The 72,089-nt window shown below is 34.5% G+C and overlaps 3 protein-coding genes across 4 annotated transcripts; 1 reads left to right on the forward strand and 2 right to left on the reverse strand.

Moving 5' to 3' along the window:
- Positions 1-20,286: 20,286 nt before the first annotated feature.
- LOC108324524 (uncharacterized) lies at positions 20,287-21,398 on the reverse strand. The gene is made up of 3 exons (XM_017557465.1): positions 20,787-21,398; positions 20,527-20,718; positions 20,287-20,451 (listed from the first exon to the last, which is right to left on the reverse strand). The coding sequence occupies exons 1-3, from the start codon at positions 21,396-21,398 to the stop codon at positions 20,287-20,289; spliced, it is 969 nt and encodes a 322-aa protein (XP_017412954.1).
- Positions 21,399-27,421: 6,023 nt separating this feature from the next.
- On the forward strand, positions 27,422-30,442 carry LOC108325271 (putative pentatricopeptide repeat-containing protein At3g01580). The gene has a single exon (XM_017558317.2). It carries the CDS (start codon positions 27,777-27,779, stop codon positions 29,886-29,888), a length of 2,112 nt encoding a protein of 703 aa, XP_017413806.1. The 5' UTR covers positions 27,422-27,776; the 3' UTR covers positions 29,889-30,442.
- Positions 30,443-49,853: 19,411 nt separating this feature from the next.
- Positions 49,854-54,438, reverse strand: LOC108324936 (aspartic proteinase 36). Of its 2 annotated transcripts, none has more exons than XM_017557888.2 (10): positions 54,059-54,438; positions 53,778-53,907; positions 53,364-53,620; positions 52,772-52,999; positions 51,580-51,742; positions 51,072-51,145; positions 50,874-50,970; positions 50,712-50,775; positions 50,112-50,183; positions 49,854-50,028 (listed from the first exon to the last, which is right to left on the reverse strand). In XM_017557888.2, exons 1-10 carry the CDS (start codon positions 54,274-54,276, stop codon positions 49,874-49,876), a joined length of 1,458 nt encoding a protein of 485 aa, XP_017413377.1. In that variant the 5' UTR covers positions 54,277-54,438; the 3' UTR covers positions 49,854-49,873. The 2 variants fall into 2 exon arrangements, with proteins under 2 accessions (XP_017413377.1, XP_017413378.1); XM_017557889.2 differs by having other exon boundaries at positions 54,065-54,437.
- Between the last annotated feature and the right edge of the window lie 17,651 nt (positions 54,439-72,089).

Raw genomic sequence — 72,089 nt, forward strand, 5'->3', positions numbered from 1 at the left:
CAAACAAAAATTGAAAGGTCATTATTTTAGCAATTAGACATTAGACATAGTAGGGGTCGATGTCTCTATGCACTAAGACGTCGACCCCCTCATACCAAACGCCAAACCCTCTGTCAAAACCTGCCAAATCAGAACTGAAAGGTCACTTTTTTTAGAAATTAGACGTCAGACATAGCAAGGCCCGACGTCTAATACACATTAGACGTTGGATCCCCTTCCCTAAATATCAATAAGTTGCGAAAATACCCTAAAAGTGGCATCAATATTGATTTTTTTTACCAATTAGATGTCGGCTGGGGAGGGGGTCGACTTCAAATGCCCTGTTAAACCCCAAAAGTTTAGAACGCGAGCCTCACTTTCTTTCACATTTTCGTTTAGGTTTTTGCTTTGTTCTCGTTTGTCATTGTTGTTGCAAGGTAGGTTTGATTGATTTTCTTCCACTTTATTTAGTTTGCATTGACTAACTTTAGTCTGTACTGATTAAATTTCGTTTGCACCAATTAAATTTCGTTTGCATCGATTAAATTTTGTTTGCACCGTTTAATTTTGGCTTATGGTGCAGTTTTGTGCACGAGTTGACGGACCTCGGAGGCAACATTGAATGCCCAATCTCCATTGCTTGTAAATGACTTCTCTCCTCCACTCTTACGTTGATAAAGATTTTCGGCCCCTCTAAGAAGGTTAGTTTTTTGGTTATTGATTACTGGTTGTTGGTTATTAGTTATTGAATATGTGCTGGAATGATTTTCTATATTTCAGGTGTAGTAATATTGTAAAAACAAATTAATTTAAAAAAAAAACAAAAATAGACGTCGGTCTAGTAAGAGTCGATGTACAAAATTACGTCTGTCCACGTCTTTTAACGTTCCATTTGGAATCCGACGTCAATTTGACGTCTCCTAGTAAGATGTCGGATCTGGGTTAAACGTTAAATGTAGAAAATAACGGACATCAAAAGCCTTTTTTGCAGTGGTGATATATATATACATGTTCGTCGAGCTCATGTCGGTCGAGCTCTTATGGTTGAGCTCTTATGGCTAAGCTTTAGTGGTCGAGCTCATATGGCTGAGCTCGAATGGCTAAGCTCGAGTAGCCAAGCTCGAATAGCCAAGCTGAAGTGATCGAGCTTGAGTGGTCGAGCTCGTGTGGTCAAGCTTGTGTGTGGCCGGCCTCACGTGTGGTTGGTTCTGTTGGTTGGTCCAACAAGCTTGTTGGTCAAGCCTTTCTTTTGCGAGATATGGGATTTATTTCACTCTTTGTGTTTGTTGAATGGTATCGTCAAATCGCAAGGTGCAGGATTCTTCCACATGTCGTGGACCTTGGATCGGTCTCATGTCATCCTCACTCTATAAATATAGTAGTTGTGGTAATTCCAATTGCACGAAACATACTTGACGAACTCTCTCCTTCACACATAAAAACTTGACTAGCTCTCTCTCACACACAATAAACATCTTAAGCTCCCGTTCTCATTGTTTAACATCTTGAGCTCTACCTCTCACGGATCACCTACACAAACTCTCTTTTTCATACATAATACGTGCAGAGCTCGTTTCCTATCATATTTGTTCTCCCTCTTCTTCACTATTCTCAAATATTCTAGTTTTATTTACTCTTAAAAGAGATTAATTGCTAGTTTTGTTATCCTTAAATTTTTTTGGGAAGTTCTTGTTGCATCTTGGGAGACTTAACCAACACACCGTGAATAAATCCTTAAGGAAAGCAGATCTACATGCTTCAAGAAATTATTGTTCGTGATTGTTATTTAATGATTTTTTTGTAGTGTGTGTTTAGCCAAAATATGTGATGACTTTATATCTAAGCTTCCTTGCATTAGAAGGAAGGAATGGATGAATCTTGGCAAAAGCTTTAGCAAAGTAGGAGTATGGTGGATTGAAATGGAAGGAGTGAGTGTTTGTTAAAAGATATTGGGCCAACTCTTAGGCTGTGTTCGCATGAACGGAATTTACTGTTCATGCGAATTACAGAGCGATGAATTAAGCATGCCGTGGTGTTCGTTTGAGACAATTAGTGAGGAAAAGCGCAGACGAATTTGCAGGATATATCCCTTTTTCATCACCCGCGAAAGTGAGAAGATTTGCGCTGATTTTGACTCAAATGTCCAGTATGCCCCTAACTTTATATTAAATTCCACGTACGTAAATGGTATCCAGATAACACAGTGCACCGAATAACCGATTACATGAAGGGTAACCGATTACATGGTGAAGGGTACATATCAATAACCGATTCCAAAGCTCAGAAAAAAGTTAAAACATGCACTGTGGTTTCACGAGAAAGAAGCAATGCATAGAGTAAAGTGGATGTAGCTTGGTGAAAGAACAAGCTTGGTGAAAGAAGAACAGGGTCAGCAGCACGCGTACTCGGTTACAAGATAGCGTAACCGGTTACGGTTGGCGTAACCGATTACAACAGCCATAACCGGTTACAAGGTGATTCAGGTTTTTCGAAGAAACCCGTATTCGGTTACAGAGGCTTGTAACCAGTTACAGTTTTCCAGAACGTGTTACAGACCGGCTCCGATTGCAGGCGTGGTGTGCATGAGTTGGTCCCTTTTGGCAGGTTGTGGTGTGTGAGTTGGTTACACATTCATTCGTGCATGGCTTCCTCCGTCGTTGGTTAGGTCCAGGGTGTTAAGGTTGATGCATGGAGGTGGTGGCACCGTTGGGGTTGTAGAGAAGACAGCACATGATGGAGGGTGATGGAGGGTGGTTTGGTAGCACTACCCTTGGAGGCAGAGACTGAGTTACGGATGACATGAAGAAGGGGATGCGTGAGGGGAGGGACATGTGTTCCATGGAGAAGAAGATGTTGATGGGGATGGAGTTGGAGAGGAGGAGGAGTACGGTGGTGTGGAGGTTTTAAAAAACTGTTTTTTAACGTGTTAAAGCAGCAGAGTTGGAGTTCAAGGATTTTGTTTATTTCTGAAGCAACATGCTAACCATGTCTTGCAGGTTTATGTTTTGGACTGAGAGGTGCATTGGTAAGGTGGTGGTAAGCTTTCCTCTCTAATCATAGTTGTTTGCTATCAGGTTGGAAATTTTCCGATGTTTGTTACATCTTCAGGTGTTCATTTCTTTTCTTCTGTTCTTTAATACATAGGTAATAATAATGCTTAAATTGCTTTCATTATTTCATTCATCATTATTTATTTTGCAGATGGATATTACTGTTATATCATTATTCTTTTAGTATACAATTTTGGCTTTAAAATAATACGAGGCTTATTAATATTTTAAAGCAAACAAAGTATTATATGGTTGTTTTTTACGCAGGTAACAACAATATGTGCAAATCTTCTAAATTAATATGCCATTGTGATATGTGAAATTTATATATATTTGTAAAAATATATGCTTTTGACACATTTTTTCTAAAATGGTAATGAGTTGGATTACAAATACTTTACCTACAACTCGATTTATAATAAAAAAATCTGTCTTGTTATAGGTTGAATATTCATTTAGAAAATATTTATAAATGTTTTAAAGTCTACACTACAGGTAAATAATCACAAATATTTTAAAACATATATATTTTATAAATTTTTAAAATAAAATTACAAAATAAAATATAAAATATAATATATAATATAATATAAATTTACTTTAAAATTCTGAAGCAATATGCTAACCATTGTATTTCTCAAACAATATTTGTATGTTGAATTCTTTCAACTTTTTTTTAGGTCGTGTGATATTATAATTTAGTACTTAATTGTGGTTGTTTGATTAATGTTAATCATTTTCACATGCGTGACAAATAAATTGATATCACTTCGTACTTAATAATGTTACAATTTAATTCTACAATTTAAAATACATTCATTTTACTACAATTTAATTTTTATAATTTTTAAAAATTAATTTTTACAATTTTTCATAATTTTTTTCTCTTTTTAAACATTTATACAATTAAATATAACATTACAAAATAACATTTTATAATACTTTTATAAGTAGGGGCAATTTGGTAATCTTAATTTTCTACCAATTAAACAAATTTTTAAAATCTATCACATCAATCAAATCCTACACTAATTCTCACAAACTTTACTTCCAAATCCACTCTCAATTACCCTCAAATCCACTCAAAAAAACAACAAAAAAATTACCCTCAAATCCACTCAAATCCATTCAAATCATCTCCCCCAAATCATCTCTCCCAAATACCCCCAAAAGAACACACCCTTAAGGAAGAAAGGTTTAGAATAGTTGTTGAAAGGCTTTTTGTAACATCCCAAAAATATAGTGTAACTATATAATAGAGTTATCACATAAAATGATACAATAGATCAGTCATCTACTAATTAATAAAGTATTAACAATACAGTTATCCAAAATAACCATAAAATTAAAACTTTACAGAAAAACGCCTAACAACCAAAACTATAAACACAACCGATCGGTCCAAAATCAAATCTTCCCATGACCGATCGATCATAATCTACACCGCTGGGTCCTCTTCGTCCAGCGCCTGCTCCACCGAAACTTCACAGTTCTTTGCTCATATTCACCAGATGATCATTGCACAAAAGAAAATACCGAACGACAACATAACAAAACAGAAAGTACGGGTAAGCTAATGTAAAAAAAAATCATATGAACATACAATCCAAACACACCGAACAGATAAAATAATTAAACACAAATAGAAAAACATATAACACATATTGATTGACCACTTTAACCGACCGTCTGGACTAGTATGAATATGTAGCTTTTGGCCGTTCGTGCACTCGTGGATGTAGTAACTAGAAACCCATCAGCTGCCACACGACGTTAACCCGTTATCACTCACCGTAGGACCCCCCCCTTGGCTAGGGCCTCCTGCTATTCTCACGACATGACTTACCCATCTCTACTTGAGACTTGGTAATCATTAGAATGTCAGGATGAACGCCGTAAATTTCGCTATCCATATTCATACTATACCACCACTTTGCTTATCCGATCACTGATACATTCCTCCTTGGAATTCTCTTTCAAACCTTTTGAAACATCATACTTTATTGGAATTCTAATACAATAGATCATACAAGATATGTCACCACAACTCTAATAATCAAACCGAACCAACCAATGAAATCAACAGTAAAGACCGAATAACTTTTCATAGAACAGAACCGAACAGACAACAACCCAACCTCTAAGTACGACCGAACGGAAAAACACTCACAGCACGTGATCATGACCGAACGATCCTTTAACAAGAAATACTCGAATACTATCCTAAAACAATTGAAGGGTCGAAAGCTAGAACAATCGAATACTATTATCTTAGATCGAACACATAAAACTTAGACCAACAACTAAGAACTAAGACCGAATACTTAGATAAAACCGATCACTAAAACATGACCGAACGATCATTAACAGTTAAGACCCATAGGAGGCTGATCACACCTAAGACTGAACGTCAGGACAAGACTGAATCCTATTGATAAACCGAATACTAGTACGAAGACGAACGTTATGACAAGACCGAATACTACTAAAAATGAACGTTAATACAACACTAAGCACTACTCAGACCGAACACTGATAAGATTGATCATGAATACAAAGCCTAACACTTATATGAAACCTAGCACTACTAAACCGAACGCTAATACATAGAACGACTAATAACGAACGCTACTACCTAGTACAACTAAGAACGATCGCTAATACCTAGTATGACTAAGAACGAACGCTAATACCAAACCGAATATTGTCAAGGCCGAAAACGAATACTATTAAAACCAATCATCAGTACTAACCGAGCAATACTAAAACAGAATACTACTACGAAACTGAATACCGCAAAGACCGATTACCTGACCTGACCAAGCGTTCAACAACGAGCGCTCAACTTTCTGCATAATTCTGCAGAACTTCTGCAGAATGAAATACACCCTAGAATTTCCCAAAACTGAATATTTTTCCCAACCCAAAATTCACTCCAAGATCTGTATAATCTACAACTCAACAATCACAACAATTAACATGTCAAACAAACAATGTCGATCACCCATACATTCAATTTCACCCACATGCAAAACCATCAAACAACGTTTTCATACATCATCAACCAAATAATTAAATTAACTAGCTTCCCTTACCCTAGAAAATCTGAACAGCTTAACCCTAAATTCCCAACTTGATGCTTGCACCGAAGGAAACTCTATGAACACCTATAGATCACCGTTTGGTGAGAAAAGACCAAACATAGGACCAAAATTAAAGTAAAAAACAAGAAAAGAAAGCTGATGAACACATGCAACTCGAGACTTGTCTTGCATGTGACAACAACCAAAATTTCTGAGAAGAGGATGAACTTACTAATTCAAAGATTGTTTTTGATCGATGAAGAAAGAAGCTTTTGACAACCTTATTGCTTAATTACTATCTGATTATGGAATAGGTAGAGTGAGATGAAGAAATTCTAGAGAGATTTTGTAGAGAGAAGGAGGAGAAAAGCAAAACTCAGAAGTTTGGAAAGAAGAAGTGCATGTAGAGAATGACACAAAATTTTGAAAAGTTCATTTATACTACCGTCAAAACCGATCGGTCCACTCAGATGCATACATCTATCTTCTCCACTTTCTCTGAATTTCTCAATTCTTACATTTTTTGTCGCACAAAAGTCAACAAACCTAAATTCCCCACTAATGTAGTATAGGAGCAACCTAAGGTCTAATCCGTGGACTTGGTACTTGTTAAGCTAGAATTGTAGAATTAAGTCCTAAACGTTATTCATGATTTTATCTAAAGAAAAAAAAAACTAAAAGATAATGCAATGCATGATTTTATCTATAATGAATGCATGATACCTAAAGTAGAATGATGCAAAGGAAGAAAAATAAGACTGTAATCTATGGTAAAGAAAGATAAATGGAATGCCTAAAATAAAATGATGTATTAAAAGAATCTAAAATTCAAAGAAACTAAAGGGTAATTGCATGAAAACCAGTAAACGCATGATTATGAATTGAAAATGCAAAGATTAATATGAGAAGAGAATCAAAATCCAATTGGTATATGCAATGCTAAGAAAAAATCAAAACAGAATTGACACAAAACAAATTGAAAGACAAGTGACTATGGAACAATGGGTCAAAACTGAAATCAAAATTATATACACACATCTAAACATCGTAACACAATATGATTAATATATACTTAATGGAAACCTAATTCTAAGACATAAAAGGAAAGAGACAACTTTAACACAATATCAAATACAAAATCAACAATTAAAAGTACTGGAAAACTAAAGGGAATGAAACAGATTCCTTAAACAATCATCTAAATGTAATAAAATGCTGAAAACTTAAAAACAATGTTTAAAAATCCTAACAGGAAACAAAAATCCAAAATCACAATGTAGAATTAACAAAATGAAAGTGCTAAAACAGTAAACGCAAGTGCAGGAAATGTAAAAGGAATTAATGAACAAGTAAAGTTGTAAACTGAATCAAATTTAAAATTCTCATTGTAAGAACATGAAAATGGAAATACAAGATACTAGAGTTTCTCAGAATCCCACTGCCTGTCACCCAATGAAAATGATCCAAGAACTCCAATGAAACAAAGATTGTATATACTCCTAAGAAAGCTTAAAATTTGAAACTAAAACATGGAACTGGAATTGAATCTAAGTACACTGTCTGTCACCCAGTGCACGTCTAAACCTAAGAATGGTGCATCTCACCCACCACCCATATTATTCACTTTACAAGACTTCCCTTTATATAGGGAAAGTCAAAAATCGAAAAAGAAAGAAAGGGGGAAAAAGGGGAGGAACTAAAAATTGACTCTCAAAGCTTCTTGAGTGTCCTCCAACGAATTCTGAACCAACTTCTTCAACCGTTCAAGCTTCACGCACGTGCCTCCATCCTTCATTCTGACCGATCAATCTCTTGGGCTTGCTTCCTTTGGTCCGATGATCCTTCTGGTAAGTGGCACAAGGTCCAGCTTCTCTTCATCTCTCTCGCTCTCGTCAAGCCCTAGTTGGAGGGTGTGCTTCTGCCAAATGATTTGCTTGACAGATAGACCCCTTGAAAGATAACAGATTCACTAGCCAAAAATGCAAGGGTGTTGCTCCCTCCACCACCACCACGACGACTTTCTCCCTCCACCTTCCCAATTTTCTTTAATTTCAATTATATCTTCAGATTAGAATTTTTTACTTTTAATATTTTAATATTTTAATTTATTTCAAACTTAATTTTTCTACTTTACTCCCTCCACCCTACTTTCCATCTTCCATTTCCGTTTAACAATCTCTCTTCCGTCTTCCATTCCACTACAACCCTCTCTTCTCTTCCTCCATTTCTTTTTTCTTCATTTTCCTGTGGAGGTCCGTTTGGTGTGGTGTGGAGCAGCCGTTGGTGCGGAGGAGGCCGTTCATCTGGCGTGGAGGAGCGTGGATCTGGGTCGTCCAGGTTTGTTCTCCGTTCACCATTCTTCGTTTATCTGTTGTGTTTTCTGCTTGAGCGCGTTTGAACAGTGTCCACGAAAGGCCAAAACGGATGTGGGACATCCGTTGGCCTTCGACGGATGTCCGACTTCCGTCGACGAATGTGGGATATCCATTGAAGGCCAATCGGACATCCCACATCCGTTTTGGCTCTCGGCTGTATTTTATTTTTTAATATTTTAATTGTTTGTAGAATTATTATAATTAGAATATATATTTGATATATTTTTTGTTAATTTTTTTAAATATAGTTATTTGATATATATATATATAGTTATTTTTAGATTTTCTTTAACCTTTTATATTATTATTTGAATATTTTATAAATTTTTTTATTTATAGTTTCTAAATGAATTGATTAAGTTTTTGAATTAGATATGTATACTTTTATATATTTAAATTATTTTTATTTCTTGAAATAAATATTATTAATTTAATTGTATTTAATATTAGTAAATTTGTATTTGTATTTAATTTATTTATAGTAAATTTGTATTTGTAATAATATTTAATTTAATAATAATTAAATGGAAATGTATTTAAATATTTTTTTTAATTAATTAGCTAATTGTTTCTTTTATTTAATTTTTGTTGTAGTTAATAAATTAATTATTATTAGTTTAATTTATTTTGAATTGCATTTTTTATATTTTATTAATGATATTTAAAATAATAATTTTCTTAATTTTTGAAATTAAACAAACAAATTATTGTTAGAAATGACAAGAACACGTGGTGCATCTTTTAGTTCTCGAGGTGAGAGTTCTCGATGAGAGAGTTCGTCGCAGGGCGAAGCTCGGAGAAGACGTACCGTTTCTGCTCGTAGAAGTCGTGCAGCTCCTATCCAGGATGACCCCATAGCTGAGGAGCGAGCCGTGGAGGAACAAACATATGAGGCGTATGAGACTCATGGTGAGGAGAATGCATTTAACGCCCCTAACGATGACGATGAGGAGGAGCATGCGGATGTTCATGACATACAAGAGGATGTCGGTGGATTTCCTGGAGGTCCACGTGATGATTCATTGCTGACGCACTATGTTCAGTATGTAGCTTATGCTATTTCACAAGGCCGGGTAAGTGCAAAAATAAAATTTATTTTATAATTTTTTAATAGAAATTTTATTAAATATTGATGTGTAGGATCGAGGGGACACACTGAAGTTGATCTCGCACGGAAAAAAAAGTAAATAAGTTAGGACCATGCCACGAGGGAATTCAACACATTGTGTTGAATTCCAGTTTGATACTTCTTACATGGATTTGTTATGATTACGTTGATAAGGGGTTACTCCTCGGATTCATAGAGAGGTGGCATTTTGAGACCAGTAGTTTCCATCTCCCTATAGGGGAGATGTCGATTACTCTTGATGACGTCTCGACATTACTTCACCTGCTTGTGATGGGACAAATGTGTGATTTGGAGGAGTTAGAGTTTGAGGAGTCTCGTACAGCCCTTGTGCAACTAATCGACGTTGATGGTGGCACAACAGGTGCTGAGATGGAGGACGCACGTGGTCCGAAAGTCAGACTCAGCTGGCTTAGAGAGATACATGTTCAGAGGTGTGAGTCGCAGCATTGGGACTATGCTGCTAGAGCATATTTGTTGCATCTAGTAGGATGCACGATTTTCGCAAATAAGAGTGCCAGTTCTATACGCATGTCTTACTTATTGTTATTTAGAGACGTACACGCGTGTGACAGATATGCTTGGGGTGTTGCTGCACTCGCCTATTTGTACGACCAGCTCGGGGATGCGAGTCTCACCTCCACGAAGTAGATGGCTGGATATTTGACTCTATTTCAGGTACAATTATAACTTTGACATTTATTTCATGTATTTATTTCCATGTTCGAAGATGGATGAAATTTAATTGAATAATTATTTTTTAGAGTTGGATATACGAACATTTCCCTGGCATGGGGAGGAGGCGGTTGGTGACTTCTTACGATGATACCACACCACGTGCCATGAGGTGGCAGAGTTCCACTCTCGCAGAGATTCGGTCACAATTGGATGCGCTGACACACAGTGGAGTTGTATGGAATCCGTATGAGGGACATCGGGACATTCGGTCATTCTTCGGCATCTGTATGTATTCTGGATGGATTCGGATTGGTGACTGATAAGTTGTCGTTGAAGCTATCAAATTAATACTACTTTTCAAGGCAACTTCAGTATTGCCAAGTAGTATTCAAGAAGGTAGATAGGGCTAAAGTAACCCTGAGTCGTCTCCCAACGAACACGGAATTGCTTTTGAATATCTGACTCTTACGAATGTTATGCAATGCTTATAATAAAAGTAATATTTGGAGAATGTTTAAAGAACAAATAAGAAACTTAAAAACAGTTACGATGAAATAGGCTAATTCCACTGCTTTTCCAAGATAGATTCATCATCGGTTATTCACTGATAATTGTTCAATTGATTATTGTTTAAGTTTCAAATTAATTAAAGTACATTCTTAATTAATTTGAGGGCGATCATGCATTTAACCAAAGTAAATTCTCAATCAAATGCAAAACCTTTCTAGATTACTCACAATAAATTCAACCAAAGTACATTCTCAATCAAATTCTATTGTGTTTAATCATGTCTATTCTTAAATCTCCTAACCAAGTTAAAAGTTAATCAATCAAAGTAAATTCTCAATTAATTATAGTTGAAATTATTACTACCAACCAAAGTACATTCTCAATTGATAGTAAAAACCATTTAATCATATGAAAGTTCCTAAATTAAATCAAAGTAGATTCTCAATTAAACCTAGAAACCCTTGAACTCGTATAATAAATATGCATGTAGATTCAAACACATTATGATGCAAAAATCTTTACTTTTAACAAGATAGAGAGATGAAAGACATAGAGAGAACAACTTAAATCAATAACCAAAGTAAACAATTGCATTAACTCAATCTAACCTCAGAATCCATAATGGAATTATAGTAGAATAGCCCTAGATGTTTAGCTCTCCATGAATGGAGTTGAATACAAGATGAAAGTAAGAGAGAGAGAAGTATGAGAGAATGAATGAAGTGAAGTCCCCTGGGTCTCTTTAAATAGGCTTGATTGGGCTTGGACTTTGAATATTCAGTTGATAGAATCTTTTATCTTATATCTTTGAAATAACTAAAAGATTTAAATAATTATAACATTATTTGGAAGATATTTTTTGTTGATATTCCCAAATTAAATTAATTCAACAACTGAATATTATTTTTTTATCTTTTCTGACTTTCCAAAATTGCACAAATACCCTGAAATTTCCCATATCTGCACTTTAGCCCCTTATGAATTTCTGAAATTGCAGGAAAGCCCCTCAGTTTGACCACTTTTGACCAGAGGAGACTTGTTGACCTGTTTTGGGGCTTCACACGTGGCAGTCCTCTTCCTTCCCCAATTAGGGTTTCAGATTGGGGGAAAGGAGAAAGGTTTCCTCCTGCGCCGTCACGAGCGAAGATGCGAGAGGGTTCCTACTGTTTCTGGTTTTCCTGAGTGCAGGTTTGGTTTGACGTGCTGCCATGGTTGCCGGATGAAGAAACTCGTGCAAGGATGGTGATGAGTGTGGTACGCGACGGCCATGGAGGTTTCGCTGTTGGCGGCAAGACTGGATGCGTCGCTGTGGTTATTGGTCGTGGAAGACGATGGTCGCGACGTGGCAGCAAAGAAGAAAGGTTGCGCGATGGTGGAGAGATTCACTCAGTGGTGGCCTCGCGACGATGTTCCTGTGCGACGGCGGCTGACGACAAGTCTCTATGGTGGCCTGTTGATGCGCCGGCGAGAAAGGAGATTGAGGATGGAGGTCGCGACGTGGTGGTGGAAAGAACTCGCGGCGGCTGGCGGTGCGATGGTGTGAAGGACTCGCGATGATGGCGGCTTCACGGTGGTTGTCCGGTGACAGAGCGATGGCGCTGAACGGTGGCCGTGGAGGTTGCGGCAGCGGCGGACGGTTTCACGGTGGCGGCACATGGTGGCGGCTAGGGTTCTGCTGGATTAGGGTTTCTCTGTTAGAGAAGACAAGGCTGACATGGCAAGAGGCATGATGTGGCATGTTCTGGTTGGTTTATTTTGTGTACAAAGGATTAATGATGTGGCAGCTTCTCAATGGTCAGATCTATGTGTGGAGGATTTGGACACGTGGCATGATCTGGTGGAGTCTAGCTTAGGAGGGGTATGGGTAGGGAAATTTAGGAGGTGTATTTAGAATAGGGTTACTGTTTGGCTTAGTATTGGGCCTCTTTAAGAGAAGAGGGGTGTATGTAGGGAAATTGGGAGGTGCAAGGGTAAAAGTTGCCTGTTTGGCCCATCTGTACATTATTTTCCAAATAAGGCAGTTACTCCCTCCACCACCACCGAATGCTCCTTACACCACCCCATACCAATTTTACCCTTCTCTAAAACGGATGTCAACATCCGTTTCACCTTCAACGGATGTTGACATCCGTCTATTCACATATTTTATATTTTAATTTATTGTTTTTATTTAAAAAATAATAATAATCTTCAACGGATGTGGCGAGATCCATTAACGGATTGCCACATCCGTTTCAATAAAAAATTTTAAAAATATTTTGATTATTATTTAAATAAAAATATATAAATTAAATTAATAATAATTATTTTATTAAATAAAATAAAATTAATTCATAAAAAATTAAGTAATAATTTTAAATTAATTAAATAATATTTATATATTAATTTAAAAACTTAAAAAAAGTAAAAACTTAAAAAAAAAAAAGCTTCAACAGATGTGGCGAGATCCGTTAACGGATTGCCACATCCGTTTTAATAAAAAATTTTAATAGTATTTTGATTATTATTTAAATAATAATATATAAATTAAATTAATAATAATTATTTTATTAAATAAAATAAAATTAATTTATAAATAATTAAGTAATAATTTTAAATTAATTAAATAATATTTATATATTAATTTAAAATATAATAAATTAAAAACTAAAAATTTAAAAAGAAAAAACTTCATGAATTGCCCACATCTATTTTAATAAATATTTAAAAACTATTTTATTATTTAAATAATAATACATAAATTAAATTAATAATAATTATTTTATTAAATAAAATAAAAGTAATTTATAATTAATTAAATAATATTTATATATTAATTTAAAATATAATATAATAAAAAACTAAAAACTTTAAAAAGAAAAAGTTTTACGAATATTACCACATCGGTATCCATTTTAATAAAATTTTAAAAGTATTTTAATTATTATTTAAAATAATAATATATAAATTAAATTATAATAATTATTTTATTAAATAAAATAAAATTAATTTATAAATAGTTAAGTAATAATTTTTAAAAAAATTAAATAATATTTATATATTAATTTAAAAACTTAAAAAATCTAAAAATTTAAAAAAAAAAACTAAACGGATGTGCGGATGTCCCACATCCGTTGAAGAATTTTTTCTTCAACGGATGTCGACGTCCGTTCAAGGAAAAAGGAGGGGTGTAGGAGATTTTAAGATATAAAGGATAATTTTGGAATTTAAAAAAAGTGTGTTGGTACAAGAAGCAATGTGTGGTGGTGTAGGGAGTAGCACCCTCCAAATAAAACCTGATTTTGGGCCTTGAATTGCCATTTGGACCATTAAAACTTATATTCTCAGCTGCACAAATAAACATTAGAACATCCAAGAATAATTTATTCGCTAAAACTTACTTTTTACGTCTCTTTATTTCCCAAACCCAATAATTCCAATCATCACAAATTCACTTAAAATCAACCATTTAAACACAATTATCCCATCAAAATTTTAATTTTCAAACATAAATGTGGGTATAAATATGCAGTCATCACACCCCCACACTTATCCTTTTGCACTCCTGGGCAAAATTGATTAATTCCAAGACTTTGTTCTGAGTCATTTTATTTCATATTTGCACTTGGATCAAAGAATGAGCAGCACCAAACATAGATCAATCATTTAGGCATTACTTTGTTATTGACATGCAAATGGAATCACTTTATTCTTCACACATGAGTTAGCCTTTTTGAATTCTCAAGAAAATCAAATATGTAAGACAACACTCAAGTCAACATGTATCTATTTCTCCTCAACTCTCTCGAGTGTTTTTGGCTTGTGTTTACACTCAAAATACCAATGTAAGTAGACACCATTGATATTTAGCAAGACTCTAACATTCACACACTTCAGAAAACATGTAATTACTGATCATGCAGACTTTTTAAAGGTTGTATTGAGGCCAAGGCAAAGGTAGGAAATTTTCTTGGGATTTCTGAGCTTTTGAAATTGACATAGAAAGAGTAATGATATTTGATTTCAAAAACAAATCTATTTCTTGCTCTTTTAAGGAAGATTTACTTTTCTTTCTTCTTCTTTTCCTTTTTTTTTAAACTTCAATTTTTCATCTTCCTTTTTACCCTTTTTATTGTTTTGTGGGTGAGATACTCACCCACACACTTATTCATCACTTTAATTCTAACAGAATCCATTACTCCTTCTTCTTTCCTAAGGTAAGGAACATATGATTTTTCTTCTTTTTTTCATTTGACAATGACTGGGAACAAGAAAAAATAGGCTTAAGGCTCAAAGAGGGTTCCAATGGATTAATGTTAGGACAAGTTTATTTGGCCAAGTAGATAAAACAAGAAATGCCTCAATCATATCAAATCATGCATATTCACCTCAGTTGCACAACATAGAATCAAGCTAACTATTACAGTATCAACGAAACATGGGCAAATCACACAAGAAAAATAGGTATGGCACATGGTGGTCCATCCTTAACATTAAGTCCAAAACTCACATGGTTTCAAATTTCTTTCTCAAAAGATTTAATCAGAAAATTCTCAAGTCAACTCAATCAGCAAATCATAAAAGCAATCCACTCATATCAACATGACTCATTTTTTTTTCTCTTGAATTCATGATCATTCCAGTTACTGATTCAAACTCTCAAATCCAATGCAAATATTTATTCAAAACAAACAAAATAGGGAACAAAATTAATTGTTTCCCCACACCCCCACACTTAAACTATGCATTGTCCTCAATGTATGCCTTATATATAAAATGCAAAGAAAAAGTATGAGGGAACTTACCTCCTTCATGGTGGAAGGAATGCTAGTAGGACTTCTTTGGAAAAGTCATCCTGGATAGGAATGTTATGTTTTCCCTTTTCAATCCTACTAAGATGGTCAACTACTACATTCTGTGACCCACCTCTGTCTTGAATAGGAATCAACTTGTCCTTCTCGTTCTTGACCATTGTGATTCCATATTTCTCGGGAAGCACATGTATAGGGCCTACCCAAGTGTTGTTAGAATTTGAATATATAAGACCTGTTTGTAGCAACTTGGTGTCCTTTTTCTTTACAACCCCCATCAGTTGAGGATTCAGTCTTCCTTGAGGTTGTCTCACTGGTTTAGCATCCTCCTCCAAAAGTATTATATGCATGCAAAAAGAAGGGCTAATACCAGGAATATCTGCTAAAGTCCAGCCTATTGCTCTCTTGTGGTCTCTGATAACCTGTAATAGCTGTTTTTCCTGCTCATCAGTAAGCAATACAGATATAATAACAGGGAGTTTCCCATCCCTCTCAAGATAAGCATATTTCAAATGGGACGGTAAAGGTTTCAACTCCAAAATGGGTGGTTGCACCACAAATGGCAAACTTTTACTGCCTAAGGTAATCTCAGCCACCTCAACATCACACTCGGATGCCACAGAGGTATCATATATTAATACCGCGTCCTCAATATTATCTGCTTTACAGTTTCCTTTTCGTCCATAATTAGGCATGACATATTTGTAAAAGAAAAATTGTTTACAACATCACTTGATAAATCAATACAAAACAAAGAATGATCTTTAATCTGGTGCTTCCCAACTTCCAACACGTTGAACCGCACCTTCTCGTCTCCTATCTCCGTTGTCAATGATCCTACATGCACATCGTGCTGTCATCATGAAGGGTCTTCCCAAGATAATAGTTGTTGGACTGATTCCTTCATCATCCTTCATGTCCAAGATATAGAAATCTGCAGGAAAAATTAATTTGTCTACTCGGACAAGGACGTCCTCAAGCACACCTGCAAGGTTAACTATGCTACGGTTGGCCAGTTGAATGACCACACCAGTAGTCTTAAGAGGTCCCAGAGATAGAGAAGTAAACACTGATAAAGGCATTACATTTATGGAAGCCCCTAAATCTAGCATGGCATTGTCAAACTTTGAATTTCCAATAACACAAGGAACAGAAAACATACCTGGATCCTTGCATTTTTGTGGTATTTCATTATGTTTCTGAATCAAGCTTGACACATTTCTTCCCAAATTAACAACCTCATTATCCCTAAAACGCCTTGTATTTGTGCAAATTTCTTTTAAAAACTTGGCGTATTTAGGAATTTTCTTAACAGCATCTAACAAAGGACTATTAATCTCCACCTTCTTGAAAATATTTAAAAAAATAAAGATAAAATAAAAAAAATAAAAAATAAAAAAAAAAATAAAATAAAAATAAAAATAAGAATTAAATATTCAAAATACTAACCGTATTCCCCGGCAACGGCGCCAAATTTGATAACCTGTCTTTGAAGCTATCAAATTAATACTACTTTTCAAGGCAACTTCAGTATTGCCAAGTAGTATTCAAGAAGGTAGATAGGGCTAAAGTAACCCTGAGTCGTCTCCCAACGAACACGGAATTGCTTTTGAATATCTGACTCTTACGAATGCTATGCAATGCTTATGATAAAAGTAACATTTGGAGAATGTTTAAAGATCAAATAAGAAACATAAAACAGTTACGATGAAATAGGCTAATTCCACTGCTTTTCCAAGATAGATTCATCATCGGTTATTCACTGATAATTGTTCAATTGATTATTGCTTAAGTTTCAAATTAATTAAAGTACATTCTTAATTAATTTGAGGGCGATCATGCATTTAACCAAAGTAAATTCTCAATCAAATGCAAAACCTTACTAGATTATTCACAATAAATTCAACCAAAGTACATTCTCAATCAAATTTTATTGTGTTTAATCATGTCTATTCTTAAATCTCCTAACCAAGTTAAAAGTTAATCAATCAAAGTAAATTCTCAATTAATTATAGTTGAAATTATTACTACCAATCAAAGCACATTCTCAATTGATAGTAAAAACCATTTAATCATATGAAAGTTCCTAAATTAAATCAAAGTAGATTCTCAATTAAACCTAGAAACCCTTGAACTCGTATAATCAATATGCATGTAGATTCAAACACATTATGATGCAAAAATCTTTACTTTTAACAAGATAGAGAGATGAAAGACATAGAGAGAACAACTTAAATCAATAAGCAAAGTAAACAATTGCGTTAACTCAATCTAACCTCAGAATCCATAATGGAATTATAGCAGAATAGCCCTAGATGTTTAGCTCTCCATGAATGGAGTTGAATACAAGATGAAAGTAAGAGAGAGAGAAGTATGAGAGAATGAATGAAGTGAAGTCCCCTGGGTCTCTTTAAATAGGCTTGATTGGGCTTGGACTCTGAATATTCAGTTGATAGAATCTTTTATCTTATATCTTTGAAATAACTAAAAGATTTAAATAATTATAACATTATTTGGAAGATATTTTCTGTTGATATTCCTAAATTAAATTAATTCAACAACTGAAAATTATTTTTTTATCTTTTCTGACTTTCCAAAATTGCACAAATACCTTGAAATTTCCCATATCTGCACTTTAGCCCCTTATGAATTTCTGAAATTGCAGGAAAGCCCCTCAGTTTGACCACTTTTGACCAGAGGAGACTTGTTGACCTGCTTTGACCAGCTTTGACCCAGCTTGCACGCACCAATCAAGGCTTCACACGTGGTAGTCCTCTTCCTTCCCCAATTAGGGTTTCAGATTAGGGGAAAGGAGAAAGGTTTCCTCCTGCGCCGTCACGAGCGAAGATGCGAGAGGGTTCCTACTGTTTCTGGTTTTCCTGAGTGCAGGTTTGGTTTGACGTGCTGCCATGGTTGCCGGATGAAGAAACTCGTGCAAGGATGGTGATGAGTGTGGTACGCGACGGCCATGGAGGTTTCGCATTTGGTTGCAAGACTGCATGCGTTGTTGTGGTTATTGGCCGTGGAAGAAGATGGTCGCGGCGTGGCAGCGAAGAACTCGTGAAGAAGAAAGGTTGCGCAATGGCGGCTAGGGTTCTGCTAGATTAGGGTTTCTCTGTTAGAGAAGACAAGGCTGACGTGGCAAGAGGCATGATGTGGCATGTTCTGGTTGGTTTATTTGGTGTACAAAGGATTAATGACGTGGCAACTTCTCAATGGTCAGATCTGTGTGTGGAGGATTTGGACACGTGGCATGATCTGGTGGAGTCTAGCTTAGGAGGGGTATGGGTAGGGAAATTTAGGAGGTGTATTTAGAATAGGGTTATTGTTTGGCTTAGTATTGGGCCTGTTTAAGAGAAGAGGGGTGTATGTAAGGAAATTGGGAGGTGCAAGGGTAAAAGTTACCTGTTTGGCCCATCTGTACATTATTTTCCAAATAAAACCTGATTTTGGGCCTTGAATTGCCATTTGGACCAATAAAACTTATATTCTCAGCTGCACAAATAAACATTAGAACATCCAAGAATAATTTATGTGCTAAAACTTACTTTTTACGTCTCTTTATTTCCCAAACCCAATAATTCCAATCATCACAAATTCACTTAAAATCAACCATTTAAACACAATTATCCCATCAAAATTTTAATTTTCAAACATAAATGTGGGTATAAATATGCACTCATCAGTGACACCCTTTGTCGTCATTTGCCTGAGCGTGTGCTGAGGCAATTTGGGTTTCAGCAAGACATTCCACGATCACCGACTACGGTTCCAGATGCAGATGTAGTGGCCATTAATCATGTTTGGTTGCACTTCAGAGCTCACGTTGTGAGTAATGTCAGACATGCAGCATCCCCTTCTGACTGTGTCGATGGGTACATTCAGTGGTTCAGGAGGGTTTCGCATCCTTATATTATTGTTGTTGTAGATGACGCGCGACCGGCTCTTGCGCCTAGATAGCGCCCCGATGTTCCACAGCAGGCACGACCCCATCGTAGATCGTCTCCACCTTCACCATCTGGCGCCCTGGTATGTTATTTTTCATTGCTTATATTATTAAATTTTGATCACCTTGTTTATTTAATTGTTTGATATAATTATAATGCAGGCTAGATTTAGGCGAATGGCGAGAATGTTACAGTCCTTGATATCGTGTCGTCATGTCACCGAGGGTACTGTTGCACATCAAGTGTCAGTGGACCTGCTTCAGATTGCTAATGAGGGCATCGACGAATATTCCCCAACTAGGAGAGGGCAGAGGCATGTGCGTGGTAGACGGTCGACGTCTAATTGATAGGACTTTGTATTTCATTTTTTCATTATGTATTACAGGACTTTATATTTCCTTTTTCTCATTATATATTATTTGACATCATATTTTCTTTGTATTTGTAATAGACATTTATAATTTCTTATAATTTCAATGTTTTCATTTTGAGTTACATGTTCTTTTATATTGGTTATATAGATGATCAAATATTTATATGTTTAAGTGGAAAAAAAATAAGAACTTAATTAACAACAACTAATATAAATATCAGGAATACTGATAATATAAATATCTTCATACATAAATAAATACTACATAAATATCACGAATAATAATAATATAAATATCACGAATAATGACAATAAGTACTTAAATAACAAAATATAATAGTGTATTTTTACATATCTTCATACATAATATAAATATCATGAATCACCTAAGTCAACATAAGATGTTGTTATGTCCATCAACTGTTCAAATGCGTGCATCCTACTAGTATAAATAGATGACCACGCTCGTGCCTCAGGATAACAGTGGGTTGAGGACATGATATTCACCATGGACAACGGACAACCTTCTTGTATCTTAACCTGCATTATACAAATTACAATAATTAATTGAGTGATAAGTAATTTTAAAATGAAATCATAAAAAAATGCACTTACCTGTACAAAATGACATCCATGAACATGTCCTATACAAATTAAGCGATGTTGAGTGATATCAGAAGGTGGTGTGGAACGTAGTGGGAAGATAGTATAATTTTGAGAGTATGACAAACACACTAAGATAACGTTATACCGGTTAGCAATTGCATAACCAATGTCTGGTAATGTCATCCACTTGCTCATGTTAGCCTATTATGAATAAAAGTTGTTAGAAAAAAAATGTAATAAATAAACTACATAAAACGGGAAACACTTACCGCCGACAGTGATTGCACCAACAAAGAGTTTCTCAGTTCTTCTAGTCTATCATAGCCTCCTACTAGGCTTGCATATTCATCACGCCATGCACTGAGTTCTTTGTACAACTCATTCCTGACAACGGGCCATGAATCTTCTCCGAGTCCTAACAACGCAGCAATGCATCTATACCCACAGTGACCATCATCCACAACATCAACAACGTCCACAATGAAGGGGTGAGTAGTAGAATGAAACTGGTCTATCATTGGAACTCTCCTTTTCTTCATTACTTTTGGCTTTGATTGTAATTTACTTCTCACAGATGAAGATTCTATGGTTGAATGAAAGGCATCCACATACTCAAAATATGATGGATCCCGCGTAGTAGACCTTTCACTTCGTTTAACTTTACTTTTTTGTGCACCCTTTGTCTTGACTTTATGTAATGGAGGGACCATTGATGTCAATGTAGGACAAACAATCTCAAGTAAATTCTGCTTGATGGTGACTTTACCGCCAATGTCAACCTCATTGAATCGTTCTTCTACTTGTTTCAACTCATCTTTAATGGATAACTGAGGCTCAGTTTCATTTAATTCAACATTTGAGAAATGCAATCTTCGCCACATGATATGAAATTCACCTATAGGGATCATCCTAGGATCATATCGTGCTAATTCACATGCACATGGGACACCAAATGTACGTCTCAATACGCATCCACACTATGAGGAGTCCAATCCTATCTGCTGCACTATTTTCAATTCCTTAGCAATAAGATCCAATGCATATCGAGACACACGCCTAATAAGTTCTCTATATCTGTAGCCTTTAAAATGGTCACTCATGAGCAACAAACTACTTTCAAATGACGCCTTAATCTTGTTGTGTTGTAGACGTTATGAATATTATCCCAACAAGAACACAAATCACCCATACTATTGCCCAGAACTTTCTTCAGGCTCCAATGAGCAGATTCAACCCTGAAACAAAAAAAAAACCTTCAACAAGTACAAATAAATATTTATCTATAAAACAAATAAATAAAATAACATTACAACATACCTATTTGTGGTTGTGTTCCCTAAATGCATTACTTTGTTCGTCCAGAACTTTACAAAGTATGTGCTGTACGGAATAATCCAAGTCTGATTCACATATTCAAAGAACAAAGGCCATGAACTGCTTGCGTATTGAAAACCATTCACATACTCAGCAAACAAGCTTTCATCAGCACAATCCATCACATTTTCCCATGCATCCATCAACACTTCCCAAACCTCAGTAGAATGAACTAACATTTTGCATTTAGCTTTAACATTTTTAAGGATATGGAACCGACATAACATCTGATATGACTCAGGGAATACATTTGCTATGGCATTCATCAAAGCCAAGTCTCGGTTAGTGACAATGACTTTAGGACCACCCTCAGATGTTAAAAATAAACCTTTCAGCTTTTCCAAAGCTCATGTGAAATTACTCTACCTTTCAGTAGACAAGAAAGCAAATGCTGCTGAGAAGGTTAACCCTGTAGACGTCATACCCACAATCTCAAGCAACGGAAGTCTATATCTATTTGTTTTATATGTGGAATCCATCATAAATACAACATTAAATGAGTTTAACAATTTGACTGCATCAGGATGTGTCCAAAACAAGTCCCTAACAACCTCTGAATCATCAGCACACCTACTCCAGTGAATGTACTTATCCCGATCCAACAACATCATAAGTTGTTGTAGTTCAGTTCTGGACCCTCTTAATGATCGTTTATACGCATGCCTTGCGTTGTAGATTTGTTTAATCGTTGTGACATTTCGATCATTATTTTGTTTGAGTGTTAATAAAATATTTGTAGGTGTAACTTTACTTTTTGTCATATAAACCAATAATGACTTCTCACTCGTATTTAATCTGCCAGCATAAGGGTGACCAATTAAAGTTTCAGGCAACTCATGGTTGTGATGTCCACACATCACCTTCAACACCCATCTGGCCCCATCTGAACATGGTTTACCCTTTAATCTAAACGGACATTCACATTTACGAGTGCCGTATACACTAGCCACTGCATCAGCTTTGTATTTCCTATATTTTCCCCCTCTTTCACATCCAAGTATGACGAACGTTTTTCTTCCCCGTACACCAGTAGCTATGTCAGATCTTACTATTACCACAACAAATCCTAAATCATAAGTCATCCCTCTTACACATTGAATTAAGTGCTCCCGTGAACGAAATATTTCATTTGTTGTAAATTTATTTGTTAAATCTCTCTCTACAACTTTGCTAATTGATGAAGACAAATCAGATTTCAAACTACAACCAATTTGAGAATCCATATAAAGATATTCATCCATTTTAAATAATAATCACCTACAAAATTATAATGAGCCTTATTAACATAATTAATAATTAATCAAACAAATATAAAAATATTAATATAATTAAATTATATATTTGATATAAATAAAGTAATAAGTAATTTTTATATAATTATAAAATTGTTAAAAAATTAAAGATACAAAAATCATGTATAAAAAATATATATTTTACAAAATTATTACGTTTAAAAACTAATTATATATAACATCCAAAATTAAAAATGTAAATATAAACTAATATAAATATACATTATTAAAATACATTAAAAATATATTCAAAAATAAAAAATCAAAATATTTAAATTAAATTATTAAAATATCTAATAAAAAAATAAAACAAACCCTAAAATAAAAACGAAACCTTGAACGGATGACATCCTTCAACGGATGTCAACATCCGTTTAAGGTAAAACGGATGTCGACATCCGTTTTACCTTAAACGGATGTTGACATCCGTTGAAGGATGTCATCCGTTCAAGGTTTCGTTTTTATTTTAGGGTTTTATGGAAGGTTTATTGGACTATGCACCTGGAGCAAGCACCACAAACGCACTCCACCACTCCACGCACGAGAGCAACACTATATCACCACAAGAAGAAGATTGCTTGATAATTCTTTCCACCACCACAAGAGGAAGATTGCTTGATAATTCTTTCCACCACCACCAACCTTTGCAACTTGTAGTATCTCACACCAGAGAGAGGAATAAGTATAATGTTAAAATAAAAGAAAAATATTTTACTCATGCAAGGGACTATATAGGTTATTAGTGAAATAGGCTAGAGTAAAATTAAAAAATAATAACCCTAAAAATAAAATTTTACTGAGGGACAAAATAGTAAAGGGGAGGTGGAGGGAGAAAGGTGTGGTGGTGGAGGGAGCAACACCCAAAATGCAATGTTTCACTAATCTTCCTAAAGGGCTTTAAGAGGGTTACTCCCTACACCACCCCACTTTGCTCCTTGCACCATCACATTTTTTTAAAATTCCAAAACTATCCTTTATATTTTAAAATATCCTACACCTCCACCTCTTTTCTTCAACGGATGTCAATATCCGTTGAAGAAAAAATTCTTCAACGGATGTGGCACATCCGTTGAGTTTTTTTTTTTTTTAGTTTTTTAATTTATTATATTTTAAATTAATATATAAATATTATTTAATTTTTTAAAAATTATTACTTAATTATTTATAAATTAATTTTATTTTATTTAATAAAATAATAATTATTAATTTAATTTATGTATTATTTTTTAAATAATAATTAAAATAAATTATTATTTAAAAAATAATACATAAATTAAATTAATAATTATTATTTTATTAAATAAAATAAAATTAATTTATAAATAATTAAGTAATAATTTTTAAAAAATTAAATAATATTTATATATTAATTTAAAATACAATGAATTAAAAAATTAAAAATTAAAAAAAAAAAGAAACTCAATGGATGTGGCACATCCGTTGAAGAATTTTTTCTTCAACGGATATTGACATCCGTTGAAGAAAAGAGGTGGAAGTGTAGGATATTTTAAAATATAAAGGATAGTTTTGGAATTTTAAAAAAATGTGGTGGTGCAGGAAGCAAAGTGGGGTGGTGTAGGGAGTAACCCTCCAACTTCAGCTACATGCAGATTAAATGGGTTTTTTAACAATGCTGGCCCAATAGCTTTCTTCAGCCCAAACAGCCAAAAAGAAGAGATAAAAGCCTACAAAAGAAATAAAAAAAATTATTTATTTTTCTGAATATTTATATCTAAAGAAGAAAAAGACTTATTTATTTAAAAACCTATTTATTTAACTAAAAAGGAAAAATTAACACTATTTCTATCAAAAGCCTATTTTTATCCTAATTACTCTAAACTATACTAATTCTAATGAATTAAAAACTAAAATATCCTAAGAGAAGAGTATTAACAGAGAAAAATAGAGAAATAGAGAGTTAACAATAGCCAATAGAGAATCATATTCTTAGGTGACTCACAAAGTTGAGAAAAAATCTATGCAAAATTTCTCTATATATTCATGAGCGATTTTACAAGGTGTGAGCTCCTCTATTTATATAAGTGAAATTGAGGGTTGAGCAAAAGGGAGGGATTTGAATTTCCCATGATGTCCTAAATTCATGCCCCATTTAGAGGATCGAGTGTCAAGTGAAACTCATAATGCTTTCCACATTGCACCATGTGCTAAATGAGAATGCGCACCTAGCCTTGAATGACTGATCCCAGGGTTTCTTTTGGACCAATCTTAGCCCAATTGAAATCTTAGGTAGGTTGCTCTAACCTGTACAAAGATAATCCCAAACGAAGATCAAATTATTATACTACTTAACTCAAATATAATGCATAAATAACCTACACTATTTGTTTGAAATACAAGGCTAAAATGTTTATTATTACTTTGTACATTTTATTATTACTTTGTACAGAGTGATCCTTTTCAGAAATAATCTTGGATCGAAGGATTATTAAAAGTCTAATAGAATCCACACATCTTATAAGTTTTTAAACTCAAGGTCTATTATGCCTTTAATTATGGAAAAAAAATGGTTGGCAATATGCAAAGATAAGTTGTAATTTTAAAAATAAATATAAAAGAAATGAAAGAGTAACAAGTGTAATAATCCACTTGGGTGTCAAATTTATTGAATAAGTTAGATATTAATAAGATATTTGTAAGAAAAAAAAAGTGAAAATGTATATTTTTTAACCTAAATCATAATAAATCTAATTTAATTTTCATAAAAAAATATTTAAATTTTTAAAAAAGTAAAAAATATAAGATAATTGTAATTTATATGATAAGTTTACAATTTCTCTCTCTCTAAGAATATTCATAGATAATTTTTGTTTAAATAAATTATATATTTAAAATTATGTTATTATCTCAAATAATAAAAGACTTTTCTTTTAGAGTAAAAAACGTTTTTTTTTTATTTCATCTTTATGTTATTTTTTTTATTTAATGTAAAAATAAGTAAAAAAGAAAAAATGTATCACCTTATTTAAACAAGTTCAAGCTAAAAATATTTAAACAAGTATATATTAAACATAAAATGAGCTTGAATTTGCATAAAGCACACTATAACAAAAACATGAAAAATAAGTTATATTAAGAAAACAAGTTTCATAATGTGTAACTATATTATAAAATTCAATTCGTGAAATGTAAACTATATGATTATTTATACATTTTCAGCATGTATTTTGTTTGCTTTATCCAATTTCATTTTTTATTGTTATTTTTATTTAACTTAGTTCTTTTATTTTTTTAAAGCAGTCTAATTTAATTATTTGCCACTAACATGTATTCATATTACAATTTTTATTTTTTTTTCTAAAAACATAAACTATCATATTAGTTATAGTCGTGACAGTGGCAATGTCATGTGAAAGTATTATTATAAGAGTGATTTTTAATTTAATTTTTATATTTAATTTTTTTATTTAATTTAACTTTTTTTTAAATAGATCAATTTGTCACTCTCTAATTTGAGACCAATAATAATCAAACTTAATTATAATTTATATATACATATGTTAAAATAATCTTTTAGAATGTATATATTAAATCATTCCACCTAAATATTTAAATTATTTTATCTTTTATTTGTGTAGAAAATTATAAGTGTAAAGATGAAAATATAATTTTTTACACTGTAAAAAATAAAATAATTTTAATATTTAAGTAGAGTAATTTGATGTTTAAATTTCAAAAGATTTTAATATGTATATATAAATTGTAATTAAATTTAATAATTAGCTTTTAATTGGAGAAAGACCAAATTTCTCCATTTTTTTAAGAAATTAGATTAAATTAAATCAAAATTTTATATATAGATATTAAATTGAAAACAACTATGTGACAATAACACTAACCTGCATTATCATTGTCATATAACACTATTATAAGCTAAGTGACACTTAATATTTTTCTTAAAAAATTAAAAACTAAAAGTTTCACTATTAATACGTACAAACACGTCGGTAATATTAACATAACAAAAATAATTAAATTGTACCTCTTTTAAAAAGAAGACAACTAAATTAACAAAATAAAAATAAGAGGAGAAAATTAAACCAACAAAATATGAAAACCAAATGTATAATTAAGGTTATAATATATTTATTTGGATTTGATCTTTATGTTATTTTTTTATTTTGCATAAAAAAAAGTAAAAAGAAAAAAAAAACTACTGATTTATTAAATATAAAATTGTGATTTTACAAAGTTCCCAAATTTATTTGTTTTTCAGCACCTGAAGGATCCCAAATCTCCTCCGAAACGGTGTTATCTTTCCCTTTAAGCTTTTTACATGAATTAGTTTTCATTTTCGTTGAAATTAATGACTAATGATGTGTTGGAACTGGTGCCATATTGGCATAAGTTGTTAACTACTGTAATGAATGCTTTGTTCGTCCTGTTTCTCTACGTGTGTTCTTCCTTGATTCAACCAAAGTATGTTTAATTAAAGCCCATGTACTAATTGTTTCAGTTATATGGCTTATCAACAGACATGATTGCATAAAAAGAACATGATTGAGAGCTTCAAATTCAGAAGCTATGAATTAGCTGAGATGCTCTTTAGGTTATAGAAGTCATCAGTCATTATACATGAAAAGAAGGGATCTTTTAGTCAAGCTCTTGGGGACTTGCTGCAGTAAGATATCAGTTACACAGTTGCACTCACAGTGTTTGAAACTGGGCCTCGCCCATGATAGTTTCGTTGTTACAAAGCTTAATGTTCTTTATGCTAGATATGCATCCCTTTTTCATGCACATAGGCTGTTTGAAGAAACGACTTGTAGAACTGCCTATTTATGGAATGCTTTGCTTAGGAGCTACTTTATGGAGGGAAGATGGGTGGTGACATTATCTCTATTCTATCAAATGAGTGCCAATGCAGTGTCAAGTGAGGAAAGACCTGACAATTACACACTGTCTATTGCTCTTAAATCGTGTGCAGGTTTGCGGAAGCTTGAGCAGGGGAAAATGATTCATGGATTTCTCAAGAAGGGGAAGATAGATAATGACATGTATGTAGGGTCTGCACTGATTGAGCTGTACTCAAAATGTGGACAAATGAATGATGCTTTGAAAGTGTTTACTGAGTATTCAAAACCAGATGTGGTTTTATGGACTTCAATAGTTACTGGGTATGAGCAGAATGGCTGTCCTGAACTTGCACTTGCATTTTTCTCCCGAATGGTTGTGTTGGAGCAAGTAAATCCCGATCCAGTAACACTTGTTAGCGCTGCTTCTGCTTGTGCCCAGTTATCTGATTTTAACACAGGAAGAAGTGTACATGGATTTGTGAAACGAATGGGTTTTGACACCAAGTTATGTTTGGCCAATTCTATGCTAAATATGTATGGAAAACTTGGTTCTATTAAGAGTGCAGCTAATTTGTTCAGGGAAATGCCAAATAAGGATATTGTATCTTGGAGCTCAATGATAGCGTGTTATGCTGATAATGGAGCTGAAACCAGCGCATTAGATCTTTTCAATGAAATGATAGATAAAAGAATTGAACCCAATAGGGTTACAGTGATTAGTGCATTGAGGGCTTGTGCTTCCAGTTCAAATTTGGAAGAAGGTACACATATCCATAAATTGGCAATCAACTATGGATTCGAGTTGGATATCATTGTCTCTACAGCTCTTATTGATATGTACATGAAGTGTTTTTCGCCCGCAAAAGCAATTGACCTTTTCAACAGAATGCCCAATAAAGATGTAGTTTCTTGGGCTGTTTTGTTTAGTGGGTATGCTGAAGTTGGAATGGCACACATGTCCTTGACGTTTTTTTGCAACATGTTATCAAGTGGAACACGACCTGATGCTATTGCTCTGGTGAAGATTCTTACTGCAAGTTCAGAATTAGGGATTCTTCAACAAGCTGTGTGCCTTCATGCTTTTATAACTAAAAGTGGATTTGAAAATAATGAATTTATTGGAGCATCACTCATAGAGTTGTATACAAAGTGCAGTAGTATAGATAATGCTAACAAGTTTTTTAAAGGATTGGCTCATAAAGATGTTGTTACCTGGAGCTCAATGATTTCCGCATATGGATTCCATGGGCAAGGAGAAGAGGCTTTGAAATTATTTTATGAGATGACTAATCTTTCAGATGTTCAGCCTAACGAGGTAACCTTTGTCTCAATTCTATCTGCCTGTAGTCATGCAGGTTTGATTGAAGATGGGATAAAGATGTTTCACGTCATGGTGAATGAGTATCAATTGATGCCCAATTCAGAGCATTACGGGATTATGGTTGATCTTCTTGGTCGAATGGGAGAGTTGGATAGGGCCTTGGACTTGATTAATGGCATGCCCATGCAAGCTGGCCCTCATGTATGGGGAGCCTTACTTGGTGCATGTCGTATACATGAAAATATAAAGATGGGGGAGTTTGCAGCTCAGAATCTTTTCGTGTTAGATCCTAATCATGCAGGGTATTATATACTGTTATCAAATATATATTGTGTGGACAATAATTGGCTTGATGCTGCAAAAGTCAGGACATTGATAAAGGAGAATAGGTTGAAGAAGACTGTTGGTCAAAGCATGGTTGAGATAAAGAATAAAGTTTACAGTTTCATTGCTGGTGACAGATTGCATGGTGAATCTGATCAGATTTATGAAATGCTAAGAAAATTAGATGCAAAAATGAGGGAAGAAGGTTATGATCCTCCAATATTGTCACAGGAAATACAGTTCTAGTATCGGCTATGTGGAACATTAAATCTGATGGGAAGTTATCCGATGGCAGAACTAAAAAGCATACATATCCCTTCTAAACAAAATGTTGCCACCATAAAAATACCTTGAAATCTAAATGGTTAAAGGATTTTATGGATGGCTTCAAGATATTAGAATATTATTTTCATTCCTGGAAGCTAAATGATGACACTTACTAGGCCATTATTGCTGACATCTTTTAGATTATATAGTGTACTCCCCATTACTTATTATAATTAGTTAGTGAATTTATTTTCTACTTTTCAATAGCTCTTGATGGTAGATAGCTTAAGTTTACAGCACTGTTGTTGATACCCTTTTAGTTAAACTGCTGTACTTGGATTGTAAAAGTTGTGTTTAGAAAATACTTTTGCAGGCACTTTTCTGCAGTTTGATTTCTTCACAATGAACAATTTGAGAATTAAGTACATTAGTTGAGAGGGGCTCATTCCTGCTGGTGAATTTGTTTTGATGGTATTGTGGTAAACATTTATGTTGTTATGATGCCTATTTTTATCTGTATATTTCTTAATCTTGTTAGGGCAGCTCTACCAAGATTACATTATCTGGCCGAGCACATATTTTTGCTTACGGTGGATCATATCTAACATCGAGTTCAATACATCTCTTGACATCTAGTAGTTAAATTTACTGGTATAGATTTGTGTAGTTGTTTTAAACAGAAGAAGCGAGAATTATCTCATTTAATACTCAAGTCACTATCATATGCACCAAATCCTCGTAAATGTATTTCTCATTCTGTCCATTATCCCTATATACAAGTTACTGAATATCATATTAACTAACTCAACCTTTTCTGTAATACAATTTTTTATAGGCATTTTGGAATCTCAAATTTAGCCTCTATGCATCCTAATTCTGACTCAGTTCTAGTCTTGCTCACTAGAATTAGTACTAATTCAGTCCTAAACTCCCCTAATATGCACCAAATTCTTTACTGGTATGCTACTAATTTGGTAACACTGATAGAAAAGCGTTGGGACCAGTTTTTATTTTTATGTTGCAAAAGAAACTAACTGAAGTGACCCCTATGTTGGCACTGTTCAATACTATAAGATTAAACTCAACTATCAAAACTATAAGGATGAAGGAGAAAGATGCCGTTGGTTTAGGGAAAAACTCTGGCTTTCTGACCTTCTGTTATGAATTATACAGAAATCAGATCCCTTGAAACACAAGAAATTGAAGGGTCCTTATATATATTCCTGCAGTTTCTATATATGTCTATATATGTATAGTAAGATAATGTTTTATAGATACAAGTGACAGATACAGCCGGTCCAGATGGTGTGGTATAAGTCATTAACATTTTGAGCTACTGGCTTAGCTATATAAATTGTTTTGAACATGTAAGCATTTTGAGGAGTATAATTTTTTTAATTGTTAGGTTATTTGACTATTTAATTACTAATTGGCCTTAAATTGAACCAAAGCATGTCAATCGTGATCTACAGTTAAAATTTATTGCTGTAGTTCTCAAGAAATATATATTAATGGCTAAAAACCTTTGGTCCGAAAGTTTATAAATAAATTAGGCAGTCTGCAGATTTATAGAGTTGTTTCAGTGTCACTAGTCATTTCAAATTTGAATCATGAGTACACAACTGTATTTAATACTTAAAGGAGAATTTTGATGATCTATATCACTGTTAATTTTGTTGTTTTAACTATCATAATTATAAGACTTAATATCAATTTTGTTCCTAATTTTGTTAGTTGTGTTTAAAGTGATTTTCTTATTTTGGATTAAATATGTTTTTAGTCCCTAAACTATTGGTCGTTTCTGGTTTTCGTCCCTCTTTCAAAGTAAGGTACAATTTGGTCCTCATTCTTTTCAAAACGTTCGTTTTAGTTCTCGGAATTTTGGTTTTAGTCCTCATTTGTTGCTAAATGAGGACCAAATTTTTAAACCGTGTTTAGTTTTCGAGGACTAAAACGAACGTTTTGAAAAGAATGAGGACCAAATTGTACCTTACTTTGAAAGAGGGACGAAAACCAGAAACGACCAATAGTTTAGGGACTAAAAACATATTTAACCCTCCTATTTTTGAGTATTTTAGAGTGGTCACATGTTACGTATCCGAGTCGGAGACATAATTAAACACGATCACAATAGGTAGAAAAGACAATGAACGAATGATAATGAACGAATGAATCTTTTTTATTGATGATAATATCTGAATAAACAAAAGTAAACAATAATTGGGAGCATAACCTCCTTCAATTACTTGGGAGCATAACCTCCCTCACAGGAGCATAGTCGTCTGTCAACAAACTCAATAATAAAAAACATGCCCTAAACAATAGCATCTAGCTTTATTTATATTAAATATTTTCCTAGAATATAATTTTATTTACTATTATTAACTTATACTGAATATTTTCCTAGGATATAATTCTATTTACTATAATTAACTTATACTGAATATTTCCCTAGAATATATATTTATTTACTCTAATTAACTTGTATGGGATATTCTCCTCAATTGTGGCTCCCTTTTACTATAATTAGTTCTCGCCCATCCTAACAGCTGCGACAGTTAGGATGGTAATTCTTCAACCGTTCGGCTCAGGTCCTTCACTGCTTCCCGCCGCTCGGCTCGAGCTCTCACCATCTTCCGTCGTTCGGCTCGACTCCCCACAACCTACCACATTTCGGCTTGACCTTTCTCTGCTTCCCCCTTTTCGGCCTGGTCGCTCCTCGTTGTTCACTGTTCGGCCTGCTCGCTCCTCGTTGTCCACCTTTCGGCCTGGTCGCTCCCTACCTTCCACCGTTCGGCCTGATCGTTCCCTGTCTTCCACCGTTCGGTGCCCTTCTCCTTCTCTCCTATACCTTCTTCTCTCATATACCTTGTACCCTAACATCAAATGTTTTATAAAAATGGTTGAAGTTAGTCCTTTTTGCTGACGGCGTTAAAAAATGCTAATGGTGTAATGTCCACCTTAGCCTATAGTGAATGATTTGTCCACCACATTTTTCCACGTCATCACCCTCTTCCACCAGAAATCCTAATTCCCATTGCCTTCTCCTTCCACCGTCACCTACCATCTTCGCCGACCACCACCTTTATCGTCGTCAGCCTTGCACCATCAATGTTCAACCTTGCACTACGATAAACCAAAAACACAGTGCCACCCAAAACACTACCATAGACCACATTCGTCCAAGTTGAGAAATCCCTTCTCGCGCTCCTTCGTCAAACCAAACCTCCACATCAAATCCCTAAAACCACAAAGAAATAGAAACCCTCAATTCATTCAGAATCCTAATCACGGAGAACCCCTAAAATCGTGAGACCAAATCGTGAGTTCATCTTCTCCTTCGCGATTTGGATGTTTTTGTAGGTTCCATGGAGGCACTGTGAGATTGGAGGTTTATGTTGTTTGAATTTGCAGATCAATGACAGGTTAAATATGCTTTTCGTCCCTTAAGTTTTTTGGTTTTAGTCCCTACTCAAAACTTTGATGGCTTTTAGTCTTCTTAGTATTGAAACATTTAATATTAGTCCTTGAAAATGGACGGCGTCAAGTTTTTATTGATCTAGCAAACGGCGAGGCCATGTCTTCTGCCAGCTTCTGTCTTAAGTATCTGCCACGTTGCTTGTTTAATTAATGGAATGAGATTAAGTGATTGGCACGTGTGTGGGTGATTGAAATCAGATTACGAATTAGGGCTCTTCTTCGTGATCTCAATTGGGGGCAAAGTTGGGTTCTTCTTCGTGATCTCAGTTGGGGGCAAATCTGGGTTCTTCTTCGTAATCTCAGTTGAAGGTTGGAGTTCGTCTTGTTGAGGAGGTAAGATGATAAGTATTGTTTTGCTCTTCTGCGTGTGAATATAAGTATTGTGGATTTAGGGTTTGGGTGGGCACGGAAGGTGATGAAGAGATTTCTTTGTTGTAGTGAAATGAAAGGTGACAGTGGAGGAAATGGTTGGACGCGAAGGACCATTGGTTCGGGAAATTCGCAAAGTTGTGGATCATCTTCACGGTTACCATCTAAAATGTGTGCTTGTGGTGAAACATTGTTACTTTTGAAGGCAACTGCTCTGAAGAACAAAGGAAGATTATTTTATAGATGTAGAAATTGGGCAGTAAGTGACTAAATCTTTCAGTTCATGTGCTTAATTTTCTATTAATGGTGTGTTATTTTGATTGCAGAGTAATTTAAGTTGTAATTACTTTGAATGACATGATAAAGGAGTTTGTGAAAGTGAAGGAAGCTTTGAAAGAAAACGTGAAGAACTTGAAATGTGTGTGGAAAATGAAAAGCTTGTACTGGATCTAAAGAAGAAGAATGAGAAGCTGAAAAGGAAATTAGAACAAGAGAAGAAAGTTGGGAAAATGATGTTGTTGTTATTTGTTTTGTCATGGGCATTAACGATTTTCTTTTGTATTATGCTTTTGTTGAAGATGAATTGTAATTAAGAATTATGGTTGAATAAAATGAGGTACTTGAGTTTGTCTCCAAAATCTTCTTGAGAAGAAAGGAAATGATTGATTATATTATGTTGGCAAGTAGTTACTAATCTGCCCATCATAACAAGTAGTTACTATTTATGTTGACAACAAAAACTAGAAACAATAACTGATCCTCCTTAATTAGACAAATATAAATATGTTAGGAGTGGCATCAATTGTTCAAGGTGAAATTAGGTAAGCCAAGTCAGAATAGGACCGTGATGTTTGGGTTGATATTAAGTAGAAAGAGTTATCCTCACTATCAGTTATAGCGTACTGGTAAGCAGTCTCCAACAAAATTGACATTCACATACTGTCATATGCTTTTCCAACATATTCTCATATCCAAACCTTCTACAACTAACCTGCCAATCTCGTAATTCTAATAGTATCCTACAAAGATTTCAGTAGAAAGAGAGGATTAAAATAGATGAACCGAAATAAACGATTTTACGCATAAACTTTTATGGCAAAATAAACGATATTCTTTTGTATTATGTTTGATGCATAAAGTTTTACGGTAAAGAAAATGTTTATAAAGCACCTTGCTGACTTACATCAACAACTGGATATTTCCCTGGTAGCAGCTCTGAAGGAAATCATAGTACTAACAGTGCTACTCTTACTCAAATTCGAGAGACACGGTGCTAACAGTGATATCAGTATTGTTTTAAAATAATTCAAAGTCATTAAAAGCAATTGAAGTGGTCCCTATTAAGTAATTGAAGTGGTCCCTTACCATTGACAAAAAATAGTGTGGTAGTAGTACAAAAGTAATTAAAGTGGTCCCTAGCAACTAAAGCAGCCACTGTACCCACTACTATTGTTCCCTAAGTGGGTGAGTGTCAAAAACAAAATACATTAAAATAAACGTGTGGCTACAGTAAGTCTTCAACTGGTACTAGCTTCGGACCCTAGATGTTCTTCTTGCAGCTTGGTGACATGATGCAGCTTCTGCTCCACTGAATGATGTTCCAGGTTGTGATGTTGTTGGAGGTCCTCCTAGTTGAGAAGTCCCCCTTGTTGATCTTCCTCCGCCTTGTGACGTTGGTGGAGGTGCTTCTGCTTGAGAACCTCCTGCAGTGGTGGAAGTTGTCGTCCTGCTACCAGATCCTGCTGCACTTGAAGTGCCCCTTGTCTTCTGTAAATAGAGTAAGTGACATTAGAATCCATGTTGTGAAAATAAATATGAATGTGTAAATAAGTGAAGTTGTAAAAGAGTGATTTTGTACCTTAGTGTTGTTCTTTCTCCTTTTACATGTTCTTACATTATGACCAAATTCATTGCAGCTGCTACACTTCGTAATAAGATTCTTCTTTGACAATTTTGTATGACTCACATATTCATCTGCCTCCCTTATTCTTAGTTTTTTAGGCCTCCTAGGGGGCGTTTTATAAATTGGAGGCAGTAGCGCACCAGATCCAGAAGTAGACCACATTTGTTGGCCATTTATTGGAACAATTTTAGGGCCATAACAAGTGACATAAGCTTCTTTCTTGTAATAAGGATGTACATAGTCTTCAGGGTTTTCTATTTTGTAATTTATGGCAGCAATAGCATGCCTGCAAGGTATTCCTATTAAATCCCAAAAGCAACAACTACATGTGTGGTTACTTAGGTCAACTACAAACTTGTCCATTGTAAACCCGTGAGTGACTTCAAATTTTGCAGCCCCTACCCATGTTGGAATCCAATTTCCACTATTCTGTACTTCCCTATCAAGCCTTTTTCGTGGTTTAGGCATTACAAATCCTTGATATGTCATTGCTTTTTCTCTAAGTGTTGCAAACCTACTCATAATGTAAGTTCTAATCCATTCCATCATAGTTATGATAGGTTTGTCTCTAGCTAGTAAAATTGTACTATTAAATGACTCAGACAAATTATTTATCAAGACATCGCATCTAGGATAAGTATTGAATGCATGTTTACACCAATACTTAGTTGGAATACCTAGCAACCAATTGTAAGCATCAATGTTAACAATTTTCAACTCACCCATTTTCTTTTCCCAGTCCTGTTCAAATGTGGCCTTGGCAGCCCTCATCATAAGATCTCTGATCAACACTCCTCCACCAAATCTCTTCTTGTAATTGTTATACAAGTGCCTTAAGCACAATCTATGTTCCACTCCATCCAAGATGTCATAAAAAACTGGCATTAGTCCCTGCAAAACACAAAATAATTGTGCTAAATACAATGACTGTTACAGAAAAAAAATATGATGATAGTAAAATTAAAATACCTTTTGTTAATCAGAAATGAACACCCAAGGTTGACAATCAGTGCCACCAATATCATCCAAAAGTAGTGTCAAAAACCATCTCCAACTTTCTTTGCATTCATTTTCAACCATTGCAAAAACTAGTGGGAAATATTGGTCATTGGGGTCTCTGCCAATTGCCACCAACAATTGACCACCATATGTTGTCTTCAGATGACAACCATCTACCCTTATGAAGGGCCTGCAACTTCCTAAAAAACCTTGCTTACAACCCTCTAAACACATATAAAAAGAGCCAAATCTTGGTGGCAAACTTGGTTCGGGTTGATTGACTTTAATTTTAAAGGTTCCAGACTTCACCCTTAGCAATTCCCCCACATAATCATATAGACGACCATATTGTCTTTATCCATCACCAACCAAAGAATCCAAAACAATTTGCTTGGCCTTTCCAGCTTTCCAAGCAGTTATACCAACACTGAATGACTTCTTAATGTCATCAATGATTTGGTTGACTGTCATGTTAGCCACATTTACAAACCTGTCTACTAATACTTGTGCAATCCAGTTTACACTTGCACTTTTGTTTCCAAAAACTCTTCCACATCTGTGTCGTCCAACCAAGGTTTTGACCCTAAATGTTTGCTTGCCTCCTACCTTGCTAGCCATAATAAGAAAGCCACATTTGTTTTTACAAACTGCCCTTACTCTGTTCAGATCATTCTTGACAAACTTAACCTCTTTTCCATTTAATACACTATGCTCCATTAGTGCATTTTTAAACTCCTTTAATGAACAAAACTCCATCCCTAATTCGAATCTGAAGTTCTTGTTCATATAATCTTTTCTAAACTTTTTAAAGTTGGCCATTTTCAAGCTCACATCATCATCACTTTGTACATCTGAATCCAATTCATCACTATTGTAATCCTCATTAATGTCATGCTCTCCAACTTCTTCATTCATTACAAATGAACCTTCCCTAACATTGCCTCTTCTAGTCACACGTTTCTTCTTCTTTTTCATCATCATCATTAGCCATTCTTTCTTCTTCACTCTCATCCAGACAATCTTCAGCTGAAGCTTCTACTTCCCCCTCAACCACATTCCCTCCTTCCTCTTCTTCATGAAGATAATGATGTTCATCACCACCATCACAGTCAACCTCTTCCTCACCAATTTCAACCTCTTCTTGTTCCTCACCACCATCACAGTCAACCTCTTCCTCACCAATTTCAACATCTTCTTGTTCCTCACCAACATCACAATCAACCTCTTCCTCACCACCATAACCTTCTTGTTGGTCTTCCTCACCCATTTCAACCTCTTCATGTTCCTCAGCAACATCACCCTCTTCCAGACCCATTCCACCGTCTTCTACAATCTTAGCCATTTCCTCCATGTCCTCTATGTTTCCTTCATCTGCCTCTTCACCACAACTAAGAAAGTGAACTTCCATTGCCTCACTAGGAACATGTTGAACATAGATTTCTACCAAATCCTTATTCTCCTCTGCTTAGTTAGCCAAGTTCAGTGCTTCCCTGTCATCACCAGTAATCTCAGATTATTCATCAGCCTTTCCTTGGACCCCTTTCACCATAGTTTGAAGTCTGCATCATACTTAAATTCTTTAACAATTGCAACTGCTTCAAAATAAGACCAACGATCTGGATCAAGTCCTTTGATCACGTGTACCTCTCCTCCAACATATTTTAGCCCCTTATTACTAACAAACTTCCCCATGTGATGCAAACAAACTTCGAAAACCATTTCTAGACCTACATTCAGACATTAACACTTTACTCACAAATTTTGACCAACCAATGATAACCGATAAACAAAAACTTACCTTGATACAAGGTGCTTGTCTTTCACACCACTGTTTCTTCCACGACCACTGCAAGGACCAACGCAAGGACCACCACAAGGACCGCTTCGAGTGGAAGGTTTCTAGTATAATGTTTCCAGAAACTAGTTTTCCCCAATTGGAAGGTTTCAAGCCCTAATTCGTAATTTGATTTCAATCACCCACACACGTGCCAATCACTTAATCTCATTCCATTAATTAAACAAGCAACGTGGCAGATACTTAAGACAGAAGCTGGCAGAAGACATGGCCTCGCCGTTTGCCAGATCAACAAAAACTTGACGCCATCCATTTTTAAGGACTAATATTACATGTTTCAATACTAAGAAGACTAAAAGCCATCAAAGTTTTGAGTAGGGACTAAAACCAAAAATCAGTGATACTTAAGGGACCAAAAGCATATATAACCCATCAATGACTGAGTTTTTCTATGGTGGCGGAAAGATGGTTGACGGGGGAAGATAGGATTCTGCTAGTTTGGGGTGTTAGGGTTTGCAATTGGGGTTTTCACAATGGTGAAGATCACGATTGGGTTTTCGCGTTTCGCGATTTGGGTCTCTTGTTCTGGTTGTTGCTTGCAGGTTGCGTCCATGGTAGCACGAAGGTCTCGTGGTGGAGGATGACGATTGAACAAGAATTTTAGGCTTACAGCGGCAAAGGTGGCCCATGGTTACTGCGAGATTGGATGTTGGTGGTGCAAGGCTGACGATGGCAAAGGTGATGGTCAGCGAAGATGGTAGGTGAATGTGGGAGGGGAAGGCAAGGGTAATTAAGGTGTCTAGTGGAAGAGGATTATGAAGAGGAAAAATGTGGTGGGCAGGTCATTCACTATTACCTAAAGTGGACATTACACCGTTACCGTTTTTAACGCTGACAGCAAAAAGGACTAACTTGAATCATTTTCACAAAACATCTGACCACTTTGAACAACTCAGAAATAAAAGGACCACTGCGAACACAACTAACAAAATTAGGGACCAAAATTGGTATTAGACCTAATTGTAATATAATTATGGTTGGTGCATTTGAGATAAGGTGGCTTCACATGACTTTTGTTTTGATCTAAATTAAATGCAAAATTACATGAGTAAAAAAGCTGGTGTTCCACTAGGTGTATTCAGCAGCAAAACCTAAATGGAGATTGTTGTGTTATGTTCTAATTCCAATTGATAAGCACAAGTACTTGTTACATGAAAAAGATTTACATTCCACAAGATTAGATAACCTAACACTTTAATAAAACAATTTACATTCCAAAGCTTTAAAAGACAATTCATATCAATGGAGGCACAAAAGATAAAATCCCAAATCATGAAGAAGTGAACCAGCATGGTTTTATGCAAATATTTTGGCTTTATAAGATGTTTCTTTTGTCTTATTTTTTTAAGAAGGTAGTTATTTTCTTCAAAGTCTTTTAGAGAGACAAGTGAATCACATTATGAAAAAGGCTTTTAAAAAACCCTTCATTATCTTCCTGTATCCAACCTTTATCAGTTTTCGCTACAAAAACATTGAAACTCATCCCAAATCCCAGAATCATGCCCTAACACACCTTCATCATATTGCTTCAAAATTGCGACCCAAATCCTAGCCCTAATTCGTTCCCAAATTTGATCGTTCTCTAATACCTCAACGATTCTAAAATTCCCAAATCTCATTTGCAAAGCGTGACTCCAAAATGTTAGGAGACATGAACAAATTATCCAACTCGTCGAATATCTTCTAATGTGTAGGGTTTCGAGCATCAAAGCCCAAAGCTTTCTACATGAATTAGATTTTTTCTTTTATTATTGAAATTAAGGATGTGTTTGAACTAGAGTCATATTACCAAACGAAATTTGAGATTGTTATGTGCTTCCTACTACCATTTTAGTTAAAAGAAAAAGAGAAATGATCATGGCACAAGCTGTTAACTATTGTAATGAATGCTTTGTTAGTCTTGTTTCTTTTTCTGTATTCTTTGATTCAACCAAGGAATGTTTAATTGAAGACCATAGGCTTATTGTTTCATTTATATGGTTTTTTCAGGAGACATGATCTTAAAGCAACCATAAATGGAGCTGATTGCATTATTAGAATATGATTAAGAGCTTGAAAATTAGAAGCTACTAATTTGTAAAGATGATCTTTAGGTTATGAAAGTCATCAGTCATTGTACATGAAAAGGAGGGATCTTTTAGTCAAGCTATTGGAGGCGTTTTGTAGTAACATACCAGTAAAGCATTTGCACTCAGTGTTTGAAAGCATTTGAAACTATCAGTCGTCCATGATAGTTTCATGGTTTTACTGTTAAAAACTAGGTATGTAGAATAAAATTTGTCTAAGTGTATATTTTATTGAATAACCAAGCAAGACTTATAAAAGCCAAAATACCAGTACATCAAAACTGCTCTGCATAATGGGCAGTTATTGAAATTAAAAACGACACTAGGAATAAAAATCTACAACAGACTAATGACTAATTATCCCTAATAAATAGGAGATTTATTTTAAAACATTAAAAGCTTAAAATAACCAACATTCCCTCCCTTCAGCTATATGTTGTAACATTAAGCTTATTTCACTTATGTCCACAACTCCAAGCATGCGATGTAGACTCTCAAATTGTTCAAGCTTCAATGCTTTGGTCATTATATCAGCCAATTGTTCTTTAGAGCAACAATAACTAAGACAAACAACTTGATCTTTAACCACATCTCTAAGAAATGAAATTTTACTGCAATGTGTTTACTCCTTCCATGAAAGACGAGATTCTTGGACAATTGAATAGTAGAGTGTTATCACATAGAATTTCTATTGCACCTTCTTCTTTTGAACTGAGATGTTCTAAAATTCTGCAGAGCCAAATACATTGACATGCACAAAATGCTGCTGCAATATACTCAGCTTCAGTTGTAGATAGGCTCACCACAAGTTGTTTCTTTGAGGCGCAAGAGATAGCTCCCGTACCCATTAAAAAAACTGAACCAGAAGTACTTTTTCTATCATCTAAGTCACCTCCATAATTACTGTCATTATAGGCAATAAGAACAGTTCTTCCACTCTGTTGATAAAAGATTCCATACTCAATTGTGCCTTTATGATATCTTAGGATCCGTTTGATAGCAGCCCAATGTGATTCCTTTGGATTTGCCATGTACCTGTTGATTGAACTTATCCCATACATCAAATCAGGTCGATGACTGTGAGATACATAAGACTACCAATTGCTTGCTTAAACTTTGTAGCATCTATTGGGACCCCTTCCTCATCTCTAGACAATGTTGTTCCATACAATAGGATTTCTTACTAGATTTTTTTCTATCATGTTGAATCGAGCTAATATCTCTCGTGCATATCTTCTTTAACAAATGAAAATTCCTACCTTGCTTTGTATGACTTCTATTCTGAGAAAATATTTCATTTTGCCAAGACCAGTCATATCAAATTCTAGCTTCATTGAACTTTTAAACTCTTCACACATATGTTTATTGTTTCTAGTAAATAGCAAATCATCAACATAAAGACTAATTATTAAAATATTACCCTGAACTTGTTTGGTGAACAATGTGTGTTCACTGGAACATCGATTAAACTTTTCTTTAGCAAAGTAGGCTTCAATTTTGCTATACCAAGCTCGTGGGGCTTGCTTAAGGCCATATAAAGCTTTCTACAACCGGTAAACCTGAGTTTCTCGACCCTTTTGAATGAAACCTAATGGCTATTGAACATATACCTCTTCTTGAAGACCACCATGCAAGAAGGCACTCTTTACATCAAGCTGAAATACTTCCTATGCGTTTTGTGTAGCTAGTGCTATCAAAACTCTCACTATATCAAGTCTAGCTATAGGTGCAAACACCTCTATATAATGTATTCCATACTTTTGAGCATAACCTTTGGCCACCAATCTGGCTTTATATTTTTCTACATGACCATTTGCATTAAATTTGGTCTTGTAAACCCATTTAAGACCTGTGGGTGTAAATCTTGCTGGTGGATCTACAAGCTACCATGTATTGTTTTTCTCAATGGCCTTCATTTCAGCCTTCATTGCTTCTCTCCATTGTTGACTCGTCCATGCTTCTTCAAAGGATTGGGGATCTGCAGATTCTGCTAGCATCATTGCCAACAATTCATCACTTTCTTCCATTAACAAATTAGTTTCATAACGTTCATCTGTTCCACACGTTTTGTCTTCCCATTTAAGAGCTTCTGTCTTATTTTTCTTAGAGTCATCTATTCCACATCTCAGATCCCTTCTGGTGTTTGATGATGTTAAAAAAGAAAGGCTTAGATTCTCACACCAAAAGAGGGGGGGGGGGGGGGGGGGGTTGAATTGGTGAAACGTAAAAATATAAGCTTTCAAAATCTTTTTTCACAAAGTAGGATGTTTTTACACTCTTCTTGAATCACAAGTTAAATGGTATGTAATGCAGCAATTCACTTAATCGAATACAGAAACAGATTAATCGATTGTAACGAAAAGTGTAAGGATCAGAAAATTCAAACACTGGTTTTTATACTAATTCGACCAAGCCTACATCTAGTGTCCTTCCAACCACAAGAAGCAAATGCACTATAGAGATCAAGGTTTTTACACCAAGGTTTTTCCAGCGACCTCACGTTAAAAATGTAAAACACCTCTCTAACCCTCTAATATAATATAGGAGATACAACAAACAAGACACGCAGCAAGAACACCCTCTTCTGCTGTCAAACCCTTTGAGCCACCCTCAAAGTCAAGAACACAATTTTTCTTCCTGCAAACACCATAGGGAAACCAGCCAATCTTCACGATTGCAGAAGTTTCTGATCGAGCAATATACACCTTGTTGTGTAGAGTGATCAGACGTTCAAATTCAATAAACCTTGCAGCTCAAGAATCCATCAAGATTGCGATCACCACGGTTGTTCTTGGTTCTTGGAACTTTTTTCTCTTCTGTAAGATATTTCACAATATACTGAAAGATATGAAAGTGTTAGAATCAATTGTTCTTCTTCTTACAGAAATCAAGTCATGCGTCAATATATAGTTTTTCACTAAACAGACGTGTTTTAATCGATTTAGCTATTAATGTAATCGAATACTTTTCTCAGTTATATCAGAATAATAGCAGTCAAATGCAATAATTGAAAGCACATTTAATGTAATCAGTTTATAATAAATTCTTAGTCAACATATACAAAAAATATGACCGTTGTGATAGTTATGTCAACCATTTAACCAGTTTTCAAAACAACAACTAACTTAGTCGACTACAAGTTGCATGCATTCGATTAAGTAAAAACACTTAGCACATTTTTGAAAACTTTTCTTCACAAATTCATCACAGCACACTTGAAAAATATTTGTGCAAACACATGAGTTTTAATTGATTTCACAAATAATGTAATTGACTTAAAACTGTTGTTTTGCCACACTTTAAAGTTCAACTTAAGTGCTTGTGCCTTTTCATTTCCGAAACCTTATGTTATGCATACATAGATAAAATCACATATCAATCACATTGTTATGCATTAATCAACATAGTATGTTCACATACATGCTTTAACAAATACAACACAGTAAGCATATAAGCATGTAACATGTAACATAGTACAACCACATGAGTTTTTATTAACTATGTGTTGTCATCATCAAAAACACAAATATCACAAAGATTGTGGGTTCAACTAAATCTGTGCTCCCCCTGTCAACAATCTCAATAGATGATTTAGAGCAGCAACTGTAGGAACATGGACACACCAACATACTACTTCAGGCCAGAACTGTTTAGGAACCTTTTTTTCATACAAAACTGTATGCACCGGATTCATGATGGTGCGATTCTTTCATTCAATAACACCATTTTGGTACGGAGTGTAAGCAATTGTCAATTGCCTGGATATACCTTGTTGAGTGCAGAAATCTGAAAATTCTGGAAGTGAATTCTCCCTCTCTATCAGTTCTAAGGCAAGTAATAAAGGCACTGACTTCCTTCTCTACATTGGCTTTGAAGCTCTTGAAGGCTGTGACTGCTTCAAATTTCTCATGTAGTAAATAGATCCAAGCTTTACGTGAATAATCATCAATAAAACTTAGAATATACCTTTTTTTAATGTGAGAGGATGGTGAAATAGGGCCATAAATATTTGTATGAATTAATTGAAGCTTTGTGAAGGCCCATCACATGCTTTACTTTGCACCATATCTCTATGTTGTTTGCCTACTAAGCAGGCACTGGAAATCTCTTTGGGTGGTTTAAAGATGGTAATCCTATCACCATTTGCTTGTTAGCTAATGTACCAAGACTTTTGAAATTTAGATGTTTGAATCACCGATGCCATAAGTGAGTTTCTGCTTCTGAAATTTCCTCAATTTGAAGGCAGCAGGACTAGAGTGAAGCAGATAGGTAAAACAAGCGATTTCCCTTCATGTTGGTTTGCATAAGGAGTCCGTGTTCTGGATGGAAAACCCTTGCACATGCTATTTTGAATTAGGACAGACAAACCCTTCTTTTGTAGTTGTCCTAGGCTTATGAGATTTGTCTTAAGTCCTGGTACAGAATAAACGTCTGATATAATATGAGGAGTGCCATTAACTTCAATTCGAACACTCCCTTTTGCAGTGACAGCTAGGGTCGAATCTTTGCCGAGTTGACCGTTCTATTAAGTCCTTCTTCCTGTATTTTCGTGAACCATAGCTTATTACCGGTCATGTGATTATTGCAACTTGAGTCTAGAAACCAATCCTCCTTTTGTACAATTTGTGTTTCCTCATATGCAACCAAAAGAATTTCTTCTTTTGTCTCTCCTTCTGTAAATGACACGTAATCAGCCTTTTTCTCCAATTCAAGGCATTCATATTGATAGTGCCCTAACTTATGACAATAAAAGCACTCAATGTGTGCTTTATTTTGCACATATCTTCCATGTCCCCTACCACATCCGCGACCTCTGCCGCGACCGCGACCACGACCAACTACTGGTTTCTCTTCATGAATAACTTTTAGCACCTGTTCATCTGGATGACTGTCTTGCATCCTTTGCTCATGAACAAGTAGACTACCATGAAGTTCATCAAGGCTGAGGGTATTCAAATCATTGGATTCCTCAATTGAACACACAACGTAGTTAAACTTTGGGGTTAACAATATGAGAATTTGCAAACCATCATGCTTGTATTAATCTCTTCACTATTGGATTTCATCTTATTAACAATATTGAGCGTTAGTCCCAAATAAGTGTCCACCTTCTCACCCTCCTTCATTCCTAGCAGCACGAATTCATGGCGCAAAGCTTGTAGTTGAGCACACTTCACTCTTGTGGACCTTTGGTACTTTTGCTACATCGACTGCCATATGGCTTGAGACGTGCTCTTGTCTAATATAGTTTTAAGAATCTCCCTTTCAATAGCTTGAAACAAATAACTCTTCACTTTGAGATCTTTAAGATTGGCATCAGATACATTCTTCTGTGGCGCTTCTGTTGGCGTAGTTCCAAGCTTTGGAATTCCTTCCTCTATAATCTGCCATAACTCTTTGCTTCGTAGAAAATTTTCCATTGTCATGGCCCAGAAATAAAAATGACCATCAAATCTTGGGATGTCTGGTTGTACAAATTTTTCAGCCATTCTCTTCACTCACTTTTCTCTATACACACTCAAATTACACTTTTCTCACCCCTATTTCACTCGTGCACACTTCTGTATCAGGCCCCTTACAAAGCTCTGATACCAATTGTTAAAAACTAGGTACGTAGAATAAAATTTTTCTAAGTGTATATTTTATTGAATAACTAAGTGAGACTTATAAAAGCCAAAAAACTAGTACATCAAAACTACTCTGCATAATGGGCAGTTATTGAAATTAAAAACGACACTAGGAATAAAAATCTGCAACAGACTAATGACTAACTCTCCCTAATAAATAGGAGATTTATTTTAAAACATTAAAAGCTTAAAATAATCAACAGTTACCAAGCTTGATGTTCTTTAGGCTAGATGTTCATTCCTTTTTCATGCACATAGGCTGTTTGAAGAAACATCTTGTACAACTGCCTATTTATGGAATGCTTTGCTTAAGAGTTACTTTACGGAGGGTAGATGGGTAGAGACATTATCTCTATTCTATCAAATGAGTGCCAACATAGTCTCAAGTGAGGAAATACTTGACAATTACACATTATATATTGCTCTAAAATCATGTGTAGGCTTGTAGAAGCTTGAGAAGAGGAAAATGTTTCATGGATTTCTCGAGAAGGAGGAGATATATAATGACATGTGTGTAGGGTCTGCGATGATGGAATTTTACTCAAAATGTGGACAAATGAATGATGTTGTGAATGTGTTTACTGAGTATTCAGAACCAAATGTGGTTTTATGGAGTTCAATATTACTGATTACGAGCAGAATGAAAGCCCTGAATTAACACTTACATTTTGCCCCCAAATTGTTGTGTTGGAACAACTAAGTCCTGATATAGTAACAGTTGTTAATGTTGTTTCTAATTTTCTGATTTTAACATTAGAAGTGTACAAAAATTTTAACATTGAGTTTGATTGATCTTAGTAAAATGCTCACACTTAAAAGTCGTAATCATGAACATGTTTTCTACATAACGAAATATATAAAGAATAAGTTCATCTGTGATTGAAATTGCGTAAAATAACATGCAAAGTCCAACATGTTATCTTTACATGTAAGGAAATAAGTGATTTCTCCACACTCAAAAATATATTCATATGGAAACAATTGATATTGAGTAAATATGTATATATGGTTATGCTTGAATATTATATTACATATATACATGTAATGTTTCCATGTTTACTTACGTATCTTGCAAAAGGATGTGCAACCTTTCATTCCTAATTTTGAATGTGAATTTGAGATTAAGTTAAGATAAATCATCTTTCAAAGATTTGTGATCATAACACCAAGTACAAAAAGAGGTATTATTGTGGAAGATTAAACCAAGTAATTGACCAAGACTCAAATAACTTATCATTGAATATCCTATCAAGAAAGCATAAAAGAGATATGTTTTTCACTGTGTGGAGTTATCCCACCTTATGAGAATTTATCATCTATATGTGAGAGTCATTCTTGGTACTTTTTGTTATATGTTCTTGGAAGTTAAGTTTGACAACTAAAAAAATACTCAAAGTTCTCAATTTTAAGAGAATATATTAAGGGATAATTAACCATTGTTTCTTTATTTTTTTGTAATCAAGTTCTTTTATTAATAAAACTTTTTAAGGTTGTATCATATGATCATCTGGTCAACCTTAGACCGGACGGTACAAACAGCCAACCATGCCTTAAACATGACCACAATGACCATCCCTTGACAAAACATATGCAACCTACAAATTGAACGGTCACCCTTCAAAACGATTAAACCTAATATTGATTAACTTACGAAAAACATGATTAGTACCAATTGTCGAGTAGATGATGATAATTAATACGCATTAATTGTTAAAATTATCGAGTCTCTACTTACTTTGACATCAAAGTATTATCTATTGTTAACCTCTCAACTTGACCAAAGGAGATTCAGGACAAACAGTGACAAAGACAAACATTTGGATTTTCAGAAGTTAACCTCGATCTTACAACTGAAACAAAAGTGTTTCTTAAGATTGAATGTAGGATAATACGAAAAAAAATCCTTTATCGTCTCAAGCTAGAACTTACGTGGACCCTCGTTAGTGGTGGAGACATCATAACGTTTTTACACTCTTTGAATGTGTATAATATTAATATGATGATGTTCCTTCCAGTCTTTGACCTATTTTGTTATGGTGGACCGATTCAGTCTAATATTAACGGGCAAGACCAAACCAAAATTGTCTAGATAAATCGTTCGAAAGTGATCAATAACCACTAAATAACTTTCTCATTAGCTAATCCTAAGTCTCGAGACATTGTTGTTATAGACTAACACTAAGAATAACTGTAATAACTCGAACTAGTAGTTGAAAAATATCAAAGAAGAAAAGGTTGAGTGTTGTTCCTTCCAAAGGATTTTTCTTCATGGAAAAATGTATAGGTGGTTGAGTTTTCATGGAGGCTCTGTTCCCTTTCCATTTAAAAGATATTCATAAAGATATATTTTAATATAGACTGATTTCATTTTTTAAAATAATTTATTTGAATAAAATAATTCAAACTTATTGAATTACAACTTTTCTATTTAAATAAAATATTTCAATTATTACCAAATCATAAATTTTATTTAATATTTAAAAATAATTAATAACTCAATATCAGAGTTGTTTTTCTTTTCACTTTGATCAAATATACAATAGAAGTCTGAAGAATTTTTTAGTTGACATTAACAAAAGCTTTCCTTAATTAAGCTAAAGCTAACCATGGTTATTTTAGCTAAAATGGATAAAGATTATTTTTTTTCAATGTTATTAGTAGAAGTTAATTTTTAATATTGATGGTCAGTATTTTTTTTTAACTAACAGCTTAATAAGTTTTGCTGAAAAACTCATTTTATTTTTTAGACAGAATTTAAAATCCTATAACTTTAAATAAATACTTTTCTTTCCTAAATTTCTAAATTTTAATTTCCTTTCAAATATTTTATTCAAATTTTATTTTAAGACAATTCAAATTCTTTTATAAAACTAAATTACCCTCTAAAAGGTTTACATCCCAACACACTATTATTATTCTACCCAATGGCCTTTTCTAAGGATCTCTATCCTCTTCCTTTTAAAATTTTTAGACTGGTTAATCACACTGTTTTTGCTTTATCAGCAGATGGATAATAAGAAAATCCTATATATATATATATATATATATATATATATATATATATTTTTTTTTTTTTTTTTTTTCTTTCAGTGAGGCCAACAAGAAGCCATATTGTATGGCAAAGAACAAGGAAAGAGACAAGTAAATGGAAAAGAAAATACTAAGATGATCTTTTTGATGTTTTAGTCAACATATTTGTGATAAAACCATAGAAATACTCAACCAAGTCTAAAGAAATACACTTGAGGCTCAATTTCAATTTATGTTATCAAACAGAAATAAAGGTTCATAATATAAACAAATTGTTCAAACTTCAGAAATGTTTAAAAATAATTAGTCTTTTTTAATAAACCTTTTTAATCACCGTTATGTTTACCTTGTCAAAATTGGGTACGTATAGTCACCGATGTTTTAACTAATCATTCTTGGAACTTCCATCCAAATTTCCACTAATCAAACTCCTGCCAGAATTTTCCCTTCTGAAACCCTCATTAAAATCTTCACTTTTCAAGCTTCTATTCAAATCCCCATTTCTTCAGAGCTGCTTCATTCATAAATCTTTGACTTCTCACTTGATCACCTTCCCATGATTAGTGTTGAAAACTTAATTTTATATTATCTCGAGTGATGACTTCATTCCCAACATTTCACATACTTAAATTTTTTCATACTAACATTATTATGTACAAAGACAGAGCCACAATGCTTACGGATAGTAAATTAGAAAGAACGCTTATTGCGGAGCTGCTGACACTTAGCTGTCCCCCATTGATGTATTCATCCTTGCTCGTAGTCACAGAAACATTTACAGACAAAGAACCTAGCATCAAATGAAAATTCAAGACACAATAAAGAATTATATATATAATCTTTGCAGGAGTAGAGTTTCTCTGGTGAACTTACAGTCATAGTTAGCCCATCCAATTCGTTGATGTGCCAAGTCATACACAACTATCTTATCTTTTAGGACAAGATCTGCCAAATCAGTTGAAACAATTTTGATTAGTTTCGAATCATCATGGTAGATCACTTGTATATCTGATAAAATTGATGCATTATTTACAGAAAAGAAAACATGGCCTGGCCAATTTACGATTAGCATAATTATGACGCTCTCAAGTACAAAAGTAGAATAATTTCTTTTACCACAACACTGATTTTTTTAGTACTTGAATGATGAAAATGAGACAATCTACCTTTTCTGGATCATATTTTATTCCATCAGAATGTTGCTGAACTCAGAAAATCATCTATCTACAATTACTTTTGAAGAATTTTTGTAACAACAATGGGTTATGCGAAATTGTGCAGAAGCAACAAGCCATAAGTTCTCAGTGGTATATGATGGCACTAGCTGTTTACCACTGGTACAGAAAACATATTTTAAGACATTTTTCTTATTCTCTTTTTAAGAGCCCCATTTCATAATCATGATTTGTGATTTCTTTTATTTTCATTGCGTTCTGCGGTCTTTATTCTGTGAAAAAATGTCCAGCATCTAACCTCCTAAAATTGAAACTCCCTCCTGTACGTTCTGGAAACCGATGCACCACATTTCAGCACCATCCTGTTTAAGCAGAAGGCACCTCAGCATATAAGCAACATATAATTTCAAATAATAACTTCCTTATTCAAATGTATGAGTTATTTAACAGACATACTTACACGGTAACCATTATGCATAAGGTACTGCTCTGGTTTTAAAATCATTGAAGCTCCACCCTCAAAATTTAAACTGACTGAAGGGAAAATGTCACCTATACTGTAAAACATAAACTCTAATGAGTTATGGGAAATCCTAATAGGAAAGTTTTGAGAAAAAATTCATTCAAAAGTCTCAACAATTATAGTATTCATAATGACCTGGTTGTGACCAGATAACACTGACTTCCTTTGGAATTAGTTTGCTGAGCAGATTGTGACACGGCGGTAGTTATCTACACATTCGTTTAGAATTTCAAGATCACTATATGTTATAGATAAGGTAAAAAAATATTCCTTATAATGTAGGGTAAGTAAATAAAAGGAAAATTTTATTTGCCTCCTTGAAAACCCCCTCTTAATAATACTAATATAATATAGAAAAGAGTGTGAACCTTAATAAGATGTTTAATTGGTGGGGGTATCCAAAATCTATCACTGAAACATCAAAACTTAATACCAGAAAGAAAATAAAAGGTATAAGAATCCAAATGAACTCAGTGGGAAAATATGTTAACCAGAATATTTAGAAAACATAAAACAAAAGATATGCAAACAACAGTGTAAGAAACTATCCTCACTATTTACAATTTCTCATGATGGACAAGAAAAAGGACAATATTGAGCTCAACACAGTAAAATACTTCAAGATTTTGCCCAAGAAACTTACAGCAGTGACTAGAGGATCATAAGCTTCTTGAACAAGATATGCCAACGTTGTACCACAGTCAACTATAGTTCCTCGGTCATTAGACGTTGCAAATACAGCTGGATTAATTGGAAGGAGTTGCCCATTGACAGCAATACTCTGAAGATTCAAGTTGTAATGAGGCCTGAGATTTGATCAACCAGTCAAATACACTGCAATATATCTCATAGAGAACCACAGATTATTTGACAGAGACAAGAAATTATTTGATAGAGATAAAACCAGCATAACAAGTATTTTTAATGACATTTTTTGAGAGCAATATTACTTAAACTCAAAAATAACTTACATCTATTATAATTTAGGATTTTCCTCAACCTACTGTCTCTCCTTAATTTCCCTCCCCAAACTACTTAACTTTCAGATCATACAATATTATTATCCTTATAAAAATATATAAGTTTTTATATTATAGTATAGTTACATGTATCAATAACATAAAAGTATAAATATATTATTTACAACTTATGAAATAAAAAGATTTGAAAAATATAACAAAATATCTGATTATTTCTATTTATATTCCAATTCAAGATTCATCTCAACCATTTTCTCGCCTATTATTTTCTACCCATTTCAATATTTTTTCTTCCCTATTTTTTCCTGTCAGTTTGAATATCCTTTTTTTTTCTGCTAAATTACAAATAAAACTAGCTTCATTAAATTAAAACAATACATCTTATCTTTTCAATTATATTCATTTATATATATTTGGCTTCTGAAAAAATAGTTTAAAATGGTTTAGCATTACCAGGTTGATTCAAACATTTTCCCCAAGAGTGTGGCATGTGACAACTTTGTGCTTGTGTAAGTGAAAATGGATGAGAAACTAAAGGGATTTTGATACGAGAGCATCTGTAGATCCATAGGTTTCTTAAAGACAATATTATCTTCAGAAACCGAAAGGATGTTTCTTCCCCGTGAAAGGCATGAACCCAAAAGTGTTACGATCTTCCAGGATCACTAATATTATATAATAAGAATACTATCCTAAATCAAGAATAGGATAAATACAATAAAATCAAAATAACGCATCAGAAATTAACAGTTTAGGTTAAAAAAAGACAATCTCAACCCACCAAAAATTTCATATTGGGGTAAGTTACCAACTAACCAGGTAAAGAAAATGAGAAAAGAAATGAAGAGAACATACTGTGATGGAACAAGTGGACTATAAACAATACTTGACTCCTTTATTTCGCCAAGAACTAGAATGCCTCCTCCATCACCATCTCCTTTCAAGCAATGAGAGAAGACTTTGGGTGTTATTCCGCGTGATGACAACTGCGATACAACAGATAGAGCACCTGGACCAAACCCAAAAATTCCATCAACTGCTTTTTCTGTCTTAGTCAGATCTCCAGACTGATAGATGCTACACCTGTTTCCAATACAATCAACCAAAACAGTCTCATTCAAAACAAAAATGGGAAAATCCATATCAAATATTAGCATAAACAGGGAGCTATATGCAAAATAAACCAGAAGAGAAGCCACAGAAAAAAGAATGAACAACAAACATCAACATAAGCAAGGCCTTTCATTAACCTTTTCTCCCAGTTTATTAAAAAAATCAACCAATTGACAAATATTACAATGCCAATTTAACCTCCACCTTCCCATCTCCTCTGTTTTTCATTCTTACAAAGCGTATCCCACATACAGTTCTACTCTTCATACATTCCCAATCTCATATTCAGTGTACACACCTTTATTCACAATAATAGACAAGCATAATGACTCACCCAAAAACAATGGTAGCCGAAGAGTTAACCGGTGGAAGTGGAGGCTGACCCACGATCAAGTTAAAATACAATGCATCCGAAACATAATAACCTGCAGTCCCACTTCCATCTCCATACTTAAAGGCGTAGCTGCATTGATTAGCCCTCGTGGAGCACTCAGCAGAAGCACCTTGAACCCCGGTAGTGCATATCGGGTCCGTGCAGGACACCAACGCAGCGGTGGACGACCCAACCGTGTCAAAGAAATTAAGCTCAATCTGCTCACCACAAAACACAACCAACAAAATCCTCAACACATTAATCTCCAAATAAAAAATATTAGTTCCCACCAAAGCACCATAAAGTAAGTATGCATGATAACAAGAAGCTCAACACATTAAGCACCAAAATCAAAACCAAATTCACAATCCTCACCCCTAGTTCACTAGACTGGGGACAATTACTGCAAGTATTGCAATTCACCCATAATATATCACTCCCCGTATCAATCTGAACGTTAAATTCTTTAGGAGGTGTTCCCATCTTCACTTTGGTATAATACAACCTGAACAAAAACAAACAAAAATCACCACCATATTCAATAATATCACTCTCAATAAGTCAATTAAATAAATAAATAAACAAAACTTAGCACTAAAGTATATAAATGTATCTTTGTTTTCCACATTTTAAAAAAAGAAATTTCAATGGATTACCCGTACCCAGCGGTGTTTGGATCGGATGTTCCTTGGACTGCTAAGTCGACTATTCCGCTCAACATTCGGGCGTGGCGGGCTCTGTCAAGAGCCCTCAGCTCCGCCACCTCAGCGCGGTGGCTGAGAGGAATGCTCCTCTCGAGAGGTAGGAAAGCGCCGTGCACCGCCGACACCAGCACGGCGATCACCGCCAACAGCGTAGGAATGCAACACCGCATTATTGTTAGTATTTTTAAATTGCGTGTGGTTTTGGGTTTTGTTTTGCCTAATGGGAATGGCGAAGGACTCGGTGCATTGTAAGTTGAAACGTAGAGAATAGAGAAAAATTGAAATGAAAAGCTTTTCACAGAATTTTCTTTGCTGATTATGGAAAATTAGCTCGATTCATGTTGCTTATTAAGTAACTCACAGGGCAACACTGTCACTTGGGTTTTTCTAATATCTATAAATTCACTCATCAAATTTTAATTATATTTTCATTTTAAAATTATTATCAATATCCTGTAGATTTAGGGTACTAACTATATTTATTACTGCAGTAGTTTTCACTTAAAAAACTAAATAATCGTATATTTTTAAAATTACATTTTAATTATATATATATATATATATATATATATATATATATATATATATATATATATATATATATATATATATATATATATATATATATCTTTTGGTGGTATGTGCGTATTCAACATAGACCATCCGTTATATAATATATTTTTTTATACTGTGACAGTAGGAATCTAATCATTACGTTAATTTATTACTATATTTTTTATTTATAATATTTGAATTATAAACTTAAAATAATTGAGTTACCATTTAATCGAATAACTTGTTAATAAAATATCTCCTCCGCCTGAAATGTAATAAAATATCTTACCACTGTTTCATTAACATAAATTATGCAATTATTTTTGAGAAAAAAAAGAGAAAAAATACATAACTAGGATAATGATTTATGAAAAAACTTTATTTCCACTTTGAGAAATTACAAATAATAATAGGAAAACTAAGAGGGGAATAAAGGTAAATTTAAACTAGTGGGAAGTTGTACGCTGACACAATGCTTTAGCCTCTCAAACTTTTCAAATGAAAAGGGAACGAAGATTCCATATAATTATTAAAGTTCTCTGTTTCTAAGTAGCATTTAAATAAAGTATAGTTCATAAATTAAATTTTTACTTTATTTCATTTGCGGGATCTTTATTAAACTTTTTATATTTCTTGGTTTAAAATTTGATAATTTTCTATAAATAATTGTCTAAAATTTTGTTTAATTGATTATATGATAACTTATAGGTGTTAATTAAACTGATAGAGTTAGAAAAATGAGGTAAAAAAGATATTGGTGAGATCCATACATCATCTATATGAAAAGAGACCCTTTAACGCTAGGTTGTTCCTTTTTCATTATTGTATAGTTTATTGTATGCACCAAAAACATGATATATGGATGAAATATCATATCATATGGTAGATCATAGGGAGAATATAACAGTGTACTTGTCACATTACTTATATATATAATTTATCTTTGGAGAAGAGATTATGGGACCTTATTACAGGAACTCCGATTGAAAATTGCAACAACGTTAAGTGAGCATAGCATGATCGAAGAAGATGGAAAGAGACATGTGGGAGCAGATACAGTGATTTGCCTCAATCATAGGGACTTGAAAGAGACAAGATAATCATTTCAGTAAATTCAATTCACATTCTTAATTTTATTTTGCATCACAGATAATATTAGCAAACACATGATAAAAGTGCTCATTTTTGCTTTTCTTTCTTAATCAAATTTTAGTGGATTTGAAGGAACAATTGTGTATTTATTTATTATTAGAATAAACTATAGTAGGATAATTTAAAAAAGTAATTTATTTATTTGGTGAATTTTAATTCTTTTATAGTAAAATGATTTGTTTGGAAAAACGTTAAAAGAAAGTTAAAAATTTTAAAAATTTTAATACATAATTCAAATTTTTAAAAAGTAAAAAATCACTCAAATAAGATAAAAATTGAAAATTCAACAATTAATCACATTTTTTTCATCATACATATGCGCACACGCGCGCATGTATATATATATATATATATATATATATATATATATATATATATATATATATATATATATATATATATATATATATATATATATATATATATATATATATATATATATATATATATATATATATATATATATATATATATATATATATATATATATATATATATATATATATATATATATATATATATATATATATATATATATATATATATATATATATATATATATATATATATATATATATATATATATATATATATATATATTCAAAAAATTAAATTGTTAAATGTAAAGACCTAAAAAATAGAATAATAGAGTAGATAGATGTATTAAAATAACTGAACTGAGATTTTAATGTTGAAATACACCAACAGTATAAATAAAAATTTTTGAACACTCATTTCATTATCTTAAAACTGTTTATCTCTCTAGAATCACTATTTCCCAATTTTCCTCTCCCTTCTCTCTAGATTTCTTCACCCATAGTTCATCTGTTCAGCAATCGGGGGGAACCTGAGTGATCCTAGCATCACAAGCTTCCTATTCTCCCGATCAATTTCGTGTTTAGAGCGGGTAAGTGTCGTTCCTTAAATTCTCGTGAATTTTTGGGATTTCTGGTACATGCAAGAAAGCTTTGTTGTTTCCATGTGTTTAATAATATTCTCTTCCCCTTTCTAACTTAATTTTGGTCCTTTCGGTGGTCTCTTATCACCAATCGGTGAACTATAGGTATTCTTAGGAGTTTCTGGTGTTGAGAGCAAAATTTCTGAAGTTGTTGAGCTATTCGGTTCGGTTAAGAGGTAAGGGAAGCTAGTTAATTTAATTTTGATTTCCTATGTATGAAATTACTGTTTGGATGGTTGCATGTGTGTGACTTGAATGTTTGATTGAATTGTGAATGCTGGAACCTGTGAACTGGTTGGAGTTTCTTTGTGTAAGTGTTCGGTTTGTTCTGATCTTAAGGAAGTGGGTATGTGAATATGATAGTTTGGAGTTGGGAGTGAAATCTGGTATGGGACTCTTTGGGATGATGTTAGAATGATTTTAGGTACCTTTGGGTAGGTTTAAAATGGTATATGAATCATGTTTGGAGGATTAGAAGTTAGGGAAATTGTTTAGTTTTGGTAAAATCTAGCTTGTTCATAATTCTGCAGAAGTTCTGCAGAATTATGCAGAAAATTGAGCGATCGTTCTTGGTAGTGCTCGGTCTTGTACTAGTGCTCGTTCTGGGTAGTGCTCGGTCTTGTACTAGCGGTCGATCTTGGTCAAGCGCTCAGTCTTATACTAGCAGTTATGCTAGAGTTAGCGTTCGGCCTTATACTAGCATTTATGTTAATGTTAGCGCTCGGTCCTATACTAGTAGTTATGTTTGTGTTAGCGCTCGGTCTTATACTACCAGTTATGCTAGTGTTAGCGCTCGGTCTTATACTAGCAGTTATGCTAGTGTTAGCGTTCGGTCTCTTCTAGTGGTCGGTCTTTAATAGTGTTCAGCTACTTCTTCTGTTCTATCTATTATGGATCGTTCGGTCCTATCCTTTGGGTAGTGAGAAACCGTTCGGTCTCCAACGTTCACAGAGTTATTGGTCTTATGAGTGAGGATATGATTGTTGAATGAAATTATATGTTAAATGATGAGGATTATGTTTTTAGTACTATGGAAGAGAATTCCAAGGCAGAATGTCTCGTGGATGGTTATTGAATTGTAAAGTATGAATGTGGATATCGTGCTAAGATGGTGTTTATCCTGATATTCTGTGATTATTCATTCTCAAGTAGAGAGGAGCAACTCATGTGTGAGAATGGCAGGAGGTCCTTTAACCTCAGGGTATCGAGGTAATTTTCACTAGACTAGCCTTGTGGGGTAGCTTGATGGGTGTCTTGTTGTTTCACCACCACAAGTGCAGAAACGCTTGTAGCTATACATTCATACAATCCGGATGGTTAAGTCAAGTGTTCGGTCATTGCTTGTAATGTATGGTCGGTCATTGTATGCTTTAAAGTGTTCGGTTGACATGTGTTTATGTATTGGTTTAAATTGCATGATAACTATAATCAATTAAATTACTCTAGCTTACCCTTGATTTTTTGTGGTCTGTCTTTATGTGTGTGTTTCTCTTTTGCGATGATCACCTGATTGGTGTGAGCTTAGGGATACATTCTTTTTAGTTGGAGCAGCTGAAGGGGGAAGTGAAGCTGATAGTATAGGTAATTATCTTGTTCTTCAGGTGAAATTTTTATTCACCAAATCTGTAGTTTTGTTTTATCATTATGCATGTAATGTTTCATTTTAGTAAATTTTATATTACTAAATTTGGAATGTTACATTAATGGTATCAGAGCAGTTCGTTCTTAAAACAACCTGTGAGTTGTGGGTTTGTCGTGTCTTTCCTTTGCAAGCTGAGTCTAAATGGTATGTTCTATCATTTTCTCCAAGTCTAGATGGTAAAATTGTGTATCTAATTGGAAGTTTTGATGACAAAAAATGTCTTGATAGAAGTAATGAGGGTGCACACTCATGACTTTTACCAGAGATGATTTTTCTTTCTTAATTCTGAAGGTTGGAGGTAAGAAAGAGTTAGGGTTCCAGTGTTGTTCCTATAGTAGTTTCTGTCTTGTTCTGCCTTTGTGGTAGTGTACTGTGCTCTATAGTGATAGAGGAATGCAGATTCAAGGATAACTTGACCTGTATACCTTCATTAGAATTGTTTTAAGCCTTTGAGACAATTGCTTGCCTCGAAGATAAGGAATTAGAAGACTAGAGTTTAAGTTTTGCGAGATGGGTAGAGATATTGATAATTTAGAAGTTATATTTTTGGGTGAAGCAAGTTTCAAGGATCAAGTCAGGAGATCAGAGATAGTATATTTCACAAGAAGATGTGAGTTCAAAGACTAGAATAGGAGAAGATTTAGATAAGTATTGGTGTAACAAGATTTGAGAAAATCATCTGGGTTCGGTGTATCAGTAGCATGGGAGAACATAAGAAAAGAAAGTGGTGGTAAGCAACGGAGCAACAGTGGATGAAGCTGGCAACATGGTTCGGTGTATTGGCGACGTTTGAAATCTAAACAAGAAAGTAGTGTATGGTTTGAAGCTTACGTTAAGGACGAAAGAGGAATTTTGTAGTAGACTAGAGGGACTTAATATTTAGAAAGGAATTAGAAGAAGAAGAGCTTGAGAAGCAGTTGTGTAAGACATAGAGCAGATTTAAGGAGTGTGTATTATAAGTCAGAATTTCCCAGTTGAGAGAACATGAAGTCTTTGAGGAGAATTGAAGTATCGTCATGATTTAGAGTTAAGTAATAAATAGAAGGAGATGGATAGGTCTTATCAACAAGTGGATTTGTATATTCAAGTTTAGTTTAATGTTTCAAGATTTGTGGTTCGTATAGAAAAAGATTTGACCATTGGTTGAGATGAAAGATTTCAAGTGTTGAAGGAAGAAGTATATCAGGATGTTAGTTTGGTAAGAAAGTGTAAGGTTAGAGAATTAAGATCACGGTGAATGAGGAACGGAGAAGAAAGGTCTCAAAACATATGACAAAGGGTGTTTACATTATAAGTTGCTAAGGAAGTATTGAGAATAACCAGAGAATCCGGATGATGGAGGTGTTCAGAGTTATGAAGCAGCATGTTAGGGTACAATCCGTTTTATTCGGTTGTGGTTTTATGGTGATGATCAGTGATCAACTGAGTTTGATCAAGAGAGAAGTTCATGTTGTATGTTGAGTTATAGAAGGCAGTAAGTTGACAAGTTCGGATAAAGTCAGAGGGTTGATGTTGCGGGCTAAGGGTATTCTGAGGTTTAGAGGATTAAAGGTAAGGTGTATTTTGATGATTCTGAGTTGAGGAAGATAATTATTGAAGAAGGTTTTGAGATAAGCTGACAGTGAAGAGAATATGACAAATTCTAAGTGATGTGGTGTTGGGGAGTCGATATAAGAGCTTAGGTTTGAGGTTTATAGGAAGTGATTTCTTGGCAAGGAAGGAAAGCGAAGATGATGCATCAAGTGTAGTTGAGCGAAAGATAGTAGCAAGTGTTATAGAAATCCAGGATGTCTGATGAACGCAAGTGAAGAAGATGTGATGTTGTTCCTTCCTAGGTTTGAGGTGTGATCATAAGAGAGGTTTGATTGTTTCAAATAGTTTTTGGGAGGTTATGGCTTTCAAAAGAAGTATTATGTTTGGAGAAGGAGAACAAATGGTTATGCATGGAAGTGAATCAAGTTATAATGGAGAAGAGAAGATAGATCTTTGTGGTGTAAGGGTTTGGTTGGTATTCCGCAACAAGTATGAGACTTTTATGCCTTGGAGAAGTGGAGTTCACTTTGGAGTGGTGTCTAAAATAGAATCGGTGTTAGTAATATTTTTATGAATGGTTCATGTTGAAGTTGTGTAGTACAGGAGGAAGGTGGAAGTTTGGTTAGAGCAGTAGTGTTTTGGACTCAGTGTAATTATAGGGGAAAACTAAAAGTTTGATAAATTTCAGGAGAGGAGTAGTGAAACAAGGGAAAAAGTTTAGTATGAGTTTTGGTAGACTGAATTGGCTTTTGGGAGTACATTTTGATAGAGTAGAAACAAGGTTGAGGAAATAAAATGACAAGGTTATTGCGAATGAGAAAAGTTCTAAGGGTTTTTACAAGATCATAGTAGTTTTGAAGGAGGTTCTTGAGAGTGATCTTTTTCGGGTTACCATTGGTGTGAAGAGAGTATCCGGTAAATAGAGGAGCAAGGAAGTATGGAATCAGAGTAGCGCAACGGATATTAGTGGGCAGGTTCTTATAGGTAAGTGGCATGTGCAAAGCGCTTTCTTAAACTTGGGTCAGTGGTTTGTGAAGATTGAGCTTCTTTAACAAGGTAAGGATGTCATTGTCTGTTTTGAGTTAAGAGTTTATGGTGATCTTCAAAAGAGTCAGAGAAAATAAAGATAGTCTACGATTTCAATCTGCAGTGTCAACTTTGAAATGATAAAGTGTTATAGGACGTTGAACAAGGAAAGTGAGACAATGTGATGAAGAGAAACTGAGTTTTGGTTTCAAGTTGTAGCATCAATCTTGAGGAGAATAAGCATTAACAGTGGTTAGAATAAAAAGAAGGTTCAGGTTGTTGGTTTGATAAGGGCATATAATAAGAGTTGGTTCAAAAAGTATGAAGACTATTTGTCTAAAGGGAAGGTGGTGAAGAGAATTCATTAGTATAGTTGAAGTACTATAACTGGTGAGTTTCTCAAGGTGGTTCAGATAGGGCGATTGGATAAATCCTAGGTTGAGAGGTATCTTAAGGTGGATAGTTACGGATCAAGCTAGTGATTTTAAGTTGAGAAGAATATAGATCCAAGTATGGGTCGGGTTGGCAAGTTGAAGACTAAAGATGGAGTGCTCAAGTTAGTTTTGTCACGACAATGGTTAAGAGTCCTAGTTTGGTAATAGGATAACATAGTCGAAAACTATGTTACCCAAGAGTGAAGAATCAGGAAAGCAATGTGAAGTAATAAGAATGGTGGGGTTTAAGAGTGATCAAGAATGTTAACAGTTGGAAGAAAACTCAGAAGTTGTAATGATCAAGCCAGTGGGATAATGGTTCTTAGAAGAATTTAGAGGAGGTAAAAGAGTATCAGTCAAAAGTGGATTTGAATTCAAGATTTGTAGAGGATAGAAGCGGGGTTGATAGTATGGCAGGCACAATAGAATTGGTTATGTGAAAGAAAGGTTCTTGAGAATTAAGGTTGAGGAATCCAAATTTGTTTTGAGAGTAATGGCTAGACCAATCTACACTATTGAACATTAGAGCAATTTAACACAGAGGCAAGATTTTTCATGTCAAGCTAGGTTGTTGGGGAGTAGTATCTTTGTCAAATAGGTAGTTGAAATAGAAAATGTGATGAGAGTAGGTAGTTCCTTCTAGTTGATAAGTGAATTTTTGAGGTCGAAAATTTTTGATGTTGGGGAGAATGTAAAGACCCAGAAAATAGAATAATAGAGTAGATAGAGGTATTAAAATAACTGAATTGAGCTTTTAATGTTGAAATACACCAACAGTATAAATGGAAATTTCTAAACACTCAGTTCATTATCTTAAAACTATTTATCTCTCTAGAATCACTATTTCCTAATTTCCCTCTCCCTTCTCTATAGATTTCTTCACACATAGTTCATTTGTTCAGCAATCGGGGGGCACCTGAGTGATCCTAGCATCACAAGCTTCCTATTCCCCTGATCAATTTCGTGTTTAGAGCGGGTAAGTGTCGTTCCTTAAATTCTCGTGAATTTTTGGGATTTCTGGTACATGCTAGAAAGCTTTGTTGTTTGCATGTGTTTAACAATATTCTCTTCCCCTTTCTAACTTCATTTTGGTCCTTTGGGAGGTCTCTTATCACTAATCGGTGAACTATAAGTATTCTTAGGATTTTCTGGTGTTCAGAGCAAAATTTCTAAAGTTGTTCAGTGTTAGGACTCCAGCAAGTGTACCGAATTGTGTCAAGTAATATAAAATGGTAAGACCAAGTATCGTATCCCAAAGGACTCACGACACTAAACAATTATGTGATTACTAAACTAATTAAGACTTAAGAAGAACAATTATTGGAGTTTTGAATGCAAATGCGATAAAAATAAACATGAATGCAATTTGATCAATTGAGGCTAAACACTAGAATTGATGGATGAAGTTAATAATATGAGATGAATATGTTGTTGGGGTTTAGATTTCACCTAATCACTCTCATGCATATAAGAATTCATCTTCTTCATTAATGTCAATGTCACTTTCTAAATTACTTAAAACCCGATTCCTCGGCGAAAAAATCCTATCATTAATTATTAGTTCATACGATTCCTAGCATTCCTAATAATTAATTCTGAAGATCAAAAGCTTAAGACAACCAGAACTCATACCCCCATTCCTGAGCAATACTGCTTCTAGGAATAATTCTCCAGAACATGAATTGTAAGATACCTTCCGTTACTCATACAAATCATACATCATGCTAATGAATGAGTTAAACACAGCAAGCAATACGCGAAGAAGAACTACCCTAACAATTAATGAACGAAGCATAAATAATTAAGAATCAATTCAAAATACATGAGAGTTCAAGAGGTTACATCTTTCCCCAACAACAAATAAGGTTTAGTTCCCCATCATTATGGAAAAACTAGATGAACAATGAAAGAATGAAAGAGATAGAAAAACCCTAGAAAGAGAAGAGGAGAGTTGTCACATCCCTAAGTCTACCCTCCAGGAAAAAGAGAGTTGTCACATCCCCAAATCTACCCCCAAGGGGTGAAAAGTAAGTTTCTATGCTCAAGCCATCAAAAGATACAGTCCCTAGGACGTCCAAGTCCTTAAATATAACTAAAAAATAACATAAAACAGGTTCAAGCCCACGAAACTTGCGCTCAACGCCCTAAGTGGGGCGCCTAGGCGAGCTGCAGCACAAAGACTGGGTTTCAGAGCCCTGGAAGGGGCGCCCAGACGGTAAATGTCATGGACCATTCGATTTCATTGTTGACCGATCGATCTCACTCTTTAACCGTTCGGTCAATCTTCCACCACACCATTCCTCTTCTCTTTTCACAAACCATTCGGTTTGTCTATCTTTCTCTCAAACTGTTCGGCCTCACTTACACCATTCGGCAGTTGTCTTTCTTTCTCACATCGTTCGGCCTAGGTTCCACCACCTTCACACCGTTCGGTCTGGATTCTCCTTTATCAGACCGTTCGGTCTGGTGATTTTTCTGTCTTTTCTGGATTCCAACTCCTTGGTACTTTTGCTCTTCTTCCAAATCATATCAATAACCTACAAAATTAAGGGAATTTAGTGATAAAATCATTAAGTATATCCTCTACTCACTTATTCACAAAACTAAACTAAAAACATAAGTTCAAGCAAGCTTCTAAGTCAAAAAAGGTGCGTTTAGTATGAAAATTATATCACATATAACGGTATTTTCAACCGTTATCACAACCCCAAACTTGAAACTTTGTTTGTTCTCAAGCAAACTGTAACTTGGTGTAAACAAAACAATCATACTACAATGGTCTAGCATATCAAAAAACATTTTCTTTTTAGACAAGTAAATCACTCATGAATGCTCATCATAGAAAGATTAGTCAAGATATAATGATGCTTTAGCCAATCAAGCTTCAACTGTGGTGCTCACATAATCAAGACATACACAACAGATGCAAACCTCATGAATAATCAACAACCAAGCAAGAGTGTTACCCTATATGCATGGAATTATTCCTCACCAAAGATAGTGTTTCACTCAAGCACTCAAAAGTGTTTCACTCAAGCACTCAAAAGTGTTTCACTCAAACTCAAAGGTGTATAGTGAGGTGACACTCTTACACTCTACCATCACAATGTCACGTGAATCAACTTTACCTTTCATTTAACCACATATCAAACACATTTACAAGGAAGTTATCATCACAAGGACTTTTCAAGGCTTGTATTGAGGCAAGGCTAAGAAAAAAAATTGGTTTTTCTAGACAGCAAAATCCTTGAGTCAAAAGAGTGCATAATTCATTTATTCACAATAATAATCAACTCTCTTTCTTTTTTTATGTAAGAAATCAATATTCAACTCATTCCCAAACTTTACTTGCATTGAGCTTAACCTTTTCTTTTCTTGTCTTTTGTTTTTTTTTCTTTTGCTCTTTCTTTTGCCCAATGCACTTTAATGAATTTCACAAAGTTTTTTTCGGTTTCTCACCACCCCAAACTTGAACCATTCTCCATTACCACAAAAACATACTCTACTTAACTCAAGGTAAGGATTTCAAAAAGGGTTTTTCCACTTTCAACTTTAAGCTCAAGGTTCAAAGGGTAAAGAGAAACATTATTCTTTGTAGGGTTCACCTATTGGCATTGGCTCTAAGGGAGAAGAAAACATGGTCTTGATCATATGTAACAAGCAAGCAAGTAGGTTAATCATATAAACTTAGGCAAAATCAATAATGCTTCCAAAGAAATAACATTCAATCAATAAAAAACTTTAGAGTTTGAATTCTCACAGGTTAAATCAAGTTCCACAACTTAATAACATCCTGCCCAGCAAATTAATCACAATTGACATCATGCATTTGTTTTTAACAAAACTATGAACAACCATCATCCATGCTTAAAAGCTAAACAATCATTATCTCAACATGCATCATAGAACAATAGAGCAAACACAAGAATATTACTGATCACAAACAACAGTTTATCACATCATACCAAATCATTGCAGCACAATTCATTAAACCAAGTACATAAACAAGCTAACATAAAAACAAAATAAACAAAATTCAAATAAGCATAAAAACATAAAACAAAAACATAAAAATCCTGATCCAGCAGCATCCATTAGTAAATGCTTTCATTTGAATCTTCCAGCATCCATCAGTAGATGCAAATCCTTCACATCAGCATCCATCAGTAGATACTCTCAGTAACATCCATCAGTAGATGTCTAGTCTTTCTGATCAGCATTCATCAATAAATGCTTATCTTTCTCATTTTCATCGGCATCCATCAGTAGATGCCTTCAGTAGCATCCAGTAGACGCTTAATCACATAGCATCCATTAGTAGATGCTTAATCACATAGCCTCCATCAGTAGACACTATCATTCATCACCCTCATCATAGCAGCATCCATCAGTAGATGCTGTCATCTGAGTCCTCCTAACATCCCTTAGTAGATGTTGTCCAGCATCCATCAGTAGATGTTGTCATTATTGCAAAGTAAAATTAAATCCAGACCACACAAGTAATCAATTAAAAAGAAAAGAAATCAGAAATTGGGTTGCCTCCCAATAAGCGCTTGTTTAACGTCACGAGCCTGACACCATTAAGCTTAATCTGGATCTTTGATGTTGGTGTTCCTTTTGCCTTCATCACACCAACTTATCTGCAGCATCTTCCTGTTCACCATCTTTACCCTCCTTGAATAAGGAACCTCAATCTCAATAACTCCATTCTCTTTGATATCTTTAACCACTTCATGCACAGAGTCTTGGTGAACATGGCACTTGAAGGCTAGCGCTAAACGCCCTCAATGGGGTGCCCAAGCGATGATGCGTGACATTATGCGCTGAGGGCCTGATAACGGTTGAAAATACCATTATTTGTGATGTAATTTTGATACTAAATGCACCATGCTTGGAATAATGTTTTTCTGTTAAGTTGTGTGAATAAGAGAGTTGAGCTTGAATTTGATGTTTTATGACTAGTTTCCCTTGTTTTGGCAGGAAATGAGATAATATGGAAAGCAGAAATGAAGTGCCATGAAGATGGAGCTCAGGAAGGCTTGGAAAAGACCCAGAAGGGAGGAGTGCTCAAAGCTTGGGCGCCCCTTTAGGGCGCTTGAGCACTAGAAGCACGAAGGTTGGGCGTCCTTTCTGAGGCTTGAGCGTAGAAGAGCACCGCTCACCACCCGGGCACCCCTTTTGGGGCGCTTGAGCTCTAGAAGCACGAAGCTTGGGCGTCCTTTATGAGGCTTGAGCGTAGGGAACCACCGCTCACCGCTCACCGCCCGAGCACCCTAAGTGGGGCGCTTGAGCGCCAGCGACACGGGCTTAGCCTTTTTTTTTGTTCTGTTCTTGCTCTATTTAAAGGACCCAAATGTCCTAGGTTTTGTATCTTTGGCTTGAGGAGGACAACAACACACTCTTTCACCTTTTGAAGGCAGATTTGGATGCGGAAGCTTCCATCTTCTACTTTTAGGGTTTTTCTATCTCATTCTTCTCCATTGTTCATCTAGTTTCACCATGTCTATGGTTAACTAAACTCTATTTGTTGTTGGGGGATGATGTAACCTTGTGAACTCTCATGTATTTGAATTGATTCTTAATAACACATGCTTTTTCAATAATTGTTAGAGTAATTCATCTGTTACAATGCTTGCTTTGTGTAACTCATTCATTAGCATGATTTATGAATTGCATGAGTGTCGGGAGGTTTCTTACAATTCAGGTTCTTGTTGAATTACTCCCAAGAGTAATATTGCTCAGGGATGAGGGTATGAGTCTTGGTCGTCTTAAAGCTCTTGATCTTCACATCTAATTACTAGGAATGTTAGGAATTTAATGAACTGGTGATTAAGGACATGCTTATTTCGTCGAGGGATCAGGTTTAAGTGATTTAGTGAGTGACGTTAACATTAATGCATAAAGAAGAGTTCTTACATACATGAGAGGGAACTTGGTGAAATCTAACCCCAACAACATACTCATCTCATATTAAAACAACATTCGTTCATCACTATGCTATTCTGTTATTGATAAAATTGCATTCATATTTAATATTCTGTCTTTGCATCTGAAACCAATGATCTCGTTTTCTTTAAGTCTTAATTAATCGAGTTATCACACGATTGTCTATTGCCGAGAGTCCTCTGGGATACGATACTTGGTCTTACCATTTTATATTACTTGTGCAATTCGGTACACTTGCCTATCCATCAACAAGTTTTTGGCGCCGTTGCCGGGGACTTACGGTTTAAACTATTCTATTTGTGTGATTCTTGATTAACTTTGACTTTATTTTTATTTTTCTTTTTCATATTTTTATTTTTATCTTTATTTTTGGTGTTTTGTTTTGTTTATTTTTATTTTTATTGTTTTTGTGCTAACAGTGTTTTCTATGGTTTTGTGTTTAGTAGTTGCAGGATGCAATTCGGACAAGAGTTAATTATATGGACACTCAATTCCACCAAGGTGATTTCAACCACTAGTGGAAACCTCACTTAAGCATTGGTCAAAGTCAATTTGGGCAAGTTGCCGAACAATTTGATAGGCTGCCACAACAACAATGGCAGCAACAACCCTAGCTTTCAAAAAGAATGGCTAAGATGGATGACACACTTCAATAGTTAATGCAGATGTCTGATTCTCATCATAAAAGTACTCAAGTAACATTCAGAAGGATATAGATGCAGCTTGGTCACATACTTCAGAAGCTGGATGATTTTAGGGGCAATATAGAAGTTAACCCTAGGGAGGAATGTCAAGCTATTATCACTAGAAGTGACAAAGTTTTAGATGAGAGAAAAATAGAGAGAAAAGAAGAAAGGTTGAGTGAAAAAAAGAAAGATGTAAAGGATGAGGAAGAAAAAGAAGAGAGAAAAAGTGAGGTTGAGAGAAAAGAAAAGGTGAAGAATGTGGAAGAAGAGAGAAAAGAAACATAAGAGGTTGAAAGAGAAAAGGAAAAAATTGAGAAAAATCTTCTGTACCCTAAGGAGTGTTCCAAGGAGGAAAAAGAGAGGGAAGAAAAGAAAAATAGAGAGAAGGAGGATGAGAGAAAAAAGAAAGAATCATATGAAAAACCCTTTCCTCACCCAAAGAAGTATCATAGGAAGGAGAAGGAAAAACCGTTTGAGTGTTTCATGGAAATCTTCAATAAATTAGAGATTAAAATTCCTATGATTGGGACACTGCAATAGGTTCCTGGTTATATTAAATTCCTGAAAAAATTCAACAAAAAGAAAAAATATCCAAAAAAGGGAACAATTGAGGCACAGGGCAATTGTAGTGGGTCAAGCTAGTAACGTTAAAGAAGCGCTTGCTGGGAGACAACCCAGTTTCTGACTTTGTTTTTTTATTTAGTTGTGTGGTGTGGATTTGATTTTTTTTGCAGTAATGACATCATCTGCTGATGGATGCTGGACAACAACTACTGAGGGATGCTAAGAGAATTCAGATAACAACATCTACTGATGGATGCTGCTACGATGAATGATAGCCCATTTTTCTGAACTTTTCTTTTTAGTTGATTTAATTGTGTGGTTTTGATTTGATTTTTTTCTTTGTGTGTTTGAGTTATTTTTTTAGGTTAAATGTTGCTTCTGATGGCAGTAACGGTAGCATCTACTGATGAATGCTTCTACAACATCTATTGATGGATTGCTATGATGAGGATGATGAATGACAACATCTACTGATGGATGCTGTTATGGAAGAGGACGGTGACTAGACATCTACTGATGGATGCTAGGTGATTAGACATCTACTGCTGGATGCCGATGAAGATTAGAAAGATTGGTGTGTACTAAAGGATACCAATGAAGATAAGAAATATTAACATCTACTGATGGATGTTAAGTGATTAGGCATCTACTGATGGATGCCAATGAAGATGAGAAAGATTGGTGTCTACTAAGGGATACCAATGAAGATAAGAAATATTAACATCTACTGATGGATGCTATGATAATGAAGATTGTGTCAAGCTAGTGACGTTAAAGAAGCGCTTACTGGGAGGCAACCCAGCTTTCTAAACCTTTCTTTTTAATCAATTGTTTTGTTGTTGTACTTTGCTTGAATGAACCACACTGTTTTGATTCAAATGTGTGTTTTGTGATGAGTATTGCTTTGTTATATTCTAGTGTATTGATTGATGTTGAGATGATGCATGATGTGCTGATATACAAGTGATGGCTCATAGTGTATGAAACAGGTGCTTGAGGTAAAACTTGATTGAGATATTGAGCAGGGTGTTTTTCTGAATTCTGGGACTTATGAGTTTACCTGTGTGAGATTTGGGCTTCAGAGCCTTTTGTGAATAATTGCTATTACTTTGGAAGCATGAATGATTTTGCCCAAATTTTCTGTGATTGAACTACTTTCTTGTATGTTTCATATGATCAAGGCCATCTTTTGTTGTCCCTTATTCTTTTAGCCTTCACATGAATTTTTGCCAACTGAAAAGAGAATAAATTGTTCTAACCTTTGAACCTTGAGCCTTATGTATGTTTGAAAAACTTTTTTTTGAAAATCTTTACCTTGAGTTGAGTTGAGAACATTTGATGAGGTATTGACAAAGGTTCAAGTTTGGGATTACTGGAAAAATTGAAAAGAAAAAGCATTGAGATAAGCAGTGAATACATGAAAAGCAAGAGCAAAAGAAAAAGAAAAAAAATGAAAAGAAAAGAAAAGAAAAGCTCAATGCAAGGGAAAGCTGGGAAAAAGAAAGAGTGTTTGTGCTTGAATGATAAAATCATAAATGTCTCTCTTAACTCAAGGATTTTGCTGACCAGAAAAACCAATTTCCTTCTTAGCTCAGCCAAGTTACAAGCCATGAAAAACCCTTGTGATGACAACTTGCTTGTGAGTATGTTTGATTGTGGCTAAATGAAAGGCAAAGTTAATTTGTGTGACATTGTGATAGCAGAGTGAAAAAGACACCAACACCTCACTATACACCTTTTAGTTGAGTGATACACTTTTGAGTGCTTGAGTGAACCACTTTCCTTGGTGAGGAGTAGTTCTTCGAATTTCTTATTACATCTTTGCTTGGTTGATTGATCATTCTTAAGGATAGCATCTATTGAAGTATATGAGCATCACATTGATTATGATTGAATTAAGGCATCTGGACATCTTGACTGACATCTTTATGTTGAGCTGATAAAAGTGACTCTTGTCCTGGAAGAAAAAGTTTTTGAAAAATGTTGAGTCATTGTAGTGATTGTTTTGAAAAGCTTAATTACATTCTGTTTTGCTTGAGGACAATCAAAGTTCTAAGTTTGGGGTTATGATAACGGTTGAAAATACTGCTATTTGTGATGTAATTTTGTCACTAAATGCACCCTTTTCTGCTTAGAAACTTGCTTGGAATCATGTTTTTCTGTTAAGTTGTGTGAATAAGAGAGTTGAGGTTGAATTTGATGTTTTATGACTAATTTCCCTTGTTTTGGCAGGAAATGAGATAATATGGAAAACAGAGATGAAGTGCCACGAAGATGGAGCTCAGGAAGGCCTGGAAAAGCACCAGAAGGGAGCTTAGGAAGGCCTGGAAAAGCACCAGAAGGCTAGCGCTAAGCGCCCTCAATGGGGTGCCCAAGCGGTGATGCATGACATTATGCGCTAGGGCCGTTAAAGGGGCGGTCAGGCGCCCTGCGACCTTCTTCAACCTTCTTCTCTTGATGATATTGTGCTTCTAATACAGATTTTTGGACTTTATCTTGCAGACACTAAAGAACACTGCACTAGAGCACCCAATTAGCACTAAAAGATAAAAGATAAAAAGATGAAAAGATAAAAAGATAAAAATAAAAAGATAAAAAGATAAAAAGATAAAAAGATAAAAAAAAATAAAAAGATGAAAAGATAAAAAGATAAAAATTAAAGATAAAGTCTAATCGGTTAAGAATCACACAAATATAATAGTTTAAACCACGAGTGCCCGACAACGGCGCCAAAAACTTGTAAAAACTCCAGCAAGTTTACCGAATCGTATCAAGTAATATAAAATAGTAAGACCAAGTATCGTATCCCAAAGGACTCGCGACACTAAACAGTATGTGATTACTCAACTAATTAAGACTTAAGAAGAACAATTTTTGGGGTTTTGAATGCAATTGCGATAAAGATAAATGTGAATGCAATTTGATCAATTGAGGCTAAACACTAGAATGGATGGATGAAGTTGATAATATGAGATGAATATGTTGTTGGGGTTTAGATTTCACCTAATCACTCTCATGCATATAAGAATTCATCTTCTTCATTAATGTCAATGTCACTTTCTAAATTACTTAAAACCCGATTCCTGGCGAAGAAAGTCTATCCTTAATTATTAGTTCATACGGTTCATAGCAATCCTAATAATTGATTCTGAAGCTCAGAAGCTTAAGACAACTAGAACTCATACCCTCATTCCTGAGCAATACTGCTTCTGGGAATAATTCTCCAGAACATGAATTGTAAGATACCTTCCAGTACTCATACAAATCATACATCATTTTAATGAATGAGTTAAACACAACAAGCAATACACAAAGAAGAATTACCCTAACAATTAATGAAAGAAGCATAAATAATGAAGAATCAATTCAACATACATAAGAGTTCAAGAGGTTACATCTTTCACCAACAACAAATAAGGTTTAGTTCCCCATCATCATGGAGAAACTAGATGAACAATGAAAGAATGAAAGAGATAGAAAAACCCTA

The sequence above is a fragment of the Vigna angularis genome, chromosome 3 (assembly GCF_016808095.1).
Source record: "Vigna angularis cultivar LongXiaoDou No.4 chromosome 3, ASM1680809v1, whole genome shotgun sequence".
Lineage (NCBI taxonomy): Eukaryota > Viridiplantae > Streptophyta > Magnoliopsida > Fabales > Fabaceae > Vigna > Vigna angularis.

Coding starts and splice junctions, on each gene's coding strand:
- LOC108324524 (XM_017557465.1), bottom strand. CDS start 21,398: ATGTGGCGAAGATTGCATTTCTCAAATGTTGAATTAAATGAAACTGAG. Junction 20,719..20,786: donor TGGTGCAATCACTGTCGGCG/GTAAGTGTTTCC, acceptor TATTCATAATAG/GCTAACATGAGCAAGTGGAT. Junction 20,452..20,526: donor ATGGATGTCATTTTGTACAG/GTAAGTGCATTT, acceptor TGTATAATGCAG/GTTAAGATACAAGAAGGTTG.
- LOC108325271 (XM_017558317.2), top strand. CDS start 27,777: ATGAAAAGAAGGGATCTTTTAGTCAAGCTCTTGGGGACTTGCTGCAGT.
- LOC108324936 (XM_017557888.2), bottom strand. CDS start 54,276: ATGCGGTGTTGCATTCCTACGCTGTTGGCGGTGATCGCCGTGCTGGTG. Junction 51,146..51,579: donor ATGATCCTCTAGTCACTGCT/GTAAGTTTCTTG, acceptor ACGAATGTGTAG/ATAACTACCGCCGTGTCACA. Junction 50,776..50,873: donor TTATGCATAATGGTTACCGT/GTAAGTATGTCT, acceptor CTGCTTAAACAG/GATGGTGCTGAAATGTGGTG.